A 72,089-nucleotide genomic window follows, 5' to 3' on the forward strand; every position below is an offset into this window, starting at 1 on the left:
ATATTTATCAAACTTTGAGGAGATGTTCATCAAATAACAGGTATTACATGACTAATCTTTAAGTCCATTCAGAACTGTCCATCGCTAACAACATCAGTATGAGGTATGACCTCCACGGGCACGAATACTCTCTTGTATTCGGTGTGGCATGGAAGCAAACAGCCAACGAATGTCATTCTGGGTGATTTCTTGCCATGCCTGAAACACATTCTGTGTCAATTCATGAAGATTGCTTGCTGGAAGCTGGTATGGCCGTATACACCTTGCCATGGCATCCCGGACATGCTCAATGGGTGACAAATCAGGGAACCGGGCATGTCTGTCAAGGATCCGTGCATTCCTCAAGGCGTTTCTGGTATGATCTGCAGTGTGGGACCTTGCATTATCCTGCAGGAATATGCCATTTGGTACCCTCATCATGACATCAGGGTTTACAATTCTTGCCACATACTGGCGAGCATTTAATCCCCCTTCAACAAACTCCAAATCCGTCCTGTTGTCATATCCAATTGCTCCCCACACCATAATTCCAGGAGTTGGAGAGGTATGTGCCCCGCTAATCGCTTCTTCCTTGACCTTTCACCAGGTCGCCTACGGACATGTTCACGTCGATCTGGCCGCCACAAACAGAAGCGAAAATCATCGCTGAACACCACAGAATGCCACTCGACGTCGCAGTTGACTCTGGCCCTATACCATGCAAGACTTTGTTGTGTGTGGTTTGGTGTCAGTGGTTAACAACGCATGGCAACTCCAGATCTCAATCCATTTTCCAATAATCTGTTCCCGACGGTTGGCGGTGAAACTTTGCCTATAACCTCTGCCCGGATTTCAGCTGTTGTCATCCGTCTATTCGTCAGAGCCACCCGACGAATCCTACGATCTTCTTGCCGTGTAGTTCTTCTGGAAGGTCGTGCCTGCTCTCTTCCTGACACACTGTTGTCCTGAGTCCATATCGTCGCTAATCGTTCTGCAGTCATTGCACTACAGCCAACTGTCTGCTCGTGCACGTTCTCTAGCCATGCTGTGTTGTGATCTCTACTTGAAAAGAGAGAGTAACATTAGACACACCCAGCAGCCATCACGTACACACACCAGCCGCCATCTTTAGGAATGGCGTTTTCATTTACTAACAGTTACGTCGTATGAGGACGAAATATTAATCAACATATCTCACAGGCATGGAGATACTGGGGTATCAGTTTGATGGCATTCGGTCAAGGTATTCATGGTGTAACACTTTCCAATTCCGCTAGTGTATTTTTACCAAAAATTCAGACATTATTTTAACTTTATTTTTTCGGCATTTTCTTCCGGAAATGTCTTGCAATTATTTTAGTAGGAGGATATCTGATAGCCTACCTTCAATCCTTCGTTCAGCTAAGCACAAATCTACCTATAAATACTTAATTCGTAGTGTGTTACAACGAATCTCTATTAACAATCCAGCGAACACTACAAAGGCCTTAGACACTGACTATATAGTGAACCAATGCCACATGCTTCATTGTCTTCGTTCTTTTCTTTCCTTTGGAGAATAAAGAAAATTGATATTAAAATTTTCTTTGGAAAACTGAACAATTTCTAAAAAATCAACTGGTCGTTTCTATTAAATGGTTAATGAGATTTCGGTTGATGTAGGTTTTACTATACATACATATCTACATTACATACATAACCGGGCGAGTTGGCCGTGCGCGTAGAGGCGTGCGGCTGTGAGCTTGCATCCGGGAGATAGTAGGTTCGAATCCCACTATCGGCAGCCCTGAAGATGGTTTTCCGTGGTTTCCCATTTTCACACCAGGCAAATGCTGGGGCTGTACCTTAATTAAGGCCACGGCCGCTTCCTTCCAACTCCTAGGCCTTTCCTATCCCATCGTCGCCATAAGACCTATCTGTGTCGGTGCCACGTAAAGCCCCTAGCAAAAAAAATTACGTACATACATACATACATGTCTTACTAATACGAAGTAAAGTAGAGATCTGAATTAATTCGAAGAGTTTTACAACGAATCTCTATTAAGAATCCGGCGAACACTACCAATGCCTTAGAAACTGACTACGTAATGACCCAATGCCACGTGCTACAACAATTAAACAGGATAACGAATCATGATGATTGAAATTTGTATCTTCCTTAACGCACAACGTATAAATTACGTTTGAATTTTAGGCAAGAGTTTGAATGACTCAGACATTTTTATCATGCCAGTACCAACAATGTTATTTTGTGGTAGGTGATATGTATTTGGATATATTTCCTGTTTTCCTAGCCTTTGCCTAATTAGGGTCAAATAAATCCAGGTTTGTAACAGCTAGATGCCTCTCCTGACGCCAACGCTATGTGGAGGATGTATTCATTCTTGTGTTTCTGTGGTGGTCAGTGAATTGAATTGTTGCATGTAAGTGAAAATGTATATTGAGATGAATTCCAATGTATAAACACAAAGACAGAAGTATTTATCAGACCTGAATAAAAGCAACAACTCGGTCAGGAATCGAATCCATGGCTCTCTGAACTGAAGGCCGCTATGCTGACCTCTTACAAGGGACACGCTTGTCCTCGTACGCTATGAAGCGCACAAAATAATGCTTAGAATATAGATTGTTCAACACAATAACAAATGTCTGAGCCATTGTCATACAAAACGATGCATTCTACCCCTAGAGACATCTGAATAACCATCTACTCAAGTCCTAAGAGAGGAACTTGGGTAATGCAAGAAAACAATATAATATGACGAAAAACACACATAATTCAAAGCCGTGAGTATATAATTACATATTTCTTCAACAGTGTCACCAACACCCTGTTTAAAATAATTACGATACGTAAAACACATTTGTTCTGTTGAAATGATAATGCTGCTATTAGTCTTCAAAATGCAGATGTACGACGATTTCAGTGAAGTAGTTAAAGCAAAGTAGAAGAGAGCAGTAGGCACATCTCAGGAAAGCCACGTTTTTACATTCAACATCGCTTTCGCTTTCAAACAGTCCAATAACAAAAGCCACACTAATTACTTCTGTTTTGTCAATGCCACAAAATGCCTTTTCCTAAACATACTCCAAGATAGGCGTGTACTTTGGTGCAGAAAATTCATTGTGGATCAGAGAGTGAATTCCTATGATGAAATGTCGATCCTGTACCTTTAAATGTGTTTCTTCAAATTGCAGCCTTAAAATATCATCGGTTCTTCTCATACAAACCTTATATTGCCGGAAGAAGTAAACATCAAGAGGTTGACAATATTGTGTTGTTTTCGGTGGCGGTATCTTCTTTGTTTGGAGAACTCGCACCTACAAGGGTACAACCTACAGGCCTATAGCCTTACCATGAGTCACACAGCATTACGCTCTTTCACATGCTCACCAGACAGTGAAGTTAGGAAGCATTTAATATGCTCTTTCATCATTTTTCAAATTTTGCTTGTTTTTACATGAATGTTTCATGGATATATGGCTTCATGTTTCTTCGAAACATTTATGCTGAACGTGCCTTGTGTCTCTTCAGAACAGATACAGCCTACAGCTTGTTAGCTAATCTACCCCTCACCGATAAAATCACATCAGTTGTATAGCTACGTACAGACTCTAACACACAAGCTGTAGCTTTCTCTCCTCTGTGGGAAGACAATTCATACTTAAATTGACTTTAGTCCCTGTTCCAAACTTGTCGTTTGTCCACACGCTCCTCTGTTTTAAATCTATCCACTTTGTCCACAAACTTTTGTGCCTTTCGACGTATACTATTATCTGCCTGTATGTCGTTACGTTTGCAAAATGCAGCAATGTGCCTGAATTAATTGCTACATTCAGCCTTAAGGTTGTCAATAAAAGTAATTGAAGTTTTAAAATTATATAGTCCAATCATTTTAAACGCTTTGAATGCCCACATTTACAAATGCTAATAGTCAACTGTGTATCCATACGCCTTTGATCTATCAATATGTGATTTAAAGTTTCTTATTTGGACAGCCTGTTTTCTTTAAGGTGAGCGCATCCTCGTCGAATGTTTGTCACGTAAGTTAAAAATTAACTTGAATCTTTCTTTTCTTTTTTCTTTTTTGAATTTGTTTTACTTCGCACCGGCACAGACAGGTCATATGACGACGATGGGACAGGAAAGGGAGAGGGGTGGGAAGGAAGCGTCCGTGGCCTTTATTAATGTACATCCCGAGCATTTGTCTGGTGTCAAAATGGGAAACGACGGAAAACCATCTTCAGGGCTGCCGACAGTGGGGTTCGAACCCACTATCTCCTCTCTTCTCGCTCCTAACCGCATGGCCAACTCACCCGATGATTGACTTTTGATGCACTAATAGCGCCACACTGGTTTGCTACAGTATTAGTATTAGTATTAGTATTAGTATTTATTAATGAACAAAACAGGCGTTCAGCCCCGAATACACGTTCACAATAATAATAAATAAATAAATAAATAACTAATAATAAACGCAGTCCAACCCAAGCCACCACCCTTCACCACATACAAAATAAAATGAAATGAACACCTCATCAGCCTGTTCTATGTTTACAATCTGCTGCTGGTGTTGCAACTTGCTGCTTGTTATCACTCACACGTACCCACTCATCACGCGACCTTCTTGCTTCAGCAATTCCATCACCTCTATTGTTCCCTGACCTACTCCAAAATAAGCTACACCAGCAAAATTACACTATTGCATACCAAACCAGCCATGACACTAACATTGCATTCAATCTTTCAGATTCCACCTCCTATAGTACAAGTCTAAATAATAACAACAATATTCCGTCATAACATTCCAATCCATCATACCACAGCTTTTACCAATCAGCGTTAACATTGCTTCATATCATTTCAATCCGCCATAACACTCCATAATAAAATTACCTCTCCATCTCCCAAAAATTTCGACCATGCATAACAAATACCAATCGCGCCTATACCAACACCTCTCCAACATCATACTCCTTCCTCCTCTCCATACAAACAAACCCCAATTTACAAAATTGTAATAAAATCACCTCCCTCCAGCTCCAAAAATTCAATACTCATACCAGACACCAATACAATAATACTCTCTCCCAACTTCCACGAATTCGGCCGTAAATAAACCATCTCAATACCATACCATACATCACCCAATCATACATACTAAGCCTCCAATGCTTCCGACACCATATCTCAGCAATACAACACATACCAACACCTCTCCAACATCATATTTCTTCCTCCTCTCCATACAAACAAACCAAAATTTACAAAATGACAATAAACTCACCTCTATCCAGCTCCAGAAATTAAATACTTATACCAGACATCAATACAATAATACCACCTCCCAACTCCCACGAAGTCAACCATAAATAAACCATCTCAGTACCAAACCATACATCACCTAAATACTAAACCTTCAATACTTCCCACACCACATTTCAGCAATACAGCACCAACTCCACATTATATACCACCTCTACTTATATCACCACTTCTCCCACACTACATTCCAACGATATAACACTTTTCCAACACCACATTCACCACCACTCCTCCAACTCCAAATATCACAATAAATATATCACATCACCATTACCACATCTCAGCCTTCACCAATTATTTACCATCATAACCTAATGAAATTACAATGAATAACCAATACCAGTCACGCATATACCAACACCTTTCCAACATATTTCTTCCTCCTACACCACTTCTCCATTACCATATTTATACCACCACTCCTCCAACTCCACATATCAACAATAAATATACCACTTCACCATTGCCACCTTTCAGCCTTCACAAATAATTACCATCATAACCTAATAAAATTACAATGAATAACAATTACTAACATATCATAAAACAAACAGACCATGCAATCCTGCCCTCTTACCCAACTCCACCTAACTAAGTACTCAGTCCCTATCTTCCCTAATCCATTAGAATTTTAACATACTATCCCCTTCCCTTATACAGATAACTATTCCACCCCCCTATTCCCCTGCCCACCCTCTAACTCACTCTCCTTCATTTTACTCTCGCAGGCCTTTTTTGTCGCACAAAAATACCTGTTCAATTCACCCCCTTTTTCCCATTGTTTAATAATCCATCTCAGTATTGCGTTCTCATCTCCTCTCCCCAGTATTTCCCGATGCTCGGCACTCAATAATCCATGTCTTAACCCCCTCGTTACCTCACAGTCTCTTAGCAAGTGAAACTCATCATTTACATCTCCACAAAGTACACACCTTGTCTTATCCCTGCCTTGTAACCAGCCTTTATTCCTTGGCAGACCTAAAAGCCACCACATCATCCCATATCGTTTTGACCTATCGACGTATCTAATATTCAACCCTGCTATCTCCTCTATTTTCGTCAAAACAGTCAGCGAATTTCTTAGTCTGCTTTCCCCCAATAATTTCTGCCTATGGATATCTCTAATTCTCCTTTCCAGTATATTCATCCCTCTCACTTCTGTCTTTGACCAAACCTCCCCCCACAGGTGTCCTAATCCTATCCTCTCCAAATATCCCTTTATTTTTTCTAACCATCCACCCTTATACATGCTCTTAAATTGCTGTACATATGCTGCCTGTAAAACTCTCCCACCTTCCTGTCTTTTTAAATTCATCCAATATCTAACTATTCTTTTCACACCCTCTGATTCCAAATCCTCCCCACACATTAATTCCGCCCCTACATTTGCTGTACACCTCGGTAAGCCCATCACTAACTTGGCAAAACTACTAACAATCCTTCTTAGTTCCTCTCTTTTCTCATCCAGCCCCCAAACTTCTGCTCCGTATAATACCCTCCCCACGATTACCGACCTGAACACGAGTCTCAGTGTTTTGTAACTGATCCCCGGGTACTTGAGTAGCAAATTTCTGACTGAGGCTAAGGCTGCCAATCCTCTATATTTCATTCTTTTGATCTGGTCACTCCAAGTTCCTTTATCATTAAAAATAACTCCTAGATATTCCAGCTTCCTTACCTGTTCCAATCTTTCTCCCTGAATTACCCAATTCCCTTCTATCTTTCTTCTTTTGTTCACCTGTACTACCAATATTTTAGATTTATTTCCATTAATTTTCAATCCCCATTTCCTCGCAAATAGCGTCACTGACTCTAAGGCCCTATTCATCGCCCCTGAAGTTAACGTCATCAATAACACATCATCCGCAAATATCAGTCCTGGCACTTCCAAACCATTAATTACTGGTACAGCCCAATTTTCTGCCCCAAACCCCTCTAAAATATCGTTGATAAATAAAATAAACAGTATGGGCGATAACTTGCATCCTTGTTTTAAACCCACCTTGGACTCTAATGGTCCACTCATTCTCCCTTCTCCCAATTTTACACAAAACCTGACGTCCCTATATATTCCTTCCACTGCCCTCAACATCTTCTCCGAAATCCCTAACCTACCTAATTTCTCTAGTAGGGCCTCTCTATTTACCTTATCAAAAGCTTTCTCAAAATCTATTGCTGCTACATAAACCGTACTTCTATCCATATTCTTATACTTTTCTAAAATAGTCTTTACTATCATTATATTATCCACTGTTCTTTTCTTTTTCCTAAATCCCCCTTGGTAATCTGTCAAAATTTCCTTTTCTTCCGCCCACCCGCTTATTCTGTTCGCTAGCACCCCAGTATATATTTTACTCAAAGAATCCAACAGAGATATACCTCTATAACTGTTCACATTGTTCCTACTACCCTTTCCCTTGTATATAGGGCATATAATTCCTGTTTCCCATTCCCTAGGGTAATTTCCTCCCTCGAATATCCTATTGAATAGTTTCACCATGCCCTCTATCATTATCTCATTTTTACTAATTTCCTTCCAAAACTTATTATTTATACCATTACACCCCCCGGCCGACTTCGCTCTGGCTCTGCTTATCACTCCCCGGATTTCCTCTCTTGTGATTTCTTTATCCAAGTCATAAATTGCCACTCCCCTATTCCTCCAAATTACTTCTTCTCCCGAACCTCTCCATCTATCACCCCCCTTTTTTCCTAGTAATTCATCGAAGTGCCTGACCCATTGCACTTCCTCAATACTCGTTCTCTCCATATTCCTTCCACCCTTCATAATTCTATTAATCTTATCCCAGACTCTCTCAAAATTGTTAGTCTTGCAGTCATTATTTATGGCTTCCATTTGTTCCTCTAACCACGTCTTTTTTGTCTCAGAGATTTTCTTCTTATACTCCTTCCTCAATCTACAGAAAAACTCCCTTTCTTGGCTCCCACCTTTCCTTCTATATTCTCCTAACGCGTCCATCACCTTTCTCCGCAATCCTTCACACTCCCTATTGAACCATTCTTCTCCCTCTTTCTTATTTCCTTTTCTAGCTTTCACCTTCTGCGCTATCATCTTTATTGGATGTAGCAACAATTCCAAGGCTTTATCAGTATCATTCTCTTCTAACGCCCCTTCCCACCCATATTTCAGAAGATGTAGCTCCTCCTTTACTACCCTATTCCAATCCCGGCCCACCTTCTCTGTCCATTTGTACTTATTATAACCCCTCCCTCGTTTATCCTTTGTCTCATTTTCCTTCATTGTACACTTCTCTTCCTCTCTTTTCAGCATAACCCTCACCGGGAAATGGTGTGACTCAATCCAATCTCCTATTTCCATACTTACAACTTCCTCAATCATCCCTTCCGAGCTCAAAACCATATCTATCACACTACCCCCTTTCTCCGTAACATATGTCAATTTCCCCGTCCTGTCGCCCTCTATCCACCCATTCAGAATATACAAGTTTCCCACAGCACACATCTCTAGGAGCTTCTCTCCATAACTATTTGTAATTTTGTCCTCACTCCTTCTGCTTTCTAACAAACACATTCCATCCTCCCTACTATAAACTGGGCTCTGTTCTCCTATTCTCGCGTTCCAATCCCCAAATAACAACATATCCTCCTCCCCTGGATACATTCCCCTTATCCTACCAATATCCACCAATAACTCTTAAAAAAAATATTTATTTGCATATTCTGAATTACTAGGGTGGCAGTAAACAAAAGCTAGATTTATTTTCTTCCTCCATCCCTCTCTCCCTCCCAAATTCAATCTCAGCCATATGGTTTCCATCATATCGGTCTCTATATCCTCTACTCTTTCACTAATTTCTTCCCTAATTAGAACTATCATCCCTCCTGGTGCTCGTCCCTTATTCCTCTCTTTTCTTCTATATTTATATTTTATCTCAAACCCCTTCCATGCAATCTCCCTCCCTGTTTCCAACCACGTCTCCAAGAGTGCCACAACATCGAAACTTTCAATTACTTCCCTAACTTTCTTGTTTCCTAATTTGCTCCTTACTCCTTCAATATTCACACATCCTATCTTCCAATATTGTTATAACTTTCCCTCCCTCCCTTCTAGGTCTCCCCCTCTATTCTTACTTCTAGTATTTATCGACCTCTCTCCCTCTGTATCCTCCATCCCTTTACGTACTTTTCCCCATATGTCTTTTAAGCTCTTACTCCTGACTTTACTCATAATTTTTTTACCTTCTTGTCGATCTGTCTCCTCTTGACCTTTCTTGTTCACTACACCACTGCACCCTGCACTCACCCTTTCTTGCTGCTCACCCCCACTCTCCCCCTCACTATTTTGGACTTCTGGATCCACCTCCCTTTGTCCTTTCTTGCTCACTGCACCTCTACACTCTCCTCTCCCAGTTTCTTGCGGCCCACTCTCACCGTCCACTTCACTATCTTGGTCTTCTGTCTCCCGGCTGCACTGCCCATTCTCTTCCGAGATGCCCTGCTCTCCTGCCACGTCCCTCCTCCTCTTCTTTTCTTCTTTCTTCTTCCCATCTTGCCTTGTCCTCTCACCACTCTCAACCCTCTCGTTTTCGTCCATTTCCTTTAGCTTAGTCACTGAATGAACTCTGACCCATCGCCCGTTTGTCACCTCCAACCTCAGACCTCTTATTCGGGCCTTTAGCCCCTGGTTCCTCGCTCTCCATAGGTGCCTATTCAAGATCTTCGCGTTTTCACTTCCTTCTCTTCCCATGTCTCCTTTCACCCCTATTTTCCGCCCTTGTAAATTCTTGCTGTTCCTTAACACAGAATCTGCCATTAAGGTTGAGAACAATTTAACCCTAATTGGCCTCCGACCTTTGATTTTACCAACTCTCTCTACATCATCAATGTCTACCTCACTAAAGTTTATCTTCATAACATCACGTATAGCTTCCACCACCTTAAATATCAGCTCAAACTTGCTCTCTCTCGCCCCTTCCTCAATTCCATATATAAATATGGCTTTTTTCAATCTCTCCTGCCTGTACCCCTCCGCTTCTTTCTTCAACTTCATCACCTCATCTTTCAGATGTTTCACTTCCCCTCTCAATAACTCGATTTCTTTCTCGTTATTGACCACTCTCCTGCTCGATTCCTCTGTCTTCGTTTCAAGCCATTTCTTCATGTTCCCTATCTCCCTTCTCTGCTCCTCCATCATGTCCTTTATTTCCTGCACCTTATCCCATTGACACTTCTCCTGCATAACTTCACTTACAACCACCCTGAGTGCGGCCAAATCCTCCGTACTATATTTTCCACTGGTATTTGGGCCTGGGTTTACTTCCACCCCCCCAATAACCAGTAACACTGCTATCACTGTCACCACCAGCACCGCTTCACTCATTTTCAATCCGTCCGTCACCAATCCACTCCTGGCCTCCTTCTTCTGCCTTGCCTGCCATTTCCCAATAGCGGCCCGGTACTGTTCAATGCCGACCATGTTTACAGCACGCACTTCGCAACGCAACCTCTCTCCTCGACCGCTCGAGCTAGACTGTGGTTTGCTACAGGAATTGAAGCCACCATTATAATAGTTTTCATTTTTTATATTTTTTTACTATATGCTTTACATAGCAGTGACACAGATATATCTAATGACAATGATGGGTTAGAAAAGAGCTAGGAGTGGGAAGAAAGAGACCGTTACCTTCATTTGCCTTGTGTGAAAATGGGAAGCCACGGAAAACCATCTTCAAGGCTGCCAACAGTGGGGTTCGATCCGAATTCCGAATGGAAAATGATGGCTTCGTGATCCAAACGACGTAACTACTTGGTCGGTTTCGAATACGTCATCCAGTACTCTGTCACCAATACTTTTTAATAAACTGGGCCTCGAATTTTTCGTGGAGATATTTCGTACTCACTTTGAGTTCACGTTTCCCGTTGCACTGGAGGTGAAAGTCTTGTACTGCTTGAACAGCCACCTTCAGGTGCAGGTTCTTTCTCTCCTTCAAAGTCGGTATAGCTATCCAGCGTGACATCATGCATTTCTGTGTCATTCCTTTATATTTCTGCACTATTATTTTATACCAGAACGACATTTTCGCAAACTACATATCCTATCTTAATGCGTTTCCATATTCATCACGTCGCAATTTTGTCTATAATATTTTGACAAAATTCAGGTTAATTCTCATCACGCTGCCAACGTACATCTCTAGGAGATGCACTCGTACCGCAGCTTTGTATTGTGGTATCTGAATCCATTTCTTTTCCCCTTCAACTCAGTTACAGTAATTTATAACTGTTAGGTTCTTCAGTCTGCTGAAACTAAATTATCACTGAAGAAATGTATAAACTACCTAAAAACCAAGAAAATGTACAATAACAGAATTAAACCTAAAAAAAGAAACCACTTCATTAAAAATGGCTGCAGCAGCTAATTGAATTCGATTTTGGAGCTCCAATAATGTGGCAATGTGGCGGAACATAGGCCCCTTCATAAATCCCCATACAAAAAAGTCAGGAGAACGCGCCACCCAGCTCATGGGTATTGCGCACCTAATCCATATCGCTGGAAACACATCATTCAAAAATGTTAATTTTTCCCTATGCGAAAAACAACTAATCATGGATATATATTTATTAAAAGAAACTCAAGTTGATATTAAACAATTTATTTGCACTATTTCACAGATATGGGTACAGAGGAATTTTTTATCAGGGCCCTTAGCCTTACAAAACATCTGGAGTTTCTATTGCTGAAGAGGAAATCTAAAACCAATAATTTCAATACACACAGTTTATGCGTAGATCTTTCTTCTCTCTCAATTTGTTCTGTACTAGTGCCTTCAATTACAAAACATTTTATTTTTATACAAACCTACAGCCCGTGCACCTTTCAAGGCCACCGTTACTAAGTAAAGCATCAACGGCTGCAAAGTTCACATGGCCGCCAGCCATACGACATAACCTAAACAGGAGGCTGTGCATTTCCATATTAGTTCTACAGTGCGCACCGTAAGATGGAGATCACTCATCTGAATGTTGGTACTACCATGGCCGACTTGATGCAGCATAGATCAAGTTGGCCGTGATGCTATACATATCTTAAACTAGTGCCTTCTATTTCAACACAAACTATTTATACAAACCTACAGCTCGTGCACCTCTCAAGGTCACTGTGGCTAGGTCAACATTTTGTGACGTCACTTCCGCTTTACATTTTATGACGTCACGTCACGCAGATTTTCTGATGTCAAAATAAAATTACATGTTTCGTTCTTGAAAGAACATCATCTGAGTCTTATCAAATCACAATCGAAACTGTTTAGAAATGTATAAACATACATATTTAAATTCTGTTTAAATCGCAAAATTTGGAACTTTCAGTACCTTTATGAATTCCTCTCTTCTCTTTACACTAGCAAAGAATGCGAGGTATATTAATATTCTGTCGCTGGCGAGAGTCCCACTGGCTAGTTAGTCAGTTATCGTTCCGTTACGTCATGCTCCGGTTTGGCCAATGACATGTGTCATTTCTAAATATTTTCGACTATGATTTGATAGTCTGATGATGTTCTTTCTTGAATGAATAAAGTTGTTTGTTTTTTAGGTATAATTCTTTTATCGTATGTTATCTTATTCATGTACTTTCTGAATGCATTTGTTCATAAATTAGTTTAGACACAGTAATTTATATATATATATATATATATACTCGTACAAAGCAGCTATACTTGTCAATTCAGATACAACTTGCCTCCGCCCAATGGCACCAGGATGCAACTGCTGTGTTTTGAATGGAAAAAGTCATATACCACTGTTTTCGTGATGAACGATCTACAGTACATTCTAAGCATGTTTTCGGAATATTCAGAGCGTTCGAGGTCAAGAGTGTTCCTTGACAATGAAGAAGTCAGGCTATGAGTTTGGATAATCTAATACAAATACATTTATTAAAAAGCTGGCAAAAAGTAATATCGTTCGTTAGGAGAATGTGTAAAAGACGTACTCTATATAACATCAAGGAATAATATTTTCTATAAAATGCATTTATTCTTATGTCAACTCGTGGATGCCTGCCAAACTTAGCGCATGGAACGGTTGGTTTGTCATTTTCGAGCAATCTAAAGATATAGACACACTCCACAGAGCCCCTAACTTAACGGATTTGTCTGTATTCAGTAAGGAATCATCACGTTTCAGAGAAATGTTTTCGAACAACTGTAAAATTGAAACTCTGAAAGGTTTCCTAAAAGCTATCTTCTTTTTCTTGTTAAGAGAGAAGCCATCCGCCTCTGTGGTGTAGTGGTTAGTGTGCTTAGCTGCCACCCTCGGAGGCCTGGGTACGATTCCCGGCTCTGCCAGGAAATTCGAAAAGTGGTACGCGGGCTGGAACGGGGTCCACTCAGCCTCTGGAGGTCAAATGAGTAGAGGGGAATTCGATTCCCTCCTCAGCCATCCTGGAAGTGATTTTCCGTGGTTTCCCACTTCTCCTCCAGGCAAATGCCGGGATGGTACCTAACTTAAGGCCACGGCCGATTCCTTCACTCTTCCTTGTCTATCCCTTCCAAACTTCCCACCCCCCACAAGGCCCCTGTTCAGCATAGCAGGTGAGGTCACCTGGGCGAGGTTCTGGTCGTCCTTCCCATTTGTATCCCCCAATCCAGAGTCTGAAGTTCCAGGACACTGCCCTTGAGGCGGTAGAGGTGGGATTCCTCGCTTAGTCCGAGGTAAAAACCGACCCTGGAGGGTAAACAGAAGAAGAAGAAGAATAATAATAAGAAGAAGGAAGCCATACCTTTCAGTGTTGAGTCACTTTAAACGTAACTTGAAAGATTTCCAGCCTGCGGAACACAAAATTTCAATATAAATATTACATTATAAGTACGTAGGGTACCTAACTAAACTCATGTCCTCATCCCGAGGTGGTGCAGCTGTTTTCAGACAAACCTCCATTGAAGGCGAGCTGCATGTACCATTTCAACCCCATACCATCCCTCCTGCCATTCTTAAATTTCGGACAGTACCGGGAATCGAACCCGGGCCTCAAGGACGGCAGCTAACAACGATAACCGTTACGCTACGGAGGCGGGCAATATTACACTAAAACATACCTGTAAAAAATCTGTGAATATCACCTTATTAAACAAGGGATAAAATACACACTCATTAATCCAATATTGGAATATTTCGTCCTTAAAAGAACATCATCAGATTCTATCAAGTCACATTCAATATTTGCAAATATTTACATTTATTTCTGTCTAAACAACTATGAATTTCACTATTGTTATTTCGTTTCGGTGTTTTCCATATTCGTACGCTCCTCATCGCCAGATGTTTCATTCCAGGATTGTGTCAATGTCATACATCTGTCAATGTCATATGTTACATACACATGTTTCGTGATCCTCTTAGACTGATTCTGATGGTTCGGCCAGCTTCCGCTTCGAACGTTAGCGCTGTGTCACGTTTGGGGAACCATCTGGTGGCGAATGAACATACCATTTCCACTTGTGTTATAACGTCTAAAGAGTCATTCTTTAAGAAGCCTTTCTCGTGGACAGTCGAGATTTTCTTCTCATGACACAGAGCACAGTTCTCTGCGCAACGTAAAGAATTTCACCTTATTTTCTTGAAACGACATTAGCCCAAAAGCCTATACAGTATCATGTCTATAAGTACGGGCCGTGAAAGCATCAATGGCACCAATTTGAAATTTGAAATGTAGCCCTGAATTGTCACCATTCCAGCACACAATGCGAGGCGTTTGAAAAACCGTTGCTCTTTCGTTGGCTCGATTCCAAACGGCTGCCAGTCCTCTGTCATTCTTTGTGTAGTGGTGTATATTTTATTTCTTGTTTAATAATGTACTTTTTACGCGTATGTTATAGTGTAATATTTATCTTGAAATTGTGTGTTTGTCAGATTGGAAAGCTTTTAAGTTTAGATTTAAAAGCTATCACGTATAGTACCATAATTTTAAAAAATACTTGCATCAGCCACGAAGAAAACATTACTTTCTTTCCACAGGGTGTCTGTCAGTGCATGGTAATAGCTTTCTACTTTCATACACTTGATCTCGTATTCCTAGCAGCAGATTAATTAGTGACGCTGCCTTCATTATTCAGTACCTTACACAACGTATAAAAATCAACTAGTATCTTCGGTTCTGTCTTAGATAGTACACTGTACCCTCAACAAGATGATTGCACATGCCTACAACACATTTAAAACCAACTGTATTGTTATAACACTGACTTACTCATCGTACGGCTTTTAATGCCGGGAGTGTCCGAGGACGTTCATGATGACAATGAGGTAGGGAGAGGTTAAAACCAGGTGTCGTCACGTAACCTACTCCTCTCGAATAACATCAAGGGGTCTGCTCAAGGATTTACGTCCCACCCGACGGACGAATCATCATCTTCTTCTCCATTATCTGTTTACCCTCCAGGGTCGGTTTTTCCCTCGGACTTAGCGAGGGATCCCACCTCTACCGTCTCAAGGGCAGTGTCCTGGAGCGAGAGACTCTGGGTCGCGGGATCCAACTGGGGAAAATGACCAGTACCTCGCCCAGGTGGCCTCACCTGCTATACTGAGCAGAGGCCTTGCGTGGGGGGGGGGTATTGGAAGGGGTAGACAAGGAAGAGTGAAGGAATCGGCCGTGGCCTTAAGTTAGGTACCATCCAGGCATTTGCCTGGAGAATAAGTGGGAAACCACGGAAAACCACTTCCAGGATGGCTGAGGTGGGAATCGAACCCACATCTGCCAGGAATCGAAGCCGGGCCTCCAGGGGTGGCAGCTAATCACACTAACCACTACACCACAGAGGCGGACCGAATCATCATCAATACCGTTATATGCCCTCACTCCATATGAGCACTGCGGAGAGGTATGGGATTGAATCCAGGGTTTTGGCACGCAACCTAGTGATCAGAAATTTTATACCACCACCTCTGCCAGCCAACATTCTAATGGTGAAAATATTTCGAACAACGGGACTCGAACCGGCTAACCACGGTGTTAGACCGTATAGACTTTGCGCCTGAACAATCATGCCACCTGTCGGGCTTGAAGACTCTTGTAATTGCACGGTTAACGTCAGTACGTTAAGGTTATCGGAGTGTTTTGAGATCACCGTTTGTTCCTGTGTGTTTTTGTGTAGGGATCATGTATGTCCCTAATAATTCCTTATTTGCTGAAAGGAATGAAACGTTATTGTGTTAGAAATTAGTAACCATTTCACCACGCATAATAAGATACTGAAGCTTCCCATGCAAATCAGCAGTACAGTATCGACCTCCGCATCCCAAGATTGCAAGTTCAAAGTCTGCAGATGAAGCGGAGTTTTTGAAGGACGGAAGAAAGTCTCTTCGTCACCCCTTGCCGTACGACATCGGTGACAGACATGACGTTTACCTGATAAAATTAATCAATCTTAGTCATAGATCGTCCAACAGACATCCGGTTTACGCTGCAATCTAGAGTAATGTATATAACAGAAAGTCAAAATTGACGCACGAACAGCCTAAGTGGCTTCGAATTAAACTGCTTGCACACAGTACTTGAATCAACACACTACTTCAGTCTCTTTTGCAATTGGCTTTACGTCGTACCGACACAGGCAGTCTTATACTACAGGAAAGGGCTAGGAATAGGAAGGAAGCGGCCGTGACCTTAAGGTACAGCCTCAGCATTTGCCTGGTGTGAAAATGGGACACCATGGATAATCATCTGCAGGCCTATTGATCGTGGGATCCGGACCCACTACCTTCCGAATGCAAACTCACAACTGCACGCCCACAACAGCACCGCTAACTCGCTAGTTTTTCCTTTCCTTTTTCTTCGTATTTCTTCTTCTTATTATTATTATTGTATTCGGTACGATGTGTAAGTTGAGTTCTGAGCCTGACGGTTAGTTGAATCTTCAACATTGTGTTAGTGGAGGTATGTACTAGGGAACATAAGAGTCGAAAAATTTTCTGTTGTTTTCCTCGCTGATTTAGACATTCTTCTTCTTCTTCTTCTTCTTCTTCTTATACTACAGATTTGCCCATTTCTGTAGGGTCGCGGGTGCGAACTGTGTCACACATGTGGATTTGGTCGAGTTTTACGGCCGGATGCCGCTGCTGACACAACCCCACATGGAGGGATGTAATTACTATTTCGTGTTCCTGTGGTGGTTGGTAGTGTAGATTGATATCTGAATATGAAGAGCAAAGCGTTGGGAAAGAATCAAACACTCAGTCCCCGGGCCGGAAGAATTAATCAGATGCGAAGAAAATCGCCGACCCGGCCGGGAATCGAACCCGGTACCCTCTGAACCGAAAGCTTCAGCTGCTGACTATTCAGTCAATAAGTCAGCGCTGATTTTGACATTGTAACAATATATCAGTTACAAGTAATGAACTTCATTTCAGTTCCGTACTGACTTTACATATGTAGGATAAAATTCTCAAAAGAATTTAATTGTATTCAGTCCACCTGTTCAATACAAATTATTGCCACTATTGCCAATATATGAATTCAATTCTGTTGAGAGCTCGAAAAGGGTTCACTGAACCTCGTAAGGCCACTTGTCTGATACGAGGGACCTGATCACGAAAGCCGATCAATTCGGCTGAGGATGTGGTTACGCTGATTATGTGGCGCTTTAATATCTGTTGGCCGTGTGGCTGGGCACTGGTCATCTTACAAACCGAAGGCTAAAATGGCGCTGTAGTTCATCTCTGCATAAGGAATGACGTCACTAGCATCGACCACACCTCAGTCATTTACGCATTCTTAACGTGAAGGATCAGACTGACAGAAGTTGACGAAAGTAAAAGAAAAATATTCTAGCCCGTACCAGAAGACATAGAGCACAGTTAACACTGTATCTTACCCGAGATAGTTCTGAATTTGTGTATTCGATTTAGAGCAGATCTACATCTAATAATGTTATTTGTTTTACGTCCCACTAACTACCCTTAGGGTTTCCAGAGACGCCGAGGTGCCGGAATTTAGTCCCGCAGGAATTCTTGTACGTACCAGTGAATCTACCGACACGAGGCTGACATATTTGAGCACGTTCAAATAATAGCCTACTGAGCCAGGATCGAACCTACGAAGTTGAAGTCAGAAGGGCAGCGCCTCAACCGTCTGAGCCACGCAGCCCGGCATTTGTAGAAGTAATTCTTAAAATATGCCAAGATTACAGTTCTTAAGTGAGATATTTCTGAGAAACTCATATAATATGACTGATTTCATAAATACAGCATCCGCATTCAAATTATAAACATTGAAAAGCATGTAAGTCTTAATACAACATATATCTGCTAAATTAGGCTTATGCACTCTGTATCTAAAATGAATTCATATTTTGTTTATCTCTATAGGCCAAGTTGCTGGCCACGTTGGAATAAACCTTAAACGTCGAATTTTATATTGCAGGAAGTGTTTGAAAACTAACTTTGCATGATGAGTGTACATAAAAATATGTACCTTGTCCACATCGCTGAACAAATATTACGCTACTCATATTTTCGATATTCTAGAATGTCTGATTTTCACAAATTTCTGCGGAATTGTAATCACGCAAAAGCATTATGAAACTTGTTCTTTAGAATTTGCTTTACGTCACACCGACGCAGAGAGGTCTTATGGCGGCGATGGGATAGGAAAGGGCTAGGAGTGGGAAGAAAGCTTCCGTGGCCTTAATTAAGGTACAGCCTGGTGTGAAAATGGGAAACTACGGAAAACCATCTTCAAGGCTGCCGACAGCGTGGTTTGAACCCAATATCTCTCGGATGCAGGCTCACAGCTGAGCACTGCGATGTATGCATTTCACTCGCTCGTATTCGTTCGAAGGTCCTGGACTCGAGCCGCTTTCCCCCGAGCGGAGAGCACTTGAAACCATGTGACGTGCGAACTATGCTCTCGAGAAGGATAATCGTAGGAAACAACACGCAATCATGTGAATTTTTAATACAAAGCGATAAAATAATGCCGTAACATCCACGTTTGTCCTAATTTTTTTTTAAGTTATAATTTTTATACTTGGTGCCATCTTCATATTACAGACACCGAATCAATTAAAGTTAAATAGGTAATTTTTATCTTGTAAACAACATTAAATATGATTATCATTTGAAATAGTCCGCCTCTGTGGCGTAGTGGTTAGCGTGATTAGCTGTCACCCCCAGAGGACCGGGTTCGATTCCCGGGTCTACCACGAAATTTGAAAAGTGGTACGCGGGCTGGAACGGGGTCCGCTCAGCTTCGGGAGTTCATCTGAGTAGAGGTGGGTTCGATTCCCACCTCAGCCTTCCTTCAGGCAAATGCCGGGATGGTACCTAACTTAAGAGCACGGCCACTTCCTTGCTTCCTCCTTGTCTATCCCTTCAAATCATCCCATCCCCCTACAAGGCCCCTGTTCAGCATAGCAGGTGAGATTGCCTGGTTGAGGTACTGGTCATCCTTCCCAGTTGTATCCCCAGACCCAGAGTCTGAAGCTCCATGACACTGCCCTTGAGGCGGTAGAAGTGGAATCCCTTGCTGAGCCTGAGGACAAAGCCAACCCTGGAGAGTAAACAATTAAGAACGAAAGAAAGAAAATAAGAAATAAAAAATCATTAAAAAAATACATTCGGACAAAATACATACCGATATGAATTAGAACTCTGAACACCGAAATAAAATATTAAATTCTGTCCCATCTCTTTATTTAATTCAATTTATTATATTTTGCTTGGCGTTGCTATTGTTTAAATATCTATAGGCCTACTATGTATGTTTATTCTTGTATAGTAGACCGAACGTAAATTCAATTATGTCTTGGGGTAAAAGGTAACAATGACAAAGAATAAATGTACTTTTAAAGTAATTTGTCCGAACAAGTTGGCCGTACGGTTAGGGTCGCGCAGCTGTGAGCTATAATTCGTGAGATAGTAGGTTCGAACCCCACTGTAGGCAGCCCTGAAAATGGTTTTCCGTGGTTTCCCATTTTCACACCAGGAAAATGCTGGGGCTGTACATTAATTAAAGCCACAGCCGCTTCCTTCCCACTCCTAGCCCTTCCCTGTCCCATCGTCACCATAAGACCTATCTGTGTCGGTGCGACGTAAAGCAACTAGCAAAAAAAAGTAGACTAGAAATGTCTGGCATTACCGGGAATGCGTTAAAGCGGAGGAGGTGGGGGGACGCTATGCTGTGTTTATATGGCGACACAATTTCTGTGCATGCGTTTACACAGTCAGAAATGCGTGTACATGCAGGTCATGAGACTGCACTTATACGACAGGTAACTTCCACGTCTAGCTGGTTGACGACTCATGGCGGAAAATGGTCTACTATCTGAACAGCAGATGAGGCGAAAGAACCGAACTGAGGACAAAGATTAGTCCCCAAATTCTGCGCTACTGAAGGTGCTCCGTGGTGATAAGGAATGGAACCCAGCAGAAATATCGGTACAGAAGATCAATGCAGATGGCTCGCAAGGCGCCAGCACATGTTATGAGTGCAATGGCGGCTAGGACCCGCATCCAATTGTGTCAGCCTCTGATCCGTTGGACACTGAGGAAGATGAATGAAAGCGGTAGTCTACAGCGGCACAGCTGTTTATTTCCCTAAATAAAGTCCCGCGTGGATGACGACTGCACTGGGTATGATCCCATTTCAAACAAAGCCTTGTGGCGATGGATAAATGCAGAAGGAATTTATTCAAGCTGTTCCAATACACTCCTCTTCCTGTATATACAAACAGCACTACACTGCAACTGCTACAAAAATTTGTGAATAGGCTTATATCACTCCATACACGATTAGCCAGGAAGGGCATCCGGTCGTAAAATAGTGTCATGGGCGCATGTGTCCGGTTCCATGGCTAAATGGTTAGCGTTCTGCCCTTTGGTCACAGGGGTCCCGGGTTCGATTCCCGGCAGGGTCGGGAATTTTAACCATCATTGGTTAATTTCGCTGGCACGGGGGCTGGGTGTATGTGTCGTCTTCATCATCATTTCATCCTCATCATGACGCGCAGGTCGCCTACAGGAGTCAAATCAAAAGACCTGCTACACGTCCTCGGATACTCCCGGCACTAAAAGCCATACGCCATTTTATGGATGTGCGATAGAGTTCGCATCCGTGATCCCGCCAGGATGTAAGAAAAAATGGCAGAAGAAGAATAAGAAGATTACGCTCCACAAAACATGTTATACAATTTGGAGAAAAGCGTTATTTTACGTCTCGAGAAATCTAACGACACGAGGCTGGCATATTTGAGCACTTCCAAAGTCCCCGTATTAGTCCGAGTTCCGAAGTTCAGAAAATCAGCGCCCTTTCTGTGCCACACAGCTCCGCTAACGTATTTCAAAAACAAACTTTCAGTTTGATGTGACTGCCAGTACCTCATATTACTTACAAGGAGTGAGTACAGGTAATCTCATACGCAGAATTATACCATTTTGACTTCGTTGTCCTCTCATAGTACGGCCGTGATCAAAGTTTAACAACACTCGACATGGTGCGAACTTCTCGCGTCATACTCTCCACCACACGTGTTAAATTCCTGTATATGGAAAGGACTAGCGTACGAAGTTTTCTCATCACACTGAATTTTAGAAACCTACTTCCCTCATATTTCGCAGTGATACGCCGCACTCGATCCATTAAACAACATCTAATTTATGCTAAAACAAGATACTTGCATGGACACCGCTATTGCATACATCACAAAATTAGAGATATCACACGATATTAATGAAGTTCATGACATGATGAGTCTTCCTTCATAGAGGAGTTTGAACTCCACAAATTGACAAATTGGACATTATTCGATTTTCTTTCTACGATGTAGTCCCAGAAACAAGTATTTGATGTTTACTTAGTTAAAAGTACAGTATTTTTCATAAGATTTTTTCGAAACCTCCACATTTCCAATTCGAATGACAGAAAAGTCTGGTTTTTGCTGGTTGGTAGAAACATTTTCGTTATTTCCGTTGATAGTTTTGACTAGAAAATACAATTTTCCATAATCAGGCGTTTGATTTGTAATCCAGTGCTTCATTGTACTAGTATAAGGAGTATAAAGCATTACTATGATGGCAATTTTTGTATTTGTTTTTTAAAATATACAGGGTTATTCAGGCAAGTTCTCCACTTCAAATAACTCGTGAAACGTTCAGGATATCGACTTTCAGTAATTGTACCAAGAGGCTCATAATCGGACTTACAGTTTTACACTGACTGACAGAGCAAATGCAACACCAAGAAGGAGTGGTTCGAAAGGGATGAAAGTTGGGGAGAAAACAGAGACGGCACGGACGAATAATTGATGTTTATTTCAAACCGATATGCAGGTTACACAATGCGCACGGCATCGACTCAGTAGGATGTAGGACCACCGCGAGCGGCGATGCACGCAGAAACACGTCGAGGTACAGAGTCAATAAGAGTGCGGATGGTGTCCTGAGGGATGGTTCTCCATTCTCTGTCAACCATTTGCCACAGTTGGTCATCCGTACGAGGCTGGGGCAGAGTTTGCAAACGGCGTCCAATGAGATCCCACACGTGTTCGATTGGTGAGAGATCCGGAGAGTACGCTGGCCACGGAAGCATCTGTACACCTCGTAGAGCCTGTTGGGAGATGCGAGCAGTGTGTGGGCGGGCATTATCCTGCTGAAACAGAGCATTGGGCAGCCCCTGAAGGTACGGGAGTGCCACCGGCCGCAGCACATGCTGCACGTAGCGGTGGGCATTTAACGTGCCTTGAATACGCACTAGAGGTGACGTGGAATCATACGCAATAGCGCCCCAAACCATGATGCCGCGTTGTCTAGCGGTAGGGCGCTCCACAGTTACAGTTACTGCCGGATTTGACCTTTCTCCACGCCGACGCCACACTCGTCTGCGGTGACTATCACTGACAGAACAGAAGCGTGACTCATCGGAGAACACGACGTTCTGCCATTCCCTCATCCAAGTCGCTCTAGCCCGGCACCATGCCAGGCGTGCACGTCTATGCTGTGGAGTCAATGGTAGTCTTCTGAGCGGACGCCGGGAGTGCAGGCCTCCTTCAACCAATCGACGGGAAATTGTTCTGGTCGATATTGGAACAGCCAGGGTGTCTTGCACATGCTGAAGAATGGCGGTTGACGTGGCGTGCGGGGCTGCCACCGCTTGGCGGCGGATGCGCCGATCCTCGCATGCTGACGTCACTCGGGCTGCGCCTGGACCCCTCGCACGTGCCACATGTCCCTGCGCCAACCATCTTCGCCACAGGCGCTGCACCGTGGATCCATCCCTATGGGTATCGGCTGCGATTTGACGAAGCGACCAACCTGCCCTTCTCAGCCCGATCACCATACCCCTGGTAAAGTCGTCTGTCTGCTGGACATGCCTCCGTTGACGGCGGCCTGGCATTCTTAGCTATACACGTGTCCTATGGCACACGACAACACGTTCTACAATGACTGTCGGCTGAGAAATCACGGTACGAAGTGGGCCATTCGCCAACGCCGTGTCCCATTTATCGTTCGCTACGTGCGCAGCACAGCGGCGCATTTCACATCATGAGCATACCTCAGTGACGTCAGTCTACCCTGCAATTGGCATAAAGTTCTGACCACTCCTTCTTGGTGTTGCATTTGCTCTGTCAGTCAGTGTATTTTCATGGTGTCATTATCTTCTGAGTGAATAGTACTAACTATGTTTACTTAAATGGAACTACACTGTTTCCTACATATAGTCTTAACCCTATAAACATTACAATTTCAGCACCGCAATTATTTTGAAAATCAGACAAGTACTTCTCGAGAGAATGTAATGTATTCAAACGTACTTCATTTGCCAGCTGTGGACTGCCCTGTTCGATTCTCACTACCGCACGTATGAAACATGAGCTACAGACATGGACAAAAGTATTCATACCCCTACCCATCCAATACAAAATGCTTTATTGCTGGACCAATACGGAGTACAGGTCAAAATTACAAATCCAAACGTATACCTTGTACAGCAATGATCATTACAAAGCACAAAATGAACTGGAAGTAAATAACAGTACATAACAAAGCAACACATGCGTACTCCATGGCACTACGTGTCTGGACATAAGTATTCATACCTTACGTGTAAAAATGGGGTTTGAACGATTAAACAGAAATCTGTGTTGTTCCGTGGCATCAGTTGTTTAGTAGATGCAGACAGAGACGGACTGATCAGCTGGTCAGAGACGGTACTACTCCAATGGTGAGGAAAACTAGAGAAACTTCTGTTGAAGAGAGACGGCTTATTCTACGCCTTCTCCACCAAGGAAAATCGTGTTCCGAGGTCGGAAACATCATGGAAAGAAGTAAACCAACTGAGCAAAGTATCGTTCAAAGGTTAAAAGGACAGGACGTTCTTATAAGCAAGAAAAGAAGTGGACGTCCGAAGAAAAAGCAAGAAAAGAAGTGGACGTCCGAAGAAACTGACCGCACGAGAAGAAAGGTTCGCAGTAACCACAATTAAAAAATAACCACACACTACATCTTCGGCTATAGCATCGCAGCTGGGAGAATATTTCCATCATGCAGTTTCACACAAAACAGTAAGGAGGGTCCTTCATCGTGCTGAGTATCGATCTAGGCCCCAAGAAAGAAACCGCACATAACGGAAATGAATCGATGGAAGAGACTACAATTTACAAAAGAATATGTGGCGAAAGATAATGCGTTTTGGTTGACAGTAATGTTTACAGATGAGTGTAAATTTAATATTTTCCGAAGTGATGCACGCATTTTAGTATAGAGACGCCCTAACACAGAGCTCGATGAGCAGAACCTCGTTACCACTGTGAAACACGGCGGGGGTGGGGTAATGGTGTGGGGCTCAATTGCCGCTTCAGGTGTCGGGGAGTTAGTATTTATCGAGGGGACTATGGACAAATTTCAATATTTGAACATCCTGAAAGAAAACGCTCACAAAAGCGCCGAAAATCTTGGGATTGCTAATGTGTTTTACTTCCAACACGATAATGATCCCAAATATACGGCGGAATTGTTCGGTTGTGGGTACTCTACAACACACCGCACATATTAAAAACACCTCCCCAATCGCCGGATACCAACCCCATCGAACATCTATGGAGTGAATCGGAGTTCAGACTAAGAAAACACCACATAACAAGTAAAGCACACTTGAAACAGTTACTACAACAAGAATGGGGGGAACATTTCATCTGAACTAACACGGAAACTGGTGTTCTCAATGCTCAGCAGGTTAAATGAAATATTATACAGGAAAGGCAAACAAACGCGTCACTGATTGAGTTGGTAATATCTCTTTCTTCATTGAGTTGTGAACTCTTCTGTGATACGGTATGAACACTTATGTCCAGACAAGAAGTGTCATGGAGTACGAATTTGTCATTTTCTTATTTACTTCCAGTTTATTTTGTGCTTTTCATTGTACACTGCTGTACAAGGTATACGTTTGGGTTTGCAATTTAGACCTGTACTTCCTATTGGTCCAGCAATAAAGCATTGTATATTGGATGGGTAGGGGTATGAATACTTTTGTCCATGTCTGTAGCTGTTGAGGGTTGGTTCGAGGGACACTTATCCTACGTGATTACAATTGATGGCGTATTTGACGGTGAGATAGCATTCCCGGTTTAGAAAGCTGAAAATAGTGCCTGAGAGGATTCGTCGAGCCGACCACACGACACCTCGTAATCTGCACCTGCTGAGCAGAAGAAAGATGACGAGAACTAGCTGGATTGAGAAGAAAACTAATGAAGCAGTGCTTAGGGAGACATTTAATAACAATGAAAAAAAGGAGAAAAGCGTCAGTTTTTTGTCACATTCTCCGGCATAATGACTTCATAAAGAACTTTTTCGAAGGCAAGGTGATGGGAAAGAAAGGAAGAGTGACACAACGGAAGAAGATCATTGAAGAGGTAGTTGAGATGATGGGATGCCAAGGTTATGGAGTGATGAAAAGGATCGCAGAGAGAAGAGATCAATGGTTACAGTGACAAGGCAAAGCCTTGAGATAATGATGATGATGGTGCAAGCTATTTATACCAATTGATGTTGAATATGTTGGGGATTCAAGTAACCATCGGGCTGAGCACTCAAAGTATCTTTGTAGGTTACGTGGCAAAGTGTAAGGGGACCACGATCCTTAAACTATCCACTAGTATTTAAACACATGGACGAATAAGGAAAGAAATAAAGAACATTAACAAATAAATAGCAAACGAAAGAGAAAATCGATTAATAAAAGTAAATAAATAAATGAGAGAGGGAGGAGGGAAGGGGGAATAAGGAGGGGAGAAAGAAAGAAAGAAAGAAAGAAAGAAAGAAAGAAAGAAAGAAAGAAAGAAAGAAATGAAGAAACAAACAAACAATTGAAATGAAATGGCGTGTGGCTTTTAGTGCCGGGAGTGTCCGAGGACTAGTTCGGGTCGCCAGGTGCAGGTCTTTCGATTTGACTCCCTTAGACGACCTGCGCGTCATGATGAGGGTGAAATGATGATGAAGACGACACATACACCCAGCCCCCGTGCCAGAGAAATTAACCAATGATGGTTAAAATTCTCGACCCTGCCGGGAATCGAACCTAGGACGCCTGTGACCAAAGGCCAGAACTCTAACCATTTAGCCATGGAGCCGGACACAAATAAATAATAACGGCGTATGGCCTGGTGCAGGCCTTTCGAGTTGATGTCCATAGGCCACTGTGCATCTATGAAGACGGGGCCCTACCTAGGATGAAAGCTAATGTTGAAGACGGCGCAATCATCCAGTCCCTAAGTCAGATATATAACCAATTTGCGTTATAATATTTAAAAGATGTACTACATATTTTCGAAGTTTGAACAATGAACCACCCAGTGCTCTGGCTGTAGAGAGCTGGCGAACTTAGAAGCAATGTTCTTTACGACTCTTCTGCAGTCTAGTTATTACAAATGGGTGATATTGCAGTAAAATATGGCACAATACTGACAATTTTCATTGACTTGCAGAATGGTTGAAATCTCTGACCCAGCCAGGAATCGAAACCGGAACCACTCGGGCCTTAGGTCAGCATGCTAAGCAGTTAGGCACGGAGCCAAACATTGATACAAATAAATAAATAAATAAATAAATAAATAAATAAATAAATAAATAAATAAATAAATAAATAAATAAATAAATAAATAAATAAATAAATAAATAAATAAATAAATAAATAAATAAATAAAATATTGATACGAATTCGCTTCTCCTATTCGTTGTCTTCCACAGGCGGAATGCACTTTGGTCCGACCTCCACAATAAATTTAAATCCTACATGGAAGGGCTGGCAATCGAACTCTAGTCGACAGGATGGGAATGCTGTACGATGACACAAAAACCACGACAGCTACTTATCGTGATTAACTACACGACTTCCTGTGCATTACGCTAAAACCTGAAAATCTGCCAATTCATTTTCCTTTCTACCACGCAGCCTATTGACATCATCGTACGGCTGGACATTAAGTTGGTCGTTTACAAGAAATTTCTGATATTTCTCATTGTTATGATTCGATGTAATAATAATAAATCGAGTAGCTCTGAAGATATGAGGGATTCAGCGGAGTGGAGTTTACAACATAAACAGCTTATACCAGAATATGTAATCAATAAAGTCGTAGAGAGCATACAACGATCATAACGTCACCGAATGAAATGTGCAAGTCAATAGAAATGGTCAGCATTGTGCTGCATTTCATTGCAATATCACCCATTTGTAATATCCAGACTGGAGAAGAGTCGTAAAGAACATTGGTTCTGGCTTCGCCAGCTCGCTACAGTCACAGCACTGGGTATACAAATATTTACGTTCTTCATTGTTGAAACTTCAAAAATGCTTAGTAAATGTGAAAAGATGTGATGAGATTAGAGGGTTAACTGTTAGTGCGCGACCAAGCGGGGAGGGGGTAGGGCAAGGTTCGCGATGGACCTTAGGGTAGAACTTTCTCGTGAAAATAAATAGTCAAATTCCCTCAGCTAAGACCCAAAATGGTTCCAGGATAATTTTAGTGATCCCAAAACTAGAATCAGCTGATCAAAGTACTTTTAAAAGGTACGGAATAATTTAAAAGAAATTCTCCTGCGTAGAGAACATCCGAATCCTCGGAGGCGTGAAAGGTTCAACTCTCCCTAATCTCGACACTTACGAGTGGGGCAGAGTGGTTAGCTTGAAGCTCGGAAGTCTTTGCCTGCAGGAATTAAACTGGTGCCGGTACTCATTTTTGATGTAGGCTGAATGAACCTCAGGGTCACGTGCCTTTGCAGTAGTTGAAATCTAGTTTCTATATATTTCGATTCCTAGTGGTGAATCGAACCCATATCCTTCTGGGTGAACCAAGTACGCACTAAGTATCAGATTAATTCCTATCTCTTGTCATAGAATCCAAAATGAGTCTCAACATTATTTCCTAGGCTCTTCTCCGCTTCTCCTACTCTTCACGGACGGATTCAGTGTTCTCCTCGGTGATCCATCCTATTCTAATGACCTGCATGATCCCACCACCGAAGCCGCTACCAACGCACAGCTTCATCCAAGTTCATTCCTAGTTTAGCTTTTACCTCCTTTTTTGGCATATGCCCTAACCGTAATACCAAAAATGCCACTGAAGGAAGGTAACACACCCCACGGTGTGGAATGTAGTTCCATCTTGTTGCATCCATTTTTCTAGGGTGACAAAAATGGCATAAATCACGAAGGAATGAGGGTAATAACGAGATCTCTGTAGACTATCTGGTCCACTGATTTTAGATTCCGTGCAGCATCCTCAACGAAAAAAATGGCACAATATTCCATGAACGATCATGTCACATTTGTTGGAGAAGTCCTCCACGATTCTCATTTGTGGTTACGGTTCTTAGGCGCCCCTGTTTTCCCCTTTCGTTGCCGTAAGGCTGATCTCGTAGGATGGAACTTGGTCTGTTATTTGGTGTTTCTTTATTAAATCGCCCCTCGTATTATTCTTTAGCGACCGAGCGAATTGGCCGTGAAAGCTGTGAGCTTGCATTCGGACGATAATGGGCTCGAGACCCACTGTCGGCAGCCCTGTAAATGGTTTTCCGTGGATTACCATTTTCACACCAGGCAAATGCTGGAGCTGTACCCCAAATAATGCCACGACCGCTTCCTTCCCACCGAGCTCGATAGCTGCAGTCGCTTAAGTGCGGCCAGTATCCAGTAATCGGGAGAGCGTGGGTTCGAGCCCCACTGTCGGCAGCTCTGAAGATGGTTTCCCATTTTCACACCAGGCAAATGCCGGGGCTGTACCTTAATTAAGGCCACGGCCGCTTCCTTCCACTTCCTAGGCCTTTCCCATCCCATCGTTGCCATAAGACATATATGTGTCGGTGTGACGTAAAGCAAATAGCAAAAATAAAAAATTGCTTCCCTCCCACTCCCACCCCTTTCCTATCCTATAGTCGCCATTAGAACTATCTGTGTCGGTGTGACGTAAAGAAAAAATGAAAAAGTTCTTTAACGAGAAGCAAACTCGGCCCATTCTGACATCCCACACTGTAAGACAAGAAATAATTTCGCTGCTAGGCAAACGTGGACAGCAAATGAGGAGTAATTTCATTGTTTGTTTTTCCACATTCCATATTTGTCATTTCGGAAGTATGACGGAAAATGTGTTCTTGCTATTCTGTATTTTGGGAGAGTGAAGATTTGACAAGATTTCGCAGAACGGTTGATACCACCTTGTTGGGATCCCAAACGTTCTACGATTTATTTACATTTCAAAAGACAACAGTTACTTCACTGACGAAGCCTTAATTATTTATCCTTCGAACGGTGCCACATAACGCTTCATCACAAGCCCACGAATTTGAAATTCGACGTCACTGTTTGTCTTTCATTTTCAGAAATGCACTTCTTTGAATACCGATTTTAGTAACCATCATTCTACATACTTCAACTGTGAAACCCCCCCTCCTCCACCATTCAATAGCTTCCGTTCAGGATGATAACAGCGTTGATGATTTCCTGCTTCCTAATTTCACTGAAAATTTTCTCCCTTTTCCTGGCTTTTCCCCAATTTTGTTCGTGTCGGTACCTGGTTTTGATATAGCCAAGTTGTAAGGTCAGATGCACTTCCTGACGCCAACCCTATGTGCATAGATGTATTCACCACTGTGTGTGGTAGTTAGTAGTGTGGTGTGATATATGTAGCTTACGTGAAGTGTATTGAGATGAACATAAAACCCAGTCCCCAAGCCAGAGGAATTAACTATAAATAGTTAAAACACTTGACTCTTCCGAAAATCGAACCCAGCACGCTATGAACCATAGGACAATGCGCTCACCATTCAGCCAAGGAGCAGGACCCTTGGATTCCCTTTTCAGAATAGTTTTGGTGACTACAACGTTGATGGTGTTCAGAGGGAACTGAAGTTGTTCAAAATTGTCGGCAAGTATCACGGTGTTATGGGTACAGAGGATGGAGTTCATTTACTTCTCATTGATCCTGACTCCTTTATAATCCACCATGGATACAGTGAAATCTCTATACAACGATTACCAAAACAAACCCCTCTGTAACGAAAAAATATTCCGGTCCCGGCATTAATTATGTTAATTCAGTCTAAAATTCCTCTCCATTCAATGATACTCTCGTTAACGATTAATGTCTTCATTACGATTGCCTTTTCAGACCCCGGCGATGTGCTTTCCTCCCGGTACTATGATAATCGAAGCACAAACGTAATTACGAAAATCTCCTACTGACAAACCAAGACTAAACTTTCCTATTGTGTCAGCATAGCAGCAAGCAGGAGTATTTATATCTCTATACTTATGTGGGGGGTGAGTTTGCTGAACAACTTCAGCAATTAGGCAACAGACTACGAATTCTAAGAAGATCTAGGTAGTGTGCATACCAGGAGTTAAACGGCAGTACTATAGCTATCGGACAGCTGCTTAAAACAAAGACAGCTACTTTGTAATCTCGTTTTGTCTTGACACATTGTCGTACATTCCAAGGGCTTTTGTAAGTGCAGCAGACGTGTTTCGTCCTGGAGAGACGGTGCTCGTTTCTTATACGTAAGAGTTCTGTACATTTTTTGTCAGCATGGCCTTAAATTCCCGGAAACAAATAAGTCTGCAGCAGAAATTAACGGTAAGCAGAGAAATAGATGCGGAAACGAAACAGACGGAGCACACAAACAGAGTCTTGGTGCAATTGAAATGGCAGTTCTCACACCTCCCTCGTTGTAAATTTATCTAACTTATAAACTTGTTTGTTGATTTTGTCTTGTTAAATCTATTTGTTATCGCTGTTTCGGAAAATACTATAATAAAGAAAAGAAAAGAAAAGAAAAATCATTGTTGAATAAATTTGTCCAAATTTAATTTTCGGTTCATGCTTTGTCCAACCACTTACTTTTCGCGCCTCCTTCCCTCTCCGAATCACGCAAATTTGCGGAATATTAATAATTATTATTATTAGAGTATAATCTTTACTTTCTTAGTGAATATTCTTGTAATTTGTGTATTTCTGTTGGCGCAAATCTCATATTAGTGGGAATTAAGTGATATTATGTAGTAAACAGTTACAGTAATTAAATGTTCTTGCGTTCACGAACTGACATGATAACCCGTTGTTCTAAACCCATCTTTATAACGATAACTCTCTCTAAAAAACTATATTTTACGTCCACACGGTATCTTTGTATCGATATTTCATTGTCATTAGAAACATGGCTACAAAGTACGAGTTAAAGAGGATGGAGAGAGGAGACAATCTTCTCTCAAATATTTTTGTGTCTTAATTTCTTTAGTAAAACTGTCTGCAATTTTCATGTGACTAGTTTCGTTTAGAGACAGCAACTTGATGGTCACGTCTTTATCGCCAACCCTAATACGCTCCACTCGAAAAACAAAGATAATTTGTTGTAATAAAATTCACCTTTTGAGAATACAGTGGTTTGAATGAACTAAAATATATAATTGTAACTTCATGCATAAACAGAAAATTCCGTCATAGCATACAGGATCAGTTAGATATTCTTCTTCTTTGCTTCATGGGGCCTCTAAATATTATTTTCTAATCAGGGTAGACCTCTAAGATCTTTTGTTACCATGTATTTCCTTCATTCCCACTTAGATATATCTGCTCCCTTCACAAAGCTGCAGGTTGTTCTTATTGGGTCTTCTTGGATTTTTTCTCTCTCTCCACCTGGTAGTCTTAGAGTGGAGAGTCTGATTCTATCCAGCGCCTCACATTCGAAAAGTATGTGTTCAGCTGATTCCTCTGCTTCATTGCATATCCTACATATATTGTCTCTTATTACTCCCATTCTATGTAGGTGCTTTTTCAGATGGCAGTGTCCTGTCAACGGTCCTACTACACATCCTATATTTGCTCTGCTGAGTTTCAACAGTTATTTAGTAATGCTTCTTGTTTGGTCCTTTTATCAGTTCCGTTGCAAGCCTGCATCCTGAAGTATTTTTCCAGTTTTCCATTTGTTTCTTTTGTACGCATTTTTCTGTGTGCTGTCGGGCTTGTCCATAGGAAATCCCGCATACAGATTCTGGGTCTACAAAATGTGTTTCTGCCTCTTTCCTGACCAGTGTATCTGCCTTCAGTTAGATATTAAATATTATACATGTTCAAAGTCAATTTATTCATGCTTAGTGAAGTAGGCAGAGTTATTTTCTTGTTGGTAAAGTCGCAGTCGTATCTCTGCGACAACTGGATTATTTTGGATAAATTAGCTTAGTTGAAAACGTGAAAATTAATTAATGTAATAATCTACAATTCCCATCTTCACTCATTAAACTATTGGGTCATTAAACTAACAGAGATATACTGTAAAATTTCGGTATCGCACGCCACTATCCACGGATGGTTCACGAAGAGTTAGAAGGCAAGTGAATTGAAATGAATGGGTGTCACGTTTATTAGCAACTGTCGCAGTTTCAGTCAAACGACACACCTCACTCTCATCAGTCAGAAACTTAATCAACGTACAATGCAATTCGTATCATCAACCGTTTCCTTTGTTCTCACATCATATAGATCAAGAACAAAATTACTCTCTGTGTTTACGTTCTGTCCTATTAAGTTAGACTAATGCAAGTTTCTTCCTTTATTTCAGAGTTTTAATAATAGGCAATGTATTCACCGTTACGTTTTACCGAGCTCCTTTCTGATAGAAAGAAATCATGAATATTCAGGAATTATGCCATTCATTAAACACGTATTTATTGAATAATAATAATAATAATAATAATAATAATAATAATAATAATAATAATAATAATAATTGTTACCGTGTATTTGTGGAGTAGAGAGGTGAAAGAAGGTGCGGGCATGAATGGGTGGATACAGAAAAGTCAAAAGATTAATTTAAAATTTTAAAACTGGAGCTATATTACCTTCTCATTTTTTCTTTTCAAATTTTCAACTTTACACTTTGCTAAGCAAATAGTAAGTCAGGTACAAAATCTAGCTCATGAGCTAGGGGAACAATCAGAACAATAAACTAATAAGCAATTAATAAGCAACTAATAAGCTACTAATAAGCAACTAATAAGCTCCCTTATTACACTTTTAATATGTGCGCTGCGGCTCCTTTCAACCAAAAGTCAAGGAGACGGATCTCCTAATTTTTCCCTCAGTGGAGGAGCTTCTTTGCTCAACAAATTTACACTTCCCAGGCCTATCAAAGGCACAACCTACATTTAACAAAATTAAACAATATTCACTGTCTTAACTGCTCAACAGTCTGATTTGCCTTAAAATGAAATGAATAAGGTTAACCGTAACAGGGGTAACAAGTACCCATTCTACATGGCCTTTGGAAAAACACAAAAGGTTAATGTTACTGGCCGAAAAATATTAGGAGGCGAATACTTGCAACTCTTTTAAATTTATATGAAGTACTAAAAACCCTACTTGGGCTTATGGTCCGACGTTACAGAGGCTAAGCCTGTACTACAGAGGAGACCAGATGGTGAAAAACATTTAAGTTACAGAAATTACTAGAAAGATGTTAACGGTTACAAAATCATAGTCACCTCAATATCAAGTTGAGAGGGAACACAAGAGGGTTCCTCGTTCTTTATTCCCTGTTTCGAGTAAATTCTTTAGACTTGTTTGAAATTTACATTAAGAAATAAAAGTTACGTTGAAAAAGAAATTTGAAATCTTCCCCTTGAGCTAACTTTCAAAGACTATTATGTTGTTAAGCAGGATCTGTCATTACCTTGAGCTGGTGGACCTTCTGAAGATGGACGAGGGATTTCTCTGGGTCAAAACCCTGACATGCCCACAATTCCTATTGGTTAATTTAATAAATATCAACATTTTATGATTGGTTACTTAAATAAATGTACAACATTTCTAATTGGCCAACCATTTAAGTTGGCGCGAATAGATAGAATTATTGATAACTTTTGAACACCAAAAACAAAGTATCAGCAATTCAGTTCAGGAAACCTTGATATACAAAATTATTCTGAAAATTAATAGTTCATCTTCACCCCAGAGGGCGCAACATAAGCTGATAGTAGCAATATCTGTTGAGAAATGTTCAAACTATTTCCAAACTGAGTTTCAGATTTCCTGATCTACTGTAGATGGCCTTTTACAAGGCGCTAGTTTCTAATGTACGGGGTTGGTGTACCTTTGGTAAAATAATAATCACCTTCTTCTCCCTCGCGACTTTTGCTCAGTTTATTGGGGACGGCATATGCTGTGGATTTGGCCCACATTTAAGGACGAATGCTCTTTCTGTGTCCAACCCTATGCGGAAGGATTTTTTCACCATAAAATCTCTGTGGTGGTCTATAGTGAAGTGTGTTGTATTTAGATGAATAGAAAAACGAATATAAACATCCAATCCCCCAGCCTGAGGAATTAACCATACACAGTTAGAACCAGCAGCCCGGCCGTGAATTGAATCCAGGACCCTCAGAACCGAAAACCAGCATACTGACCCGTTGATAGAAAATAGTTTCACGATCAGAAGTTGGCCGGCAGCTTAGGAAAAGTGGCAGTATACAATTTCTAACCATTAGATTGCGTCCCACAAAGCGTGCGTTCATTTCCACGGATATCCACGGTGTTCATATGGAGTGAGTGTATACGATGCTCTTGAGGGTGATTCTCCGTCGGATAGCGATATTAAGCCTGGAGCAGACCCCTTGGTGTTAATAGACAAGAGTAGGCTACGTGCAGATACGGGTTTCACCCCCCATCCTGCCTCATTACCATCATCACACAGCCAGACGCCCAGATCGCCCATGGTCGTCAACTAAAAGGAACTCTCCAGAGGTCAATCAACGACAACAATGACAACAATTTGCGTATTACGGTCGCGCAGTTGGATAGAGAACCTGAACTTTACCCAGAGACCACAGATTCGATTACTGGCCACGTAGGGCCGATGACCTTAAATGTTATACCCCTTTAAACAAAATTCATCACTGGCCAAGTAAGGGATTTTTAAGTTGATCTAAGGGCTGGTTTGCCCTGCTAGAGAACAATTGGGTAGCTATCAGATGGTGATATGATGGCCTTTCTAGACAGCCAAGAACCACGTGTGAGAGCATTCACTACGCTTTTCTTTTCTGTACTGAATGATAATCTTTTCCAACACAACGATAGAAAGTAGATTTAACAATAGAAAATGAACAACAAAGAAGCTTATAAGCTTGAAAAATTCACAACCGGGGAGGCGTGAGAGCTCCCATTTCAATCGCACAAGACTTAAGTCGAAACAATATAGAAATATTTGGTATCATTTGGTTAGCCACCAGCCTTTGCAAAAAGTAAGTCCCCTAGCAGAGGAAAAGTAGAATATTACTCAGTTCAAAAGAAGACGCGGCTTTGATAGTAAGTGATATAGAGGGGAATAATACCATCAAATTTAAGGTTACCTCATGTCAGAAGGGTCTCGAACCCTGAGACACAATTTACAGTTTAAATAGCCTAAAGGGCCTCTAAATTACACAGATAAATGATTTTACAAAATGATTTTACATCAATCTTCTCTAGTTATTTTTACCAGAATACACTTTCTGATTTTAAAAGCTTTCACACCCGATGCCCTTATTTCATAGGGGAGCCACATCCGAAAGGTGGATCGAAAGATCCAGAAAATATAAGAGGCAAAGCCGCGACTAAGAAAGAAGAAACTAAATGTTAATGGAAAAGACCGAGAACAAAAATTAAAATGGAGGCTTAATCCATTCAAGCACTCTTAGTTTAAGGCTTATGATAAAACTTAATAGGGCTTAAGACACGAAGACACAGAGAATAAGCCAAGCTACTTGGTGACTAAGGAAAGTTCAGATCCGAAAACAGGCTAGGAAAAATTAGAAAAGTGAAAACCTGGTCACCAGAAACAAAATAAATACGGGAAGCGAGGGTACACACTCGTGCGTACTTACATTTTAAAAGTACCTATGAGGGTTGATTCCTGTAAGTCCGTAGACTGCCTAAAAAACTACATTTTAGTTCCTCACAGGAAAATTAAAACCCTACATTAATTAATTAATTAATTAATTTCGTGTGGCTATTCCTAGCCGAGTACAGCCCTTGTAAGGCAGACCCTCCGATGAGGGTGGGCGGCATCTGCCATGTGTAGGTAACTGCGTGTTATTGTGGTGGAGGATAGTGTCATGTGTGGTGTGTGAGTTGCAGGAATGTTGGGGACAGCACAAACACCCAGCCCCCGGACCATTGGAATTAACCAATTAAGGTTAAAATCCCCAACCCGGCCGGGAATCGAACCCGGGTCCCTCTGAACCGAAGGCCAGTACGCTGACCATTCAGCCAACGAGTCGGACAAAAACCCTACATTAAATGTAGGAAACGCAGATCGACCTAACAGTTACATGTTAAATAGGAACACGCAGTTAAAGGTCACATATATAAAGTTCACCTTTACCTAATGTTGCCACCTCTTTACGTCAGAGCACACCCCAACTTCATCTGGCCTCCAGAGGGAGACCTCAGTTAACGTATCACCGTCGAAGTCTCGATGAAGACACCCTAGGTTAAAACTCACGGCTATATATACAGTGGGGTAGGTTCACTGTTATAGTACAGTGAGGTCATAAACCGTTTGTTAAGTGGAACTTAGGTCATTAGGCAGAAATCTGATTGATTGATTGATTGATTGATTGATTGATTGATTGATTGATTGATTGATTGATTGATTGATTGATTTGCATCTTCAGGGCTGCCGACAGTGGGGTTCGAACCCACTATCTCCAGAATACTGGATACTGGCCGCACTTAAGCGACTGCAGCTATCGAGCTCGGTAATAATAATTATAATAATAATAATAATAATTATTATTATAGTAATACTTTTATGTACAGATGATCTCTCTCTCTCTCTCTCTCTCTCTCTCTCTCTCTCTCTCTCTGTGTGTGTGTGTGTGTGTGTATATACAATCATAATCAGTTTTCGTATCCTCTGTCAAGACAAGAATATCTCAAAGACTAAAACCTGTGAGTTTGAAAGCTGGTAGTCTAACCTGAAACAATGCAGGAATATCTCACGACCATAAATTCCCGCGGGGTCCCAAACTGTGGAGGGGAGGTGTTCTGAAAGAAACTGACATTGAAAAATAAGTCCTTTCCATTAACGCCAAGGGTTCATCCATTGTATTCATTGATTTCCTTTCCTGATAATTTTCTCAAATGCTATAGGGCACAGAAGATTTCAAGTTTGCATTAAGATGGCTCGTAACCTGTACAAGAAGATGACCAGAAATTCTCCAGGAAGATCCCTACGAAATAATTCGGAAATAATTCAAAATTTCAAACGAAGTCAGTTTAATTGGTACATTGACTTACCTTTCACAATCAAGGACAACAGCCTCCCACCACTACAACTTTCAGTTATTTTATCTTACTATATATAAAAATGGATGTATGTTTTTGTGTATGTGTATGGGTGGGTGTGTAAATGACACATCTCCTCTTAAACCACTGGAGCAATTTTAGCCAAACTTGGTACACTTATGACTTACTATCTGGAGGCGAGCACTGTGGGGGTAAGCCATCCATTTCACCCTTAGGGGTGGGAGGTCAGGGGGTGTTATATATAAAAATCGAAAATGGTGTCCAATCCACAGTTTTTGGGCTTGCTGAGATGAATAGTTACACTCCGGAATTTTTCATTCAAGTCCAAATTGAGCCCCATTTTGGGTGGGAGTGAGTAGGTAGTGAGATATAAAAATAATAGAAAATATTGTCGAAATCATAGTTTTCGCTAAGGGGGATATGAGATTTAAAATGATCGAAAATAGTGTGGAATCCATACTTTTCGGGGTCGCTGAGATGATTAGTAACACTCCGGATTGTTTTAAAATCCACGTTCAGCTCTCGTTGGAGTGGTGGTGGGAAGGAGTGAATGATATGTAAAAATATTCGGAATTGTGTCGAGCCCACAGATTTCGGGATCGCTGAGATGAATAGTGACACCCCGGATTTTGTTAAAGTTCAAATTCAATCCCCTTTGTGTTGGAGAGCAATGGGGGAGTGATATATTTAATAAATCGAAAATAGTGCCGAATCCATAGTTTTCGGTGTCGCGGAGATGAATAGCGACATTCCGGATATTTTTAAAATACAATTTCGGCCCCTATTTGGGTGGGGCTTACAAATATTATCTGCTATCTGGAAACATCTGTGGCGGCAAGACGCCCCTAGAACCCATAGGAAAGGGGGTAAAACATGAGAAATTTAAACATCCGTCGGTTACTGGCTAAGTGCTATTATTTTGCCAAATTTCAATTTTCTAGCGCGTCTGGCAGATTGTACCTCCATCTTAATTTTGGTGAGAGCGTTAAGAATTAGGACTTTCAGGAAACATTTAAGCCCATGAAACCTATTGATGTAGCTGTTACACAAAAGTAACCGTTTGTCACACCTCTATTGTGCAGTAAAAGTACGGACATCTGCATAGATAAAACTTCCGTTTCCTTCAAATAATTGGTACATATGTTGAAAAGGATGAAGCAAGAACACTTCTTTTGGGTAACTCATTGTTCTGCAGTCTCCACCTTTTCTAATATAACGCATGCAATCTTAACTTCTTACTTCTTACTTTGAACGGCAACAATATTTTAATTTCTTTGGATAAGTATATCCGACTGCGTTCTAGTGCTGAGCCCCAAGTTTGAAAATCTCAGCGTGGACCCCTCAGGGAATTTTGATAATTGTCTATTTTTCTAGGGCTTGTAGTAGGATGGATTCATCGATGTATTGCGATACATATTGGGTTCACTAAATTAAAATTATTAATTTATTTGTCTGCCTAACCGACGTGGTAAAGGTGTTCTCGGTTTAAATGGAAAGACGTGAGTTCTATTGCCCATCGTGAAAATGAAAATCCACAGCCTGTTTTCAGTCATTCGACCGGTTGCGGCGTGGAATGAATGAAGCGGCGAGGATATAAATTGTGCCGACTGCCGAAGCCTGTCGCACTCCTCTGGGACAATGGTTAATGAATGACAGATGAAATTAAATTATATTGGAGATTGTTGCTGGAATGAATTATGACAGGGAAAACCGGAGTTCCCGATGAAAAATCTGTCCCGCCTCCGCTTTGTCCAGCACAAATCTCACATGGAGTGACCAGAATTTGAAGCACGGAACCAAGCGGTGAGAGGCCGATGCCTATTGCCCATCATGAAGTCCAAAAATGCATAAACGAGAATTTCACCTTTAGTGATGCGCACATACGTGGGTTTCAGTCAGCCTACACAAGAACCGAGTAACATATTCATTACCGGGGGCAAAAGTGACCAGGTACGGAGTTAACCACTCTCTCCCACTTAGACCCCGGGTGACGTGTGATGGAAGCCCTTACCATCCATTCTTCTATGGCCTGTACGGAGATGGCTGTTTGGCTTTAACTAAAATATCCTAGATTTAAGTGAGCTGTCCACCGACATCATTCTGTAACTAATTTCAAAATTTAAACTAATTTTGGAATGTGTGTTAATTTACAGTATATTAACTGTATCATCACGGTTGATGTAAACAAGGCAGAAATAAACATAGACAGAAAATGTTGCACTGTTCTCCCTAATATATTATCCAGATTTTGTAATACGGTGTATCACTTACATAGTTAGCAGACCACCCGCCAGCGTTCATACACTCACACGCCCGAATTCTGCGTTGCAAACGTGCCACTTGCCACATTGCAGGCAGAAAATGAGTTACAAACGTTTCTCATCTCATCTATGTGGCAAGGAAGATCCACTTTTACTTTACTTACATATCATACTGTGAATATCGAACAAAACGTGGAGGGGGGTGGGGGGAAGCTGGAGGAATGGTACTAGTGGATACACTAAATTTTTGCAGCACAGGGTGACATGCTATTTCTACAAGTGGGGCCAATTTTAAAAATCCTGCGGAGACATTAAATCAAAACGCCCCACACGTTAAATTGGAAACACCCATTTTAGCTTAGATTTTTCTCAAAACTCATTGAAAAATCATTTTCTAACAAAAATAGCTTGAAACAATGTAAAAATGAATACATTTACAGCTTTCATAATTCGCATTATCCATCTTTTAATTGGCTCAGGTCTTTCATTAATAGTTTGTCAACCCTTGAAAAAATTCAGGTGGTTTTTTGGTACGACGTAACTTAATAACAATAACGTTGTTAAAATAATAAAGTTATAATTAATTAAACCTAATACTACAAATTAATCTCCTGACCTTCTTAGGCTTAAGAAGCAAGTTTCAAACCAGGAAACGAGGGGACTGATGTGCTTAGCGTATTCTGAATTTAAAAAAGAAATTTTTTCGCAAAATCCCTCATTCTGTAACTAATTCCAGAATTTAAACCAATTTTGGAATATGTGTTAATTTACAGTATATGAACTGTGTCACCACGGTTGATGTAAATAAGGCTGAAATTAACAGACAGAAAATTTAGCACTGTTCTTCCTAATATCTTATACAGATGATGTAATACGGTACAACGTTAAATTTAGGGCACCAGCAATGGTAGTGATAGGTGACCAAACGAAGCAAAAACTTAACACAGCGGTCTCCTAGAAACACGGCTATCAAATAATTCGATACGGATAAAGTTTCTATTTTCGGATATTGCAGGTAGGTTTGGGCGAAATAAATTGCCACTTTGTATGTAAGCGTGGTTTAGTAGCGAGTAATTAAATTGGCTCTTTGATGGGCTGGGCCGGCTGGGAGAGCGAGATCCGCTATCGCAAGTTTGGTGGGCTGTGTTGTGCTCTGCTGTGGTACTTTATAATGAAGCCAGAGGCAGTACGTGATGACTTACAGGTATACGGTGGCTGACTACGCACTACTGTCTTCAGAATTAGTTCCTTGAAGCTCTTAAATACAGGTTACTTTACACGAACACGGAGGGAAATTTACAGGGATGTAGTACTCCATGTGCTATAAATTTTAGTGAATACCACGTTTATGCATACGTTTTTGCCGGATATTGTGGTAATGAAAACACGTAATTTTAAGAGAAATTAATTTTTTGTTTATTCAAAGTATTGGCCATCGGGATCTACACACTTCGTCCATCTTTCAGGTAAGTTATGAATACCATGCCAGAAAAACTGCTCGTATCTTTCGGAAACAAATCGTCGAGCCATTTTCCAACTTCCTCGAAATTGCCGAAGTGCTCTGTGAGCGCGTACCGCATTGATTCGAAGAGGTGATAGTCAGATGGCGCCAGGTCGGGGCAGTACGGCGGGTACGGAAGGATGTCCCATCCAAGCGATTTCACGGTGTCTTTAACTGGTTTTGCCGTGTGTGACGGCGCATTGTCGGGTAACAAAATCACTTTGCCATGTCTTCTAGCCCATTCCGGTCGTCTTTCGATCAATACGTGATTTAAATTAACCACTGGTTGGCGATAGCGTTGTGCAATAACGGTTTCATCTAATTTCAAGAGTTCATAATACACAATACCGCTCTGGTCCCACCAGACACAAAGCACATTGATATCACCACGTTTAAATTGTCGAAACCATGTCTCACATGTTCTAATCGATGGAGCGTGTATATCATATGTCTCTACCAGCTACGATGACTTTCCACAACCTTTTTCTTTTGATTAAATAAGAAAAGCAATGCGTGCCGCAAATGTTCTTTTCCGGGCACAAACGTCGAAAAAACTGATGTATGTATCAAATTCATACGCGGCGTAGTGTTCGCTGGCGCCATCTCTTAGTGAAACCGGAAAAGACTTATGCAAACACCTGGTAAGAACATGTACCATAAGAAGAATGTCATATTTTCGGTCTTACGCACAATTACCCAAAAGGTTAGCGCAGAATTTTTCTCTCCATTTCAGATAGATACTGATAAATTATCTACATTAATATTTAATTATGTACGCAAGGGCCTATACAGATTCAAATTCCACTACAGATGGCAAAGGAAATATTGAGCATCATGATCATTTTTGAAAAATCAAATATTGTTCATTATTAGGCCACATCTTCCTTGCTTGCAAAGAGCAACTTTACACAAGGTCAGAATGTACCGGTACAGTATATACATGTATTAAAGGTATCAGACCGAACGAGAGTTCTCTTTACAAGCCGTATGGGTGGTGCCTGACTATTCTACATGAGCCCGTTTTTAGTAACAGGACAGTGTTTCATATAAGATCTTCCTTCAATACAAATGTGTGAATAACTTGAAATGATCTGTATAAATAAAATCGTAACGACCATGTGCCTGTACATCGACTATTTTGGCGAAATTTTCATTCAGTTATCAGTTTCAGGTGTGATAATGACCATCTGCATATTTTTTAGTTTTGGTGTATATTTGCCTGTGTTTTATAACATGAAATCTACTGGATATATTTCTACCAAACTTTATATTTAGAATCCATCTGCCCTTGGGTAGATTTTAAGGCCAATATTGTGTCTAAATCCCTGAACTGACTGGGGGTTTATACGAAACTGAAACCGTGATTTTGCACTTCCACAAAATATACACAACGAAACTTAGTGGAAATCTACCTGCATTCATGGAAATCAATTTCTAAACTTTTTTCTCATGTGCATCATTTAGATACGAAGGGAGATATAACGGACCGTTTTTCGGTACAAGTTCCACCAGACTTAACTCAGGAGCGGGTGCGTGTAAAGCGCATTTCTTATAACTTGAGAACTACTCGAGATATTTCAACCGAACTTCACATTCAACATCCACCTGTCCGAAGGTAGGTTTTTAGGTCTATACCACGTCTAATTCTCGGAATGGACTGGGGGTTTATAGGGAACCGAAGCAGTGATTTTACTCTCGCACAATATATACAAGACTAACATGACTGGAAATAGACCAACCTTGATGGAAATCCATTTCTAAAACTTTTTCTCATGTGCATTTTTTCGATAAGAGGATTAATAAGGGAGATATCATGAATGGTCTCTTTTTCAGGCTAAGTCCAGTGAACATTGCCCAAAAGGTGTACGTGGAGCAGATGCCTTATTTATATAAATCAAAACGTAACGACCGTGTGTCTGTAATTGAGTATTTTGGCGAAATTTGTGTACAGTTATCCGTTTCAGGTGTAATAATGACCGTATGTATATTTGTTATCAAAACGTAACGACCGTGTGTCTGTAATTGAGTATTTTGGCGAAATTTGTGTACAGTTATCCGTTTCAGGTGTAATAATGACCGTATGTATATTTGTTAGCATTGGTTTCCTCAAAGTTCTCATTTTCATCCCCCCCCCTCCCAAAGTAAGATTGCGCCACAATCTTCCAGACGAGCTAGAATATTGAAATTTAGAAAATGTATATGTCTTAGCCTGTAACCGACGGAAAACTTCCAATATCTTTAAGTATTTCAGGTTACCCCCGGAAAATATCTAAATATTGAGACAATTTAAATGCCGGTGCAGACCTTCGTTTAGAAATAAGTCGTAACACAAAACGGATGGCACAGTTTCCTTTCAATTTGGAGTGCGCTACAAATTTGTATGGGTTTTGTCGTATCTGTATTCCTTATACGATAGATTTGTCTCTATTTCGCGATTGTACGTGCACTTTGCACTTTGTACACATACACATAATTAATAGTTTGAATCACTTTTCCGAAAGATAGATCATCGAATTCTACACGATGATTGGTCCATCCAGTCTCCATATGTGAGCCACATTCTATGTTTGTAGTTGTCACATAAGTGAGGAAAACTTACACCCATATTTCACCCTATTCAAACATTTCTACGTCAATGTTATCCATAAATAGATAAGGTATGAGAAAATGTATCCGTTTGTCGATATGACGTATCGTCTAGCATCAGTTAATCTGTAAATGAAGCTTTGCAATATTTTAAACATGCATATACTTCGTGGGTCGATCTATATATATTCACTGCAGCGGTATAGAATGTGTGTATCTACCATTATAATTAATATTCTACAAATCGATAGTGACTCCCAGAAAGAGGGCGTCTGCTATTGTAATCGTTACTCTTCACATCGACTTTGACTGGCAGTAGGAATGGGATCCTTATAATAACTCCTGTGTAACTAAGATGTACAATATTATAGGTTAGGATCCACCTTTCAAGGAGGGACTCCCTTCTCGATTCGATTGGCAGACGTCAAGGGAGCATGAAATTTTGTTCACAACTCCTCTAACTGATTGTGTTTGGGATTAGGCATTTGTGACAGCCATTATAAACAAATTTACCCATGTAAAATGTGACTAGCATTAGGCATAGTGGCCTGCTATTAAAATGGAAACTCACCAATTCAATGCAGCTGACACTAAGAAAAGGGGCCTGTCATTATAATGATAACAGCACAACTCAATTTTAACTGGCCATACGGAAGGTGCCTTCTATTATAGTAAAAACTCCTCAACTTTAATCTGTTTGGAAGTAGGGGAGGGTCTGCCGTTTTAACGAAAATTCCCCATATCGATTGTGACCACGCAGTAGGCAATGGGGCCTGCCATTACAATGAAAACTACCCGACTCGATTGTGAATGGTAGTAGAGAAGTGAGCCTGTTATCATCACAACTCTGCAACTAGAAATTCCCCCTACTGTTTCTGGATAACGCTAAGAGATATGCAATTTAAAAAAACATCTTACCCACTGCATGTACAGTAATTTACTTCGATAACCGTATACAATGTAGAATACCGTAGCGAAGCACGGGCACATTTGCTAGTAATAATGAAATGAAGAAGAAAAATCTAACGGAAATTTTTGGAGCAGTCTGTACAGGAGGAATCTGGATGATAAAGAAATCTCATGACTTGTACCAAAACTCCGAGAATATCTCAGACAACTTCAGCAAAATACATTGGGAATTTGACGGATATATCTCAGATTAAGCAATCAGAGATTGACCAAAAGAATTCTGAATGTTGCCCTATCAGTGAAAGCGAGGAGCAACTAGCTGATCGATGTTGGCAAAGATCTTTTGGAAATAGACACCAGAGATGACATTTTATTAGGCAGATCTATGTTCAGAAAATTAGTCGACGATCACCGCTTAACACACCATCCCTCTGCCACCAACAAAACCTGGTCAGAAGATCGCAATTAAACACACAGCGAGAATATGAAGATATTTTAGGAGAAAAAGGCAATACCGTCACGTAAATAAGTTGTCGTGCTACTGAGCCGGGCATGATATAATAATAATAATAATAATAATAATAATAATAATAATAATAATAATAATAATAATAATAATAATAATAATAAATCGAAAAGACAAGTCAATCAATTACTTAAAAGTTAATGTATGTTACTACAGAAGATCTTGAGCAACAGACGGTTTGACGGGCAGGTTCGACTGAAATCCAACAGAGAAATATACAGCAAGATGGGAACCAATAACAACAATTAGAAAGGGAAGATTGCTGCTTTATGAGCATACCTTTCGCATGAATAATGACCGGCTCACAAAGAAAATTTGGAATGTTCTAAAACCAAAGGCACCTACATTTTGATGGTTATAAGAATGTTAGAAAGATCTGAGGGAGTTGGGCATTACGGAAGATAAAATCAATGACAGAGTTAGTTTCAGAAGGATGGTGAAAAGCTATCAGGGTTTTATGGTAGAGGCAGAACCCAGAAGACGGAGAGTCCCTTTCCCAGAGGAGCGGAAGAAAGCGCTGATCGACGGGCTCAAGATATACTGGCAGGATGTCAAAGCCGGCAAACGAACAGACACTGAAAATGAAATTGGTTGTTAACACTAAGCCCATCGAGGTTCAATTTGAAGAACAAACAAAAACGAAGTCGATTAGAAGAGCACTGTGACTGCATAAACGAGGCGGAAAAAGCGTGCATACCGGGCGAGTTGACCGTGCGGTTAGGGGCGCGCAGCTGCTAGCTCGCACTCGGGTGATAGTGGGTTCGAATCCCACTGTCGGAAGCCCTGAAGATGGTTTTCCGTGGTTTTCCATTTTCACACCAGGCAAATGTTGTGGATGTACTTAATTAAGGCCGCGGCCGCTTCCTTCCTATTCCTAGGTCTTTCCTGTCCCATTGTCGCCATAAGACATATCTGTGTCGGCGCGACGTAAAGGAAATAACAAAAAAAAAAAAAGCGTGCCTTTAACTTCCACCTCTACAAGCGAATTTATGGCCCGTACGAACATGATTTTCTTGCAGTGTAGGCCCTCTCTTTGTCGTTGTTACTGATGAGTAATATATCAGTAATGCTTCCTTTTGTGACTTTCCTATGTAGTTCTCATGTTAAAAGTTAACGTGTCCTTTTCAAAGGTCAACATTCATACCAATAAAATGTTTCATTTATAAGCAGTTTAATTTTACGCGGAATTCCTTTATGCGTACTGTATGCAATGTAAATATAAGTGAACTGGTTGAAATACGACATGAGTGTTCATCTATTCAGTATAGCACAACATTCATAAAGTATGCAATCTCTATTGAACAATACACAGATGCCCATGTGGAATTTAAATGGTCTTCTACGACAAGTATTATTTTTAATGAAAAAATAGTAGTACCTATAAATGGTGAAACGTAACATAATCTTTGTAGATTCTTTTTGTTAATCCATTGTCTGTTGGGACTTTAAAAGTAGAATTTATTCTGACAAATGTTGAAAGGTTCTGCCAGCAGAGTGTATCATAATGTTGTGAGTGGTGTAATAGAAGCGAAGATGAGCAGCAAGTGTATGTGTGTGTGTGTGTGTGAGAGAGAGAGAGAGAGAGAGAGAGAGAGAGAGAGAGAGAGATAATCGAATAGTGAGAAGGAGCGGCTAAAATAAATAAAGGAAGGAGAAAAAGTGGATTGAGGGATGCTTTCAGTTTCCATGGCAACCATCTCCTAGTTTCTATCTCTATCTCGGAACTGCGAGATGTAGTACAAGAACAACACAAATATATCATCAAACCAAAGACAGAGAAGAGAGAGAGAGAGAGAGGAGAAAGATATGCAAAGTTTCGGCCGAGAGTCGAGCAAGTTGTGTTGAGGATTATTTCTCCTTGGATCTCAAGCAAGAGGATGAGGTGACAGATGCCTTGAACCACTGTAGCCTCCCTCTTCTCCCACCCACCCGAGAGGCAGTGAGATGAATGGGCTGGGTAGTAAGGACGGACATGAACAATGGAACATCACCTTACAAGATTAAGGTCGAAAGAACACGTTCTGGAGAGCAAACTTACTTATTCACTTTACACAATACAGAATGTATTTCATTCGGGAAATAATTCTCAGGAAGACAGTTTGATAACTTACCTGCAATTTCCTTTTCCGTTGTATCCATGGTATAGGTTTTCGGTCACGCTGGGGTGAGGAAACACTAGGACAGTAAAAATTAGGAATTAAGGAAAACAATGTTATGGTCTGCCGAAGAATGGATTCGGACCCATCACCTCCTGAATGTAAGCTCAAAGCTACGCGATCCGTATCACGTATCATGCTCGTTCTGTACATGCAGAGTGTACCTAAACATTTGTAACGAACTCTGGAGGATGATTCCTCCGATCACAACAAGAACAATGAATATACGCCATTCAGTGCGTTCGTATAGAGATACAGGCATTCCACATGGCTACTACTATTCTGATCCATGGTCAACATACAGCCTATACAGCAGCCCTGAAAAATTAAAGGATCAGCGTATCTTACCTTCTTGAGGAACATGTGGCCCTAGAAGTCCGCCATGTCCTGTAGTTCGCACATGATAATGCTTATGCGTACTTCAATTTGCATGTACGCCGTATTGTTTGGACTTCACCTTCCCACGAAGAAGTATCGAGTTCGAGTGCATTGGCATCCCCAGTCTCCCGAACTTTATCTACTAGACTTTAACAGTGAGGATACGTCAAAAGTGCTGCCTACGCTACTCCAATTAAAGACATCAACGACCTTGAACAGCGTATCAATAACGCATGCGCAGCTGTTCGACCAGACCCAGGTATATTCGAGCGGCTTCGCCAGTCCACGTTGAGGGTGCTCATGGCGAATATTCAAATCCTGCAATGTTGCCAAACTACGTCCTGTAATTCCGTCACATGCAACTCGGTAACAACGCGTAGTAAGACATGTTCAAAATGCCATTTTTTTCTTGTTCTAATCACTCCTCTACCACACATAAGTCAGCGGCATATACAGACGTTTTTGGGTGTTGACTTATCAGGATGGACCAGCGTATCTTACCTTCTTGAGGGACACGCTGCCTGTAATACTGGAACATGTGGCCCTAGAAGTTCGCCATGTTATGTGGTTCGCAGATGTAAATGCTGATGCGTACTTCAATTTGCGTGTAAGCCGGTTTCTTTTAGACTACGCCTTCCCACAACGGTGTATCGAGTTCGAATGAATTGGCCTTCCCGGTCTCCTGACCATGATCTTACCATTGGGGACACGTGAAAAGTATATGTCTGTACATTTTGTCATTATTTTGAGAGGGTTAATATTATAAACGATGCTACGAGAATTCCACCCATCAGTTTTGGATATTGTTCATTTGTCTGCATTGAATTAAAGCAAGAAACTATTAAATCGTTTTTATCAAACTTGCCACCGTTAAAGACATCCATAATATCACTGCACTTTTCGTTATATCAATCCCTTGAGTAGGAACTGATATAACGATTTTAACCTCAAGAATATCCCGCCTCAGTAAGAGAGAAGCAAACAATCACATCAGCAGCATCCCTCACGGACCACTAACTTCATGCCAAGGTCCACTGAAACATTTTTGCTAACAATAGTGGTTGTATTTCGTATTTTCTTGCCGTCCAGAGCAATCCAGAGTACCTTGTCCTGGCACCATGCATATTATCTTTAGAGCTCAGTTTTAGTGATGTTATATGCCCATTCTTTTGAATTGTCCCAACGTCGCACTGACACAGATAGGTCTTATGGCGTAGAAGGGACAGGAAAGGGATAGGGTGGGAATGAATCGACCGTAGTCTTAATTAATGTACAGCCCTAGTATTTGCCTTTTTGTAAAATTGGGAAACCTCGAAGAGCCATCTTCAGTGCTACAGGCAGTGGGGTTTGAACCCACTGTCTCTCGAATGGCGATGGCGATAGGGGCTGAACTTGGACTTAAACGACATGCGGAGTGTCACTGTTCATGTCAGCGACCCCGAAACCTGTGGTTTCGACACTATTTTCGATTATGTTTATATATGCCACCCCCTCCAGACCACAACGCCTAGGGTTGGCTTACCTCTACAGTGCTTTTTTCGAGACAGTCATGAATCTCTCCTTGTCCTAGCTTACATTTACGCACGTGCATACTCCGAACACCAGGTCTGTATTCTACTGCAGAATCCTTGAGCTGACGTTGCCATGGTTACAGCTGGTCATTTCTTCATCCAATTCATAGAACGGGGTAGTGTAATGCCAATATCTCCAAAATGGTTGGCTTTATGCTATTAAAACTTGGTTTTTCGGACCCATAGGGCCTCACGGGGTTTTGCTCAATGGGCCGTGAGGCTTAAAATGAGCTTTGCCTTGTCCTTTTACGACAAATTGAATATTGCCTATATTAGCATATGTTAACGTGCCAAAGGCCCTTTTCCATCTGACACGCCCCTTAAACGCTTTTGGAAGCCGGTGAAAACTTATATTTAACAATATAAAATATAGCCTATAGCACTCAGGGATAATGTATCTTCCTATTAGTGAACGAATTCTAAGAACCGTTCCAGTAGTTTCTGAGATTACCCTCCAGATATAAACAAACTCACAAAACTCTGGTTATTATATTAAATTATATTAAATTATTATATTAAATTGTATTGATTACATGCCATGTTCTGCGAATTTAAGGAAAACCTGACGGTCTACTAATCGAGTACATTTTTCCAAGAACTATTATATTTACTCTATTTTGATCATGTGACACGTGCACTGCAATTACAAAACAACAACAATAATAAAAATGATATAAAATAATAGTTGTTCAATAATAATTCAATAATAACGAAAATACACTTATGCTATTTTATTTATATACTTTTGTGTGACGACAGTGGCTCGGAAGACGATGTTAGCCAAGATACTCGGCGTGAAGGTGATATTGAAGGTATGTCATTGTAATTTTATGCTCAAATGGAAATATTATTGACATACGAATATTAATTCGAAACAACTTCTTACATTTCATTACGATTCGAATTAGTGCCATAACCTACGGCCATGTTCACGCTCATTTCATATTTGCGTGAATACGTAAGAATGTCTACATATTTGTAAGTTTATCTGTTTTTATTTCTAAATATGACGGATTACGATTACATAAAATACCACTTTCATCAATGACTTGTTTGCCGCGAGAAACCATTGTATACAATATTGTAGGTTAGGTAGTGTACATGTTGTGAGTAGGATTGTGTCAAATTGCATTGCTCATAACGTTACCCCACAAAGGCGATGTAGAAGTCACCAATCGTCTTTTCTCATGTGGAGACCATCAGTCACAATCAAGTTCGAGAACTTTCCTTATAATAGCAGACGCTCACTCTCCTGCCATTTTACATACTCAGAAAGAGTTTGTGGTTTTCCAAACTGAAATCAACATACCGATATGTCATTAGAATGAAGTCAGTAGGAACGTCGCGATTAAAAGCAATGCTATCGTATGAAATACTAGATCAAATCAATTTTCTCACTCTTAACGAACAGTACTACGCTGCCGATCTAACAGTCCAAGGTTCCAGAGACGGAATGACCAGGTCACAGACAGCCGTGAACACTCCTCTAGCGTTATTCCGTTAAGTGTACACACTACTCATTTCTTTCAACGCCTTTCGAATAAATGGAATGCTATAATGAACCAGTGTGTCACGTACCAGCAGTATCAGGAAATATATAAACCAGAGGAATGGCATGATAAAGGAGAACGTTGTCTAACTCCCCAGCTATTGCTCGCCAATATTCCGACAGGCTGTTTTACTCGGTACCCAGCAGTAATCCCATCTGTTGGAGATGACTGACAGCATAAGAGACAAAGAAATCACAACAAACACGGTCAAAGTAATATCATTGTTGATCAGTTTAATGAGTTTTCGATATTTTAGGCCATAACACTTAGTTTTCTTCCGACCATGAAATACCATTCTTACCATAATTGGTACAGTAAAACTGAATAAAATATAAATGTTTGGAAGTTATATTCCCTATAAGTTTACTATGTAGTACTTTTCGATAGGACCATAACATAGGTATTCAAAATTAAATTTTAGGCGCCTTTCGCTAAACTACCATTTCATCCAGAGTGAATAAAATTATTTATAGCCTAGACTGTAGTTTATTATTCCCAGACTCTACATACCGATTTTTATTAAATTCTATTTACCTATTTTCTCGTGGCTCGGCGTTGATATGGACTTAGCAACAAAAATACAAATTCATGAATATAGGTTATCTGTTATCATACCTGGTACAGCAAAAATGTACTATAAGACATAAATGACCGGAAATTTAAATGTATATAACTTTAGTTATGTGGTATTTATCTACAGGACCAAAAACATATATATTTGAGAATTAAATTGTACCAAAAGCAAAGCAAAGTCTTCTCCGCACAGGACATGAAGGCCCTTGGAGGGGTGGAAGGCAAAGGCTTCCACTATCTGTAACCTCGGCAGTTGATGAGGTGGAGTGGTTAGCTCTACGCCTGGCCGCCTTTGCCCCCAGGAATTAACCTGGTACTCATTTTTGGTGTAGGCTGAGTGAACCTCAGGGCCATATGCATCTCCGGAAGTGGAAATCTTATTTCTTAAATTTTACGGCTTCCTGACGGGGATTCGAATCCACGTCCTTCCGAGCGAACCGAGCACGCCTTTACCCCCTCGCCCAGGCAGTCCCTATTAAATTGTAGGCCTTGCCCTAAACTACCATTCCACTCAGCGCCTCAGAGTAGGGATCGAATAGCTGAACTAGCCTAGATTGTAGTGGCTCATTTCCCGAATTTACAAAACGTTTTTCATTAAATTCACTTTAGCCATTTTATTGTGATGCGTGTACTTACATACAGACAGACAGAGATTACGGAAAAGTGCATTTCTTCGTTACTGTGGAGACGTCCGATACAGAAATACCATTCTTTTAAATTCTGAGCAATGTACAGACAAAACTCTTGTTTGATATAGACTATATACACTTTTTTTTCTAGGGGCTCTACGTCGCATCGACACAGACAGATTTTATGGCGACGATGGGATAGGAAAGGCCTGGGAGTTGGAAGGCAGCGACCGTGGCCTTAATTAAGGTACAGCCCCAGCATTTGCCTGCTGTGAAAATGGGAAACCACGGAAAACCATCTTCAGGGCTTCCGACAGTGGGAATCGAACCCACTATCTCCAGGATGCAAGCTCACAGCCGCGCGCACTATATATACTGAGAGACAAGATCTAGTAATACACACTCGTTGAAAATATCGTAAATTCTCGGACTCAGATCATGTTACCATCTGTTGAAATATTCTCGTAAACAATACATGAAGAAACACGATGTAGCCGCCAGAATGCGTGCATAGTTCATTCTCGATTTTTAGTGTATGGTCAAACCTTAGTACGGGCTATGCTCGTCGCGTGACGTGAACGTCATTATGGTCTCTGCGAGCAATGCAGACCCCTTGGTGTTAATAGACAGGAGTAGGCCATGTACCGAAACCTGGTTTCACCCTCTCAGCGCAGGTCATCTATGAGAGTCAAGGAGAAAGACATGCACCAGACAGGCCAAACATGTCCTCCGATATTCCCGGACTTAAATTCATACGCTAAATAAATAATTATAACAATAATAATAATGAAAAAATGAAATGGCGTATGGCTTTTAGAGCCGGGGGATCCCAGGACTGGTTCGGCTCGCCAGGTGCAGGTCTTTTGATTTAACTCACGTAGGCGACCTGCGCGTCGTGATGAGGATGAAATGATGATGAAGACAACACGTACACCCAGCCCCCGTGCGAAAGAAATTAACCAGTGATGGTTAAAATTCCCGACCCAGCCGGGAATCGAACCCGGGACCCCAGTGACCAAAGGCCAGCCACTGTGAGTAAGAAGTTCGCTTCCTTAGCTTCCTTAGCTCGATGTGAAGAGTAGTGTTCTTCAGTTCAGAAACCCTTGGGTTTGATTCCCGGCCAGATCGGGGATTTTAGACGCGTCTGGTTAATTTCTCTGGCTCTGAGACGACATGTTTTTGTTCGTCTTCCAGTTTATAAGATTGGCTTCAAGAACGGCACCTGGTCCATAAACTAAACAAAGTATACATGCGTATACATGGGGTAGTGAAAGCGCTGGAATAAGTAGAGTACAAGTAAAATGAATGAATTAAAATTTTGTTGCAATGATTTTATGTCATTTCTGTACAGGATTTTAAGTTTTGCTTTTTGGCAGGCATTTTTCACGAATAAACATCAAGTGTGGCTCATCCCGAGAATTCGAGGAGAATTAGGAATGCTTTTAAAGGGAGTCACATTCATGACGTGATGCAAATTACTTGAATCGTTATGGCATCCCCAAGCGGATTGCCTTCAGAATATTTCAAGCGCCGAGGAACAAGAAGGAGGAAACTTCTATAAATATATGAGAAGGTGCAAAGAGATGGGAGAGGAAGGATCAATGAGATTACGAGGTACAAAGAGAAGTTATTAAAGTTAGATGGCAAATGCCGAAAATGAATGACGTTCTAACATGTTTTACAGAAAAGAAATCCACACGGAGTTCCTGATTACTTTGGCATTTGCTAGGGATGTTTTGATATAAGTTAACTGGCATTGATATGAAAACCTCTGAAACTCAATGTGGTAATTTCAGAAGTACTGATTAAATTTTCAAGAGTTCTGGTGATTGTCCTGAACTAGTGAAGTTATGTAAAATAATGTGTTTTGTGTATGGGGAACAACTCCGCAGGTGTGCACCTTATGATAAATGACCACACTCCATTATGTAAAGTATCCATCGAATGCTGTGAATATATTTGTTAGTATATTAACGAACCGGTTTTCAGATGAAATAAGTGGATTTACGTATTTTTAGCCATCCAGCACAGTGCTAGAATCGAATTATTAAACTAACTCAGTCAGGATTTTGCAGAAAGGTTATTCATACGAAATCCCACGTCTGTTACAGCAAAACATATCTTTAACTATTTTCCTCAGCCAAAGAGAGATCCGGTTTACTCTAGGTCCTCTAGATGGCAGACAGAGTAAACCGGAACGTCGAAATTGACGAGCAGACAGCCAGATGGCGTCAAATCGAAATGTCTGCAAACGGTAGCTGAGGCCATACGATTATTATTTATTTACTATTTTCCTCTGTGCACCAGTGTTAGGATATCGACATCTGGATCCCAAGAGATCGTGGGTTCAAATCCGATGAAGGACACATTTGTCCTTATCCGACAAAATTAAAAATTCAGATATAGGTCACCCCAACAGAGCTATGGATTCTCTGAAATCAGGTAGATAATAATATTGGCATATGGCCTCCGAAGAAGCGTGGTGTAGGTCTTTCGAGCCGTATAGGAGAGCTGCGTGTCTGTGAAGATGGAGCCCTTCCTATGACGAATTCTAATGATGAAGACGGCACACACTTCCAGCCCCCGAGCCATTGGAATTAACCAATGAAGGTTGATAACCCCGACCCGGACGGGAATCGAACCCGGAGCCCCTGGGCCAAAGGCCAGCATGCTAACCCTTTAGTCATAGTGCCAGACATCACGTAGATTTAAACGGAACACGGAAAGTTATACGCAGTGGCGTCAAATGAAAATGTCTTGAACACTGTAGCTAATGACATGTCCGACTCATTGCCTGAATGGTCAGCGTTAAGGGCTTCGGTTCAGAGGGTTTCGGGTTCGATTCTCAGCTGGGTCGGGGATTTTAATCGCGTCTGATTAATTCTTCTGGCACGGGGAATGGATAATTACGTCTGTTCCAACACTTTGTAGTTCATGATTATATCCCTCCATATAGGGTTGGCGTCAGGAAGGGCATCTTCCCGTAAAACAGGGTCAAATACATATGTGCGACACAGTTGGCATCCGCGACCCCACTGATGTGGGAAAGCGGTTGTGCAAGAAGAAGACTGTAGCTAATGACATACGATTATTATTATTATTATTATTATTATTATTATTATATTATTATTATTACTATTATTATTATTATTATTGTACCGGGCGGTACACCTCCACTCCGCTAATTTAAAATGTGCGCCAGTTGAAACTCCTCTGCTGGAGGAAGTCTGAACTTTATCTGCGCTATTAATTCTCTACTTTCTCAGAAGATGTCACCACGTGGAAAATTTTGAGTTTTTGAACTGTGTCATTTTTGATGTGGTTTTGTTTCACTTGAAGCAAGAAGTGTGAACTTTCTCTTCTAGAGGACACTACTGAAGATCTACAATAGTGCAATCTAGTGCGGAGTCAAAGAACTATTTTTTTGGAGAAAATTTAATTTCAAGAGTTTGTTCTTTGTTAAATTTCTTTCTGTCATTGTTTAAGTTGGCAATATTTACCCCTTTCTTCCCCTTGTTATGAATGTATCCAATCCCGAATTTCTTCTAGTAATTTCCGAACCAATCCGATGTATTTTCCCCCAGCTTGGATATGTTTCTGTACCCTAGCCAATAAAATTATTGTGGGCGGGTGTTTTCTTTCCCCTAACGCCTAGAACCTTCCGCGAGAGGATATAAACTGCTGATTTTTGGGTCTCTGCGCCACTTCTGTTCCATCTTTCAGTGTGTTAAGTACATAGCAGGGGGCGGGAAGCGCCTCTTTCTTCGCCAGCGGTCAACAACAAGGTAATGGCCGATTTATAACTTCTTTCTTTGCTAGCTCAGCAGTTTAACTTTCGGGGCGGGTTCTAAGCGTTCAACCATGTAACCTTTTCCTAAAATGTAACTACTCTTTTCATATATTCTCTTTTAAAGCTTCATACTGGGATAGAGAGTGCTATCCCTCTCGAGCTCCCACTCATATTGTTGTGAGGTGAACTTAGTTTTCTCAACCTATTCTTCGTTAACGTAAAACAAATTGTTCTCTTCTTAAGTCACCTCTTTAGTATGGGGTTAGCCCTTGTATTAATGGCCTAGTGCCAAGTAGGTCTTAAGCAAAGTGTATTAGGAGTGCAAATTCGCCTCCTCTCAAATTGTATTTTAGAGGTCATGTATTAACTTTCTTGTTATTTAACAGACCTCAGTAGGTTGGGTATTTTACCCCTGTGTATACGTCCTTGGAGGACAGCTTAAAAGTGGAGTTTGGAGTGGCCTATGATAGGCTTGGATTTTAAGGGGAAGTTGCCCTTTATTGAAAATTGTGTCTCTGCCTCAAGGAGGCTTTTGGGTGAAATTGGAAGCAAATGTTTCTGGCATGTTTGGGGGTTTTCGGCCCCTTTGTTGTATGGTGTTCATTGTAAGGTTGGGCTCTTTGCTCAAGAATTATGTTTCTGACTTTTGAATCCCCAAATGGGGTACCTATGTAAATGTATTTTTCAATCGTGTTTCGGCTACTAAGTACCTGTTCTATTTGTTGTTACCTAATTTTGCAAAGAAAATATAACCTTGTTAAATTTTAAAATTAATTTCACTTTAGTAGCTTGAGACCTATTCACCACCCAGCACCTTCTTTCATGCATAACTACCACCAAATCACGGTAACAAGTGGTAGCAGAGCGTGGTTGAATGGGTCTCAATTTAGCCCCTTTTGACGGCTAAATATTGTTTGTTCCGAACTCTAACTATTTTCCCAGTTGCTGGAATTTTTTGACTTTTTCAAAATTGTTCTGTCATCATGCCAGGCCCTCGCGATGTTCTCCATCTTAATTATTTGCGCAAAGAGGAGTTGATCTATGAATTAACTATCAGAAATGTGCAATCTGGAGGCACGGTTGCAGTAGACACTAACAAGCTTAGAGAGTCCCTAGATTTGCCCATTTCCATCCCCAATTTGGGAGAGAAAGAAATTGACGACTCTCTTTCCACGATCACGGAGAATATTACTTGGCTAGCTTCTGTAGTTAGTTTTTTTGATGAAAATGATCCTTCTCCCAATCAAATTAAGCGTGTGCAAGGCAGGCTATATCATTTTTCGAATAGGGTTAACGATCTGTTGTCTCTAAAACTGAATGACGTTCAGAGGAAGGAAGCTAGTACGCTCCTGGAAAATATTTCCGAATTATCTAGTAAGGTCACTCTATTGTTGACTGGGGAAGTTCCTCCCAAATCTGATCAACCCACCATAGTGAATGCAGGTAGCGAGGAAGCACCTCCTAAGGGAGAAGTAAATAGGAAAACCATTGCTGCCCAAACTATCTCTGCCCCATTGGACAACGAGCCTGAACGCCGTGCATCGTTGAGTAACATCCGTTCTGAATTAACTTCCTTGCCATTGAAACCTTTACCTACTATGTCACCCGGGTTTAGCAGCTTGCCTCATCCATTGGCAATGTTGCTCAGAGGTATCTCTAAGTTTTCGGTTAATACCACCAGTGAAGTAATTTCATTTTTAAGATTTCTGGTTGAATTTCAGGATCATGCCCTTGTGTTTTCTCTTTCTCCATGTCAAATTTTGCAAATTATCTATCCGTATGCTATTGGTATTCTCTCTGATAAAATCGTAAGAGCCATTGCCGAGCAATCATCTATTGAGGATTTCCATGCCCATTTGCTAGCTAACTTCATCCCGGCTAGGGCCAGGTCCTCCCTTATTCAGAAGTACTATTACCGTGTACAGCGCTTGGATGAAAACTTGGCAGACTTCATCCAAGATATTAAGTTTTATACTAGGGTGTTTGCCCTTCATTTTCCTGAAGATCAGATTGTACAGGCTATTGTGGAAGGCATTTCACCATCTTATAGGTCATACTTGTGTTTCGCGGCGTGCCCGCAAACCTTCTCTGAACTTGAAGCGTTGGCCGTCTCAGCGGAAGGAGTTAGATACGCCGATTCTTTGCGTGTAGCGAAAGAACCCCCGCCTTCCTTTAGTAACACTCGGCCTCCACCTCGCCGACCAGTCACACCCCGTAAATGTTATGCTTGCGGGTCGCCTGACCATCTTCGCAATAAATGTCCATTGGTCAAAACTAGTAGGGCAAATAATGGAGCTGGTTCAGCACAAGGCTGTTTTAAATGTGGGGCTTTCTCACATATCGCCAAGAATTGCCCAAACTCGAATAGCACCCCCTCCTGCTCAACTTCTGGTGCAAATCCTACCTATGCCAATAATAAAAAGTGACTAGTGGCTTCGGCTGAGTCAACTAATCCATCTTCCCGAGACTCAGCCCCTGGTAAACAGGTTGTAAATTTAGAGAACGAACAATTTTCAAATTTATCTTTCGAAGGTCCCAAAGAGTGTCTTAGGATTGCGGCGGATTCCCCCGCACCGGTTCCTTTTCTTAAGATTGAGTTAAATAACGAGCCTATTACAGCTCTCTTAGACTCAGGCAGTGTTTGTTCGATTATTTCGGCTGAATGTTATTCTAAATTGAAATCTGTTTGTAAACTACCTGACTATGTCTCATCTCCTGTGCAATATGTTTCGGCTAATTCATCCCCATTAGAAATTCTAGGTTCCTTATTGGTCAAAATTCGTATTTTTAAATTCACTTGGAAAATTAAATTGTTTGTGGCTAAGCACTTGTCTTGCCCCATCATACTGGGAGCGGACTTTATTTCTCACACTGGTCTTGTGCTCGATCTTCAGAGTAAGTCGTGCACATTCAAATTTGCGTCCAATTGTAAAATTCCCTTGTTAAAGTGTAATTCTGTGTCATGTTCATCTATTTCGCCTACCCAGGATGAGATGTTGTTAGACCTTAGACATCTACCTGAGGAGCAGGCTGATAGTATTCGTAAATTATGTCAGTCATTTCCAGAGGTGTTCTCTGATACTCTTGGTGTTACTGACCTTATTGAATACAAAATTGAGGTCACGGATTCGATTCCTGTCCGTTTTCCACCTTATAGGCTATCTCCACCTAAAATGAAGGCTCTGAAAGAAATTATCGATCAGATGTTGAAGGATGGTATTATTAGGCCCTCTAAGTCGGCGTATTCATCGCCTATTCTTCTAGTCCCGAAACCCCAAGGAGGCTTCAGGCCTGTCATTGATTACAGGGCTCTCAATCGGAAGGTGGTGTTACAATCTGTGCCCCTTCCCGACCTTCATTCTTGTTTTTCATGGTTTCGTAAGGCCAAGTTCTTCACCATCTTGGACTTAAATCAGGCCTACAATCAAATTCCCCTTGCCGAAGAGTCTAAACACCTTACAGCGTTTGCCACGGACTGGAATTTATATGAATACAACCGCGTGCCTTTCGGGCTCCCCACCGGAGCAGCTGTGCTCACTAGGCTACTAGATAGGGTCTTCTCCGACATCAAATTCGAGTACTTATATCACTATTTAGATGATGTCGTCGTATTTTCAGAGACTTTTGAAGAACATCTAGATCATCTGCGAGAAGTTTCGATCGCCTTCGTAAGGCTGGGTTAACTGTTAAGTTGTCCAAGGTTGCCTTTGCTAAGCCCTCTATGTCATTCCTAGGGCATATTGTGTCACCCGATGGTGTAGCAGTCGATCATTCTAGAACACAGGCCATCCGTGATTTTAAACCTCCCAAGGACATTAAAGGTATCGCCAGGTTCATCGGTATGGTGAATTTCTTCAGAAAGTTCATTCCTAACTTTGCTAATAGAGCGGCGCCCTTAAACCTTCTTCGTAGGAAAGGCATCAAATTCGAGTGGGGACCTTCTCAACAAGCCGCTTTTGAAGATCTGAAATTAGCTCTCTGTAATGCCCCTGTCCTTGCTATGCCTGATTTCTCAAAGAAATTCATCGTCCAAACGGACGCGTCATCGTCAGCTGTAGCTGCAGTCCTTCTTCAAGAGACTGAACTAGGAAGGCGACCCATCGCCTATGCATCTAGGACTCTATCGGCTCAAGAAGCCAAGTATTCCATCTATGAGCTCGAAGGGTTGGCAGTCTTATTTGCCTTAGAAAAGTTCCGTCTCTATCTGGAACATGTCAAATTCGACCTGGAGACAGATAATCAAGCCTTAAGCTGGGTCTTAGGTAGGCCGCGTCGTACTGGTCGTATAGCCCGCTGGGCTATTCGTATTTCCGCCTTCCAGTTTGATGTTAGACATATCAGAGGTACCGAAAATGTTGTTGCTGATGGACTCAGCCGTATGTTTCATAACGACGTAGAGACCCACGAACCGGTCGACAGTTCATCACCTTCCGAGTCCATACTCTCTGGTGTTAATGCCATCTTAACAGATGCTCCCATGCTTTTTAGGGATATTGAGAAATACCAACGTGAAGATCCGACGCTGGCTCCGATAATGGAAACCCTTTCTTCTGGGGAACATGTCGTCCCTTATGTTCTGAGGAATGGTGTTCTATGTTGCCCTTCGAGGCATGATAAGTTGATGAAAGTTGTTGTTCCAGCGGTTCTTGTACCTATGATCTTCAAGTATTATCATGAGACCCCATTAGGAGGGCATCTTGGAATCTTTAAAACCCGTGAAAAGATTCGTGAAATGTTCATCTGGAAAGGTATGGACGGTGAAATCCGTGAACTAGTAAAGGCTTGTAAATCCTGTTTGATTAGTAAACCAACCATGTCCACCAAGGTAGGCCTCTTGTCTTCGCATCAAGCGTCGCGCCCCATGGAACGCCTGTATATTGATTATGTAGGACCCTTCCCCCAGTCAAAGGGTAATGCCAACAAGTTCATCCTTGTGTGTGTAGATGGTTTTACCAGATTTTCTTGGTTATTTCCGACTAAGCTGGCTACCGCTCAGTCTACCATTACTTGCTTAAATTCTATTTTCGCTTCTTTTGGTCCGTGCCAATATATTGTATCTGATAATGCTAAGGCTTTTACATCTAACTTATTTCGTAAATTCTGTTTTGACTTATCCATCTCTCATGTAACTACTTCTGCTTATTACCCTCAACCATCTCTGGCTGAACGGGTTAATCGTAATCTCAGGTCCGCACTTATTGCCTATCATCATGAAGATCATTCCAGGTGGGACACGTCCCTGCATTGGTTAGCTTTTGCTTTGAATTCGGCGGTTCATGAATCTCATAAGTTCACTCCAGCTTCCTTGATGTTCAAGTTTATTCCCAACACGCCGCTCTCTAACCTTTGGTCTCTGAGTGACATTCTACCCGAGACAATAGATCCGGATAATATTAAAGATCTTTGGAAGAAGGCTAAAGCCAATCTTAAGGTATCTCATGAAAAGGTTAGAGAAAAGTATGATCGTGGACGGAGACCCACCACTTTGAAGGTAGGTGACCAGGTGATGGTCAAGAATTTTGTTCCCGCGGGCAAGCTTGCCCCCAGATTTCATGGGCCTTGTATAATTCTCGATTTCCTTACGCCAGTTACGTTGTTAGTAAGCAATCCAGCCACCGAGAGGATATTTAGGGTTCACCTGTCACAGGTGAAACCAGTGTAAATTTTGTGTCAACTTGCTTCATATAATTTGAAAGGAATATGAAGGTTATATATATATTTTTTTTTTTGAGTTCAACTTTTAAGGCTTTCTTCCCCTTCTATAATATTTTGTCTTATATGTAAGCCTCTTGTAAAACCTTCCCCGATCCGTTAAACTGCCATTCTGTCCTTGCTTCGGCCATTACCACGCTCCCGTCTCCTGCTTTAATACACACTGTGGCTTGATTTGAGTAAATGCCATGGATATCTGCACGCCGCTGACCCCTCAACCTCCTCACCAAGCCTGTGCCCTTAAAAAAAGAAGATGATAGTCCAACACAATTCTGCCGCCTAGCTTTAATGTTTCAGTGCCCCCGCAGCCGCGCGGCGCTGTCCCGCGGCTGGGTTCGAGGACGGGCCCCCTCGGCCCCAGCGAGGACGACATGTGCACGGCGAGCCGGAGCTCTCCTCCCGGCCAAGGCTGATGTGCGTCGCACGACCTGCTACTTGCCCGCAGCCTGTATATGTTCACCGCGGGCGCGGCGTGCTCCAACACCTCTGCACCCCTCATAGTGCGGGCGAGCGGTATCTCAGGGTACTTGAGGGGTCCGAGCGGCCTCCTTTGGACGCAAGCCGCAACGGCCGGACTGGCCATCCCACTTCATCACCATCAACTACATGAACAGTTACTATAAGTAATGACTACACTTGGGAATTCAACTGCAATATTTGGTGGACTTTGAAAATTTTTTTTTCCTTCACTTTCAAGTATAAAAAGTTATCTTCAGAAATTCAACTTCTACAAATATAAAGACTTTACTTCATCTGCAACAACAAAATTTTGAAACTAAATCAAACCAAATTAAGAAATCTTATAAAGGCTTCTGCAATCAATCTTCATATCCACAGCATAACTTGGACCATGTTTGCAAACAATTTCATGTGTCACCCCGGGAGGAACTTTTGGGGGGGGGGGGGAGGTCTGTACCGGGCGGTACACCTCCACTCCGCTAATTTAAAATGTGCGCCAGTTGAAACTCCTCTGCTGGAGGAAGTCTGAACTTTATCTGCGCTATTAATTCTCTACTTTCTCAGAAGATGTCACCACGTGGAAAATTTTGAGTTTTTGAACTGTGTCATTTTTGATGTGGTTTTGTTTCACTTGAAGCAAGAAGTGTGAACTTTCTCTTCTAGAGGACACTACTGAAGATCTACAATAGTGCAATCTAGTGCGGAGTCAAAGAACTATTTTTTTGGAGAAAATTTAATTTCAAGAGTTTGTTCTTTGTTAAATTTCTTTCTGTCATTGTTTAAGTTGGCAATATTTACCCCTTTCTTCCCCTTGTTATGAATGTATCCAATCCCGAATTTCTTCTAGTAATTTCCGACCAATCCGATGTATTTTTCCCCAACTTGGATATGTTTCTGTACCCTAGCCAATAAAATTATTGTGGGCGGGTGTTTTCTTTCCCCTAACGCCTAGAACCTTCCGCGAGAGGATATAAACTGCTGATTTTTGGGTCTCTGCGCCACTTCTGTTCCATCTTTCAGTGTGTTAAGTACATAGCAGGGGGCGGGAAGCGCCTCTTTCTTCGCCAGCGGTCAACAACAAGGTAATGGCCGATTTATAACTTCTTTCTTTGCTAGCTCAGCAGTTTAACTTTCGGGGCGGGTTCTAAGTGTTCAACCATGTAACCTTTTCCTAAAATGTAACTACTCTTTTCATATATTCTCTTTTAAAGCTTCATACTGGGATAGAGAGTGCTATCCCTCTCGAGCTCCCACTCATATTGTTGTGAGGTGAACTTAGTTTTCTCAACCTATTCTTCGTTAACGTAAAACAAATTGTTCTCTTCTTAAGTCACCTCTTTAGTATGGGGTTAGCCCTTGTATTAATGGCCTAGTGCCAAGTAGGTCTTAAGCAAAGTGTATTAGGAGTGCAAATTCGCCTCCTCTCAAATTGTATTTTAGAGGTCATGTATTAACTTTCTTGTTATTTAACAGACCTCAGTAGGTTGGGTATTTTACCCCTGTGTATACGTCCTTGGAGGACAGCTTAAAAGTGGAGTTTGGAGTGGCCTATGATAGGCTTGGATTTTAAGGGGAAGTTGCCCTTTATTGAAAATTGTGTCTCTGCCTCAAGGAGGCTTTTGGGTGAAATTGGAAGCAAATGTTTCTGGCATGTTTGGGGGTTTTCGGCCCCTTTGTTGTATGGTGTTCATTGTAAGGTTGGGCTCTTTGCTCAAGAGTTATGTTTCTGACTTTTGAATCCCCAAATGGGGTACCTATGTAAATGTATTTTTCAATCGTGTTTCGGCTACTAAGTACCTGTTCTATTTGTTGTTACCTAATTTTGCAAAGAAAATATAACCTTGTTAAATTTTAAAATTAATTTCACTTTAGTAGCTTGAGACCTATTCACCACCCAGCACCTTCTTTCATGCATAACTACCACCAAATCACGGTAACAATTATTATTATTATTATTTGTAGCCGAACGAATGATATTTATCACATCCACACAACTTATATGGTAAAATTTATTCACTTGACGTTCATAACTGAGGACATAGACGGTTTAGTAAGTCAAATGGTTAACTAAAAGCATGGCGATACCAGTCTGGTAATCAAGATAAGACTGATCTCTTTATAAAATCAAGAAATAGTAATGTATTTTCACTTGTATCTGCCCACTAGTTCCTCTTATTCCCCAGCTTGCGCCACACCGTGAGGTGATAGCGTGTGCGGTCTGTGTCGCACATGTACACTCAACCCAGTTTTACAATAATAATAATAATAATAATAATAATAATAATAATAATAATAATAATAATAATAATAATAATAATAATTGTACCGCTCATTCAAAATAAGCGATTTAATAAACTCCTCTATCGACCAAAATATGAAATTGCTACTACATTAACTTGAGACTTTAGTCGTAAATACTAAATAATTGTGTTAATGTGAAATTTCCTAAATTGATTGAATTTCTCCTTGTTTTGTTTGCTATACATCAAGAAGTTTGGACATTTTTTCACAGATGTCACTACCAAAAGTCTCTGATCATGCACTCGTGTGCAAGGTGGAATAACTTATAACTTAAAGAAGTTACGGATTCCTAGGTTTTCCATAACTGATTCTATGTTCATTTATTTCTGGGTTGGCAACACTTCTTTTTCTTTCTGCCAGTTTCGAATCTAGCCAATCAGTAATATTTGTAATTAATTTTCAACCAATCCCGCATTTATTTTTCACTTTGTGTTAACCAATAAAAATTGAGAGGGTGTGGCCGGATTAGTCCTGAATTCTCTCGAACCTTCCCTGAGGGTGTATAAGCTGCGGATTTTCGTATTTCCTTGTCAATTGATCGCTGCCTTTCTAAGTATGTGTATTAAGGCCTCTTTATTCGGCCGGCAGAACATCTACCAGGTAATGGCCACGTAAATTCTATCTTTCTGGCTGTCTCCGCAACTTTATCTGAGGGGAAGGTCCGAATCTTAACTATGTAACATACTTTTCTAAAATGTAAATTTTCTTTCGGCTAATCTTTAACTGTAAATCGGGGATAGAGATGAGTTACCCTCTCGAGCTCCCCTTCATCTTGGTTTGAGGTGACTACGATTTCGCAACCTTTTTTCCTGTAATGTATTACAGTTATTTCCATGCGTGCCACCTCAGTAGTTTGGAACTAGCCCCAGTTTCATCGGCCGAGAGACCTGTAGGTTTTAATATGTCATTATCTGGGAGCGCAGTGTATGCGTCCGTTCTGGTTGTGTTCGGGCCGTTTATTAAACCAGTTCTTTTTCGCAAAGGCCCTGTAGGTTCGGTACAAGATACCCCTGTATAAAATTATTTATATTTGTAATTCGTGCCTTGTGAGGCTAGAGAGTGTAACATTTTGATGTAATATTGCCTTGATCGGGCTGTAAGAAACTGAGAGCCTGTCAGCTCTCTTCAAAGTGTTGTAATAGTACAGAGTGCCTCTGGAAGGCTAGATGTTGTATTTAGGGAGCAAGTGCTCTTGACTTAAGGGATTTCTGCCCTTGCCTAAATTGTTCTCTCAGTTTGAATGAAAATTTTGTAAAGTTAAGCTTGTAGCTCAAAAATTGTAAAATTAGAGGCTTGAAGCCCAAAATTGTTAAAGTTTTGAATCGAGGATTTTTCCAAATCTCTTTTCAAGATTGACATTGTACCTGATTTTCTTTTCATTGTGATTTCACCTAGTGGAAATTTGTTAAATTTGTTTCTTTTCTAATATTGAAAGAAACATAACCTTTGTTAAAATTTTAATTCGTGGTATTGTAGTTAGACCCATTCAAACCCGCACCTTCTTTCGCCATCTCTGCGTTCCACAGATACCCCGGAGCAATAATAATAATAATAATAATAATAATAATATTCATTGATGTCGATTTGTAGCCATCAGGAAAGGGTGTGTCAGCTATTGTAATCAGTACTCCCCACATCGACTTTGACTGGAAGTAGGAATGGGGTCCATTTCCAACTCCTGTGTAACTGACATTTGTAAAAAGGGACTACCATTGTAATGATTAAGTCCCTTCTCGATTTGACTTGCAGAAGGCAAGGGAGATGCAATTTTGTTCAAAATTCCCCTACCCGATTGTGTTTGGCTGTATAAACAAATGTACCCATCTAAAATGGGACCGGCATTAGGCATAGTGGCCTCCAGTTTTAATAGAAACTCACGAACTCGGTGTGACTGGCAGTAAGCTGGCTGGTAGTAGGAAAGGGGGCCTGTCATAATAACAACAGCTATGGAAGTAGCAAGAAACTGGAAACGAGACAGGGTGAAAATTCTTCCTCACTACTTTCTCCCACTGGACTCACACTAAAACCATTTCCAGAAAACTTAACGAAACTAGAGGTCTCCATCTTCACTCACAATGTGGCAGAAAAGGCTGCAGTTTTGAAAACTTACAACATCGTCAGAACATTCCTGAAAGTTCAGTACGGACCTTAAATTGAAAAGGCTGCAACCTCTACAACGAAGATGATAATGAAGGCGTATATTGTAAAGTTATATAAATTATGATTGATTCAATTTCTTATAAGTAAAATATCGAATACGTGCTATATTACCACCTATATTACAAACTACAAAGTTGTGAAATAAATAAATAAATAAATAAATAAATAAATAAATAAATAAATAAATAAATAAATAAATAAATAAATAAATAAATAAATAAATAAATAATAATAATAATTTTATTTCCTTTACATCCCACTAACTACTTTTACGGTTTTAGAAGACGCCGATATGTTGGAATTTGTCCCGCAGGAGTTCTTTTACGAGGAAGTCCGCGATTTTAAGGACAACCATTTACCGAATGAAGGTATCCCAAGGTCAAAGAAAAGAACGGGGCTACATCGTAAGAAGGTGTGGAAATGTTGGAAAAGATCAAAGTCCAATGGTTGAACAAGGGTGGTCTCAAGAAAGCCCACTGGCATTATTTTTTTTTGCTATTGGCTTTACGTCGCACTGACACAGATAGGTCTTATGCCGACGATGGGACAGGAAAGGGCTACGAGTGGGAAGCGGCCATGGCCTTAATGAAGGTACAGTCCCAGCATTTGCCTGGTGTGAAAAAAGGGAAATCATGGAAAACCAGGGCTGTCAACAGTGGGGTTCGAACCCACTATCTCACGAATACTGGATACTGGCCGCACTTAAGCGACTGCAGCTATCGAGCTCGGCACTCGCATTATTATTATTATTATTATTATTATTATTATTATTATTATTATTATTATTATTATTATTATTATTATTATTACCATTATTTGCGCCTCCGTAGCGTAACGGTTAGTATTATTGACTGCCGTCCTCGGTGGCCTGGATTCGATTTCCGGTACTGCCAGAAATTTAAGAATGGCATGAGAACTGGTATACGGTTGAAATTTTACATGCAGCTTACTTCAATTGGGAGTGTGCCTGAAAAGAACTGCACCACATCGGTATGAAGACATGAATTTATTTACTTTTCATAATAATAATAATAATAATAATAATAATAATAATAATAATAATAATAATAATAATAATAATAGAATCTTCAAAGGGAAAACTGGCAAACGTGTGATGAAAACTGTTCCATACCTTGGCACAGGATTTATTGTCAGCAGGAAAATTATTGATTCAGTCACCGATTTCAGCTCTCCTAACAGCAGGGTCTCGATGCTTAGCTCTCGGAGTATGAACAACGTACACACGCTTGTGAACGTACATGCGCCAATCAACCAGGCAAACAAGAAAGACCCAGAAGGAACAGACAAATTCTGGGAGGACCTGGAAGATGTTATATCAAAAATTTCTGACAAACACACAATCATTTTGCTTGGAGACTTCAATGCCCAGATTGGCAAAGAAAGGAAATTCCAAAATATCGTTGGAAACTATCCAGCCCACAGACGAACCAACCGAAATGGGGAAAGGCTTATAGAGCTTTGTAAGGCATTCAATCTTGTTCTTAAGTCAACAGCCTTCAAACATCTACCAAGAAAACAAAAGACATGGATATCACCAAATCCTCACTTGGGAGAATTTCAAATAGATCATGTTGCCATTGCACGAAAAGCAACACAAGAGATCCAAAATGTTAAAGTCCTGAGAAGTGCTAACCTTGCTCAGACCACTATCTATCCAAGATCAAAATTAAGCTTCATCCAAGAAACACCAAAGGAGTTAAGATAAAGAAAACTAGCAAATTTGATACAGAAAAGCTGACAAGCAGCGAAACATTCACTCAGAAACTTCAGTCTTTGGACACAGAAAATTGTGAACAACTGAAAAATGCCATTGTTGAAACGGCTGAGGAGACAGTATTGCTAAAGAAACCAAAGAAGCATCCGTGGTGGGCTCAAGAATATGATGAAGCCATAACACAAAGACAAATCGCTTGGCAAAGATGGAATTCCCTGAAGAATCCAGAAAGATATGAAGACTTTCTGAAGGCTAGGAAACATGCAGCGAAAGTGATCCGCCAAGTAAAGCGCGCATTTGACAAAAACCAACTGACACATATCGAGCAAGACTTCAATAAGAATAATACTAGGTATTTCTATAGAACCTTCAAACACAACCTCACCAAGTACACCCCAACAAGTCTACATTTCCGAGATCACAATGGAAAAGTTGCCTACAACGACAAGGATAACTGCCAAATCTTGACTAAATATTTTGAATCTCTTCTTAACTGTGAAGAACCAGAATCAGAATTCACATTTGAAGAATCCAGACATCCCAACCCAGACTCTTCTCCCCCCACAAAAGAGGAAATCAAACAGATAATTACATCATTAAAGAACAACAAAGCACCTGAAGAAGATGCGATAATTGCTGAACTCTGGAAGGCTGCAGGTGAAAAGGCGATCGATAAACTAACTGAGATCATTCGCGAGATCTGAGAAACAGAGAAGGTCCCAAATGATTGGACAGCAGCCCTGATTCATCCCCTACATAAGAAAGGTGACAAAACAGAGTAAACAACTATCGCGGCATCTCCCTTCTCGCAGTAACATACAAAATTCTCTCCAAAGCCCTTCGAACTCGGGCAGAAGAGCAACTTGATTCACAGTTGGGTGAATACCAAGGAGGCTTTAGAAAAGGACGATCTTGTGCAGAGCAGATCATGAACATTAAGTCTGTCCTGTCGTACCTAAAATCCAGGAATAAGAATTTTGTAGTTACTTTTGTTGACTTCCGAAAAGCCTACGACTCCATAGATCGACACACACTCCTCCGCATTGTGAAGGAAATGGGCTTAGACAACAAAACGAGAGCTATCATTCAACAGACCTTAACCAGCACTACGTCCAGGGTGAAATTCAGGGGAGAAATTTCGTAAGTCTTTGAAATCAAGACTGGTGTTAGGCAAGGGGATGGACTATCACCGCTTCTCTTCAACTGCGCTCTGGAGAAAATCATTCGGGAATGGCGCAAGGAGATGTGCAAGGAAGAGGTTGAGAATGGCCTTAGAATAGGATATAAGAAAGATGATCTTATCATAGACTGCCTAGCTTTTGCAGATGACCTAGAGATCTTTTCTGATTCTCTAGATACTGCTGAAAAACAAATTAACCAACTGAAAATCCACGCAGCAAAAGCTGGCCTCCAAATCTCTTTCCAAAAAACAGAGTTTATAACCAACATCAAGCCAGCTCCCACAGAGCTCATTGTGGAACAGGGAAAAATCAAGCAGGTGGAAAAGTTTAAGTACTTAGGCGAGTGGATAGTACCCAACTACTCTGAGAAAGAAGCAATGATGTGCAGAATCAACAAGATGGAGGTGGCATATCAGCTGACTAGGAATGTCTACAACAAAAGATCAGTGTCCATCAACGCCAAGCTTAGGCATTATTGTTCGCTTGTACGCCCGGAAGCACTGTACGCAGCAGAATGCCTTGCAATGAACAGGAAAAGTCTGATGGAGAAGCTAGAAGCTAAAGAAAGAAAAATCCTGAGAAAGATTCTTGGACCAATCAAAGAAAATGGTGAGTACAGGAGACGACACAACAGCGATCTGTACCAGCATATGGAGAGGATGATGGACACGATTCGGAAAAGGAGGATTAATTTTTATGGCCATATAGCACGCATGAGCACACAGAGACAGACCAATAGGATCTTTTCCTACTTTCTTAACAAGAAAACCAAGGGACCCTGGTTTATCGAAGTTGAAAAAGACCTTCAAGAAATAGGAATCATACTCGAAGACATCCAGAAACGTGCAACTCTCCAAAAAAAGCTCCAGGAATACAAAAGGTTCCAAGAAAGGCCAAAGTTGAAAACAGGCAAGAAGTGGACTGATGAAAGAAAGGAGGCTCACAGAACGAGAATGCGTGAGTACTGGGGAAGAATTAAAGCTCAAGGATGCAAATGGTTGAAATAACGTGGTCCACAGCAGGCCGAAACGAAGAAAGAATAATAATAATAATAATAATAATAATAATAATAATAATAATAATAATAATAATAATAATAATAATAATAATAATTGTACCGGGAGCTACACCTCACCCCGTGCATTTAAATGAAGTGCCTTGAAAACGCTATCTATCACATAAAAAGTAAAACCTCTAGTAGAAGAAGTTGGAACGTTGATCAAAAGATGTCACTACTAAAATGATAGAGTAACATGTTATTTTAAAGTTTCCTAAACTGACTGGATTTCTTTTGTTTTGTTTTGGTGTATCACTGGTTGCAACAATTATTTCAAGAAATTTGGACTTTTCTGCATAAATGCCTCTATTAAAGAACTGATGTGATGCACTCTGGTGCAAAGTGGAATAACTAGGAATTTAAAGAAATTTTAACACTTCGTACTCATCGCGCCAGCTTGGGAGTCTGGCCGATCATAATTGATGTGAATTAAATTTTCAGCCAATCATAGGGTTCTCGTAACTTTTGTATGTCCAATAAAATGAGAGGGTGTGTCCGGATTTAGTCCAGAGCCTTCTCGAACCTTCCTCTTGGATATAAAAGCTGTCGCTATTTCGAGCTAACTTGTCTTTTTTATCGTCGCATTACTGAGTGTGTTGTGTTAAGAGAGGAGGCGGAGGCCTCACTCATCGGCAGGCAGAACATCAGCTAAGGTAATGGACACCATTTTCTAACTCTAGTTATCTCCGCAATCTGACTCGAGGGGAAGGTTCCAATCTTTAACTATGGAACCGTCTATTTTCTAAAATGTAGACTTTCATTCTTCTCATTTCATTCTAATAAGTTAAAGGTACATAACTGAAAACCGGGGGTAGGGAGTGCGGTAACCTCTCGAACTCCCCTCCAATTAATCTTGAGGCGAGTACAATTTTGTAACTGTTTTTCACTTGTAAATTGTTAATTAACTTGTCCATCTAGTCATCCCAGTAGTTTAGGATTAGC

This window comes from Anabrus simplex, chromosome 6 (assembly GCF_040414725.1).
Source record: "Anabrus simplex isolate iqAnaSimp1 chromosome 6, ASM4041472v1, whole genome shotgun sequence".
In the NCBI taxonomy this organism is placed as follows: domain Eukaryota; kingdom Metazoa; phylum Arthropoda; class Insecta; order Orthoptera; family Tettigoniidae; genus Anabrus; species Anabrus simplex.